This window comes from Daphnia pulicaria, chromosome 8 (genome assembly GCF_021234035.1).
Source record: "Daphnia pulicaria isolate SC F1-1A chromosome 8, SC_F0-13Bv2, whole genome shotgun sequence".
Taxonomy (NCBI): domain Eukaryota; kingdom Metazoa; phylum Arthropoda; class Branchiopoda; order Diplostraca; family Daphniidae; genus Daphnia; species Daphnia pulicaria.
The window spans coordinates 4,329,494-4,401,273 of NC_060920.1; the positions used below are offsets into that span (position 1 = coordinate 4,329,494).

General features: G+C 38.5%; 2 protein-coding genes, 1 long non-coding RNA gene and 13 other non-coding genes across 16 annotated transcripts; 10 read left to right on the forward strand and 6 right to left on the reverse strand.

The window, feature by feature from the left end:
- Positions 1-7,784: 7,784 nt before the first annotated feature.
- On the reverse strand, positions 7,785-8,579 carry LOC124352563. Its single transcript, XM_046802103.1, has 3 exons — positions 8,242-8,579; positions 8,080-8,178; positions 7,785-8,011 (listed from the first exon to the last, which is right to left on the reverse strand). Exons 1-3 carry the CDS (start codon positions 8,467-8,469, stop codon positions 7,826-7,828), a joined length of 513 nt encoding a protein of 170 aa, XP_046658059.1. The 5' UTR covers positions 8,470-8,579; the 3' UTR covers positions 7,785-7,825.
- Positions 8,580-19,288: 10,709 nt separating this feature from the next.
- On the forward strand, positions 19,289-19,407 carry Trnal-caa. The gene is made up of 2 exons: positions 19,289-19,326; positions 19,363-19,407. It is a non-coding gene; the product is annotated as a tRNA-Leu (tRNA).
- Positions 19,408-20,128: 721 nt separating this feature from the next.
- Positions 20,129-20,202, forward strand: Trnan-guu. The gene has a single exon. It is a non-coding gene; the product is annotated as a tRNA-Asn (tRNA).
- Positions 20,203-20,874: 672 nt separating this feature from the next.
- Trnak-cuu lies at positions 20,875-20,947 on the reverse strand. Its single transcript has one exon. It is a non-coding gene; the product is annotated as a tRNA-Lys (tRNA).
- A 2,435-nt stretch (positions 20,948-23,382) lies between these two features.
- Trnan-guu lies at positions 23,383-23,456 on the forward strand. The gene has a single exon. It is a non-coding gene; the product is annotated as a tRNA-Asn (tRNA).
- Positions 23,457-24,130: 674 nt separating this feature from the next.
- On the reverse strand, positions 24,131-24,203 carry Trnak-cuu. The gene has a single exon. It is a non-coding gene; the product is annotated as a tRNA-Lys (tRNA).
- Positions 24,204-25,804: 1,601 nt separating this feature from the next.
- Positions 25,805-25,923, forward strand: Trnal-caa. The gene is made up of 2 exons: positions 25,805-25,842; positions 25,879-25,923. It is a non-coding gene; the product is annotated as a tRNA-Leu (tRNA).
- A 721-nt stretch (positions 25,924-26,644) lies between these two features.
- On the forward strand, positions 26,645-26,718 carry Trnan-guu. The gene has a single exon. It is a non-coding gene; the product is annotated as a tRNA-Asn (tRNA).
- Positions 26,719-28,864: 2,146 nt separating this feature from the next.
- Trnan-guu lies at positions 28,865-28,938 on the forward strand. Its single transcript has one exon. It is a non-coding gene; the product is annotated as a tRNA-Asn (tRNA).
- Positions 28,939-37,758: 8,820 nt separating this feature from the next.
- On the forward strand, positions 37,759-37,877 carry Trnal-caa. The gene is made up of 2 exons: positions 37,759-37,796; positions 37,833-37,877. It is a non-coding gene; the product is annotated as a tRNA-Leu (tRNA).
- A 721-nt stretch (positions 37,878-38,598) lies between these two features.
- On the forward strand, positions 38,599-38,672 carry Trnan-guu. The gene has a single exon. It is a non-coding gene; the product is annotated as a tRNA-Asn (tRNA).
- A 672-nt stretch (positions 38,673-39,344) lies between these two features.
- Trnak-cuu lies at positions 39,345-39,417 on the reverse strand. The gene has a single exon. It is a non-coding gene; the product is annotated as a tRNA-Lys (tRNA).
- A 5,660-nt stretch (positions 39,418-45,077) lies between these two features.
- Positions 45,078-45,196, forward strand: Trnal-caa. Its single transcript has 2 exons — positions 45,078-45,115; positions 45,152-45,196. It is a non-coding gene; the product is annotated as a tRNA-Leu (tRNA).
- A 4,728-nt stretch (positions 45,197-49,924) lies between these two features.
- Trnaw-cca lies at positions 49,925-49,996 on the forward strand. The gene has a single exon. It is a non-coding gene; the product is annotated as a tRNA-Trp (tRNA).
- Positions 49,997-62,760: 12,764 nt separating this feature from the next.
- Positions 62,761-63,962, reverse strand: LOC124311884. Its single transcript, XM_046776253.1, has 4 exons — positions 63,778-63,962; positions 63,416-63,713; positions 62,922-63,347; positions 62,761-62,855 (listed from the first exon to the last, which is right to left on the reverse strand). Exons 1-4 carry the CDS (start codon positions 63,960-63,962, stop codon positions 62,850-62,852), a joined length of 915 nt encoding a protein of 304 aa, XP_046632209.1. The 3' UTR covers positions 62,761-62,849.
- A 973-nt stretch (positions 63,963-64,935) lies between these two features.
- Positions 64,936-65,727, reverse strand: LOC124352614. Its single transcript, XR_006921521.1, has 4 exons — positions 65,683-65,727; positions 65,556-65,622; positions 65,406-65,485; positions 64,936-65,318 (listed from the first exon to the last, which is right to left on the reverse strand). It is a non-coding gene; the product is annotated as an uncharacterized LOC124352614 (long non-coding RNA).
- Between the last annotated feature and the right edge of the window lie 6,053 nt (positions 65,728-71,780).

Consider the following 71,780-nt stretch of genomic DNA (forward strand, 5'->3'; position numbering starts at 1 on the left):
CTAACAAAGGGAATGCGCGCGGAAAGATCTTTTTCTTCCTTAGGTAAGGCAGCTAGAAAATTTCAAGCTGCCTTCAATCTAAGATTTATATAGCTAGGAAAATAAAAGCTAAATCTACTATAAAATTCCCAACATGAAATTTAAAAATTTTGACATGAAAATTTCTAGCTAAAACCACCTAACTTCGTAGCTAATTCTAGCACAGAATTAGCTAAAAGTTTCGTACGGGTTACGTTTCTTTTCTTTCCATGAAAAAGGAAAAATCTTCAAAAAGCCATGGTCAGTTGAGCGTCCCAACCAACAGACCGTATTATTTCCCTGAGAGATTTAATTTGTAAAGCTAGAAGGCTTTTCTGTAGTTACGTGCCCGAAAGAGTTAGTTTTGTCCACAGGGGTTCCAGCCAGGTTGTGATTGCTTTAAACATTGAACATTGAAGTTCCTATCTTTTTAGGGATCACCCATGGTATGACTCCTGTGGCAATTTCTGAAAAGTTTTGATGGTTTTCCAGGTGAACACTTAAATAATGGTGGTATAATAATGGCGTGAAAAATCCATTAAATATATAATTGGCCAAGTATTTTCAGTGTAATTAACGATTTAAAAAAAATTGCAACTGCCCTGGAGCGATTTTCAAAATAATTTTCAAAATGCATTTCTCGGGATTTGAACCAAAATGAACAATAAACACAAACTTCTTCTCAGATTTCCACTGAACAAACTAGGCCACAAACCCACAATTACTTTTATTCGAACTCTTCAGTGTAGATGAAAACCAACGAGAAATGGCCATAGAATTTATTCTACGGGTATCCTCACTGTTTTCAGTGATTTTGGGAAAAAAATCCTGAGGCGACTTCCTATTATTCATGATTTCAAAACTCCGGTATGTGAGTTTGAACCGAAGACCAATAAGAATATCCTCTTTTCCAAATGGTCACTATACCCACAATGCGATAATGATTGTTTTTTATTCGTGTGTCAAATAACAAGCTGTTGATTCAATATTTTAGGGATGCAAGACTGTGTTAGAAATTAATGAAAGACTTGAGAATACAAACAATTAGCATTTTCAACTTTCTACTTCAAAAATTGTTCAACTGAAACGAAATTGAACGGTGAGCAATACACAAATATTGACACTTCGTCTAGGTCCATTTCGCGTACATTACTAGATTTTTTGTACTTGGGTGTCCGATTTTGCGTTCTGGGATTTATTAGGTGTCGTTAATCTGCATGACGAATGACGTGAGTCTGCATGAATCTATCTGCATAACAGCCCTAAATGCCAAGGTAAATTGCATAATAATTTATGCATGCCTTATGATGGGAATTTAGGAGGTATAATACGACAAGGCTATGTTTCAGTTCATAACATTGCTTTTGAGAAAATTTCTTTTGTATATATTTGGAAGGGAAGGGTTCAATAATTAAATCGACGGAAGTATAGTCATTCAGTTTTAATTCCCCAGCGAAGATGTCTTCTATTAATATAGTTGAGATTTTTTATCTGTTTTATTCGATAGAGCCGGATTACAAAGTCGTGATACAACCTAAAGATGGATTATCATTCATTTTCGAGCCAGTACCTGGATCTCAGGAAATATAAGGTGCTTGAAACAATTATCGAGACAGAGCACAGGCTGTCAGTCTAGTGATATATTTATTCGATGCTTTGGATGGTTATCTAGACGGGATCGAGGGATGACGGGTGGCATTGGAGACAAAACAGTTCCTATAAATACACTATCAAAGTCCAAGGCCGTGAATTTAAGATAAAAAAATAATCCTTTTTATATATCATTGGGAAAGGACTGTCGACGGATGTGGGTTTTAAGCGTAAAGTTTTTAAGCACTCAGAGATTCCCCAATTTGTTCTAATCGTGAATATGGGTGATGAAAGCCTTGCTAAGCCTCATTGTCATGGAATGCCAAATTAGAAAAGAAAATAATTGAAAACCTTGCCCTAACTTAATTCTACTAAGGCAAAGATTAAGACAAGCCAGCAGGTATTTCTTTCAAATGAGTACCACAAAGAGCTTTTAATGGGGACTAAAAATTTGTTTGAACAGTTAGTAAGCAACCCCCATGATATAGAACAATTTAGGAATTTGCACAGAGCAGCATGTCGTTACATTGTTCTAACTCAAGATGTCAACTACAATCTGCAAGAAATTGCAGACGACACGAAATACATCAAAGATCCGTGACTTATCTAGACGTTTCAAGGTTTATATACGAGAAGTAATTGGTGGGATTTGATTCAGGGTTATTGTTTCATCGAAAAGACCTACCTACATGGCTTTCAACTGTCAAAAGTACGTTAATCATGACAGACGCGTATATAACTATTGTGATCCAACGATTTTTGGAGTTTTGGGAATGTCCTGTGATTCCTCTCACCATTATGGTTCATTAACGGAAATTAAGTGAAACGCATCGATTTTTTGTGGAAAAAACATCTCCCTGAGTTGTGCATGGCTAGCAATATTTTTGTAGTGTAAAAAAAGTACTACAAAATTTGCTAACCGACGTGCCTGCCTTTTTATGCTGGAACAATTTTTTCGAATGCGAAGTTGAAATTGAAAAAAAAAACTCAAGTTGACAGAACAAAAGATTCAATCTTGGTATGTTGACGTTTTGGAATATTTGATCGGACAAGAAACAGAAATAGAATACTTTAAGGCGCTTACGAAATTTGCTTAAATTTCGCATTTATGGTGTCCCATTTTTTATTTTTATTTGTTTTTTAAAGTCTAACTAAGTATTGGGATGAGAAATTGCTGAAAAACGTTTGGCCGGGTAAGTTAAAAAACATTATAGTTGCAAGAAAATCTCAAAAAGACTCTTTACATGGTTGCAGCAGTATCGTTACAATGGTGCATGAATGGAAATTGTGTGAAACGCATCGATTGTTTTGGGAAAAAAAGCAACATCTCCCTGAGTTATGCACGGCTAGCAATATTTTTCTAGAATCAGACAAAGAAAGAGCCATCATCAATGTACTTTTAGCACTTCAAGGCTTTAGTGTATAACTTGCTTTAAATGGCACTGTGTTAAAAAGATTACTTTTCTGTAAAAAAGCTAATAAACAAAAGAAATTTGATTGACAATCCCAGCCTAAAGCCTTTCCAAAGTGACTGCACAAGTAGCTAATGCATCAGGTTTAAGTATTCCTACTCATACCGTAATGCAAACTGCAATTATGGGCGCTGCTGGAAGAGACATGGATCAAATATCATTGTTTAATAAAACCTGCCAACGTCAAGAAGTGAAAGCAGATTAGAGAAAATTGAAACAACAAAATCTAATTTCATTTGAGAATATTCCGCCTCTTCTTGTGGATGTCGCAGTACATTGGGGTTTTAAATTGTTTTAGTAAGTTTAAATCAGCTTTTATTTTGTATCATTTTCTCATTCAATAAAACAGTGATGTTAAGTATTTAACTGATGGAGACAGGAAAAGCCAGTATGTGAAAAGCCTTAACTTTTGGGAATACCAGTGTTGCTCAATGCGACACTGCTTTTAACTTTTTACATGATTGGCAGCTTTTAAATCTGCTATTTGCTATCGTGTTTGATACGACATCTTCAGACACTGGTCGACGCACAGGCTGCTGTACAGTATGGTACAAAACAAATCCGAACAGCGATTTTATTTTTGAAAGCCAGCTGGCAAGCACAGCTGGTCTAATATCCGTCTATTCGACGTATGTTTATCCATTCTTCGCCGACTCTATTTTTCGTCGAAAAAAATACGACGATACTACGTACTTTTCAAACATCTCGTTTGTTTAATCGTCGTAAACTTTTTTTTCGTAATGCGCATCATTCGCTGACGGAGAAAATCCAAATAGTTTCCGTGACAAGTTCATTTTGAACTTGCTGTGTGTTGAATCCAATGCTTTTTGAATATCGTACACTCAACTAAAAGTTTGAACATAATCACTGAACATAACTGGCTATGGGCCTCTTCTGACTGGGAATCAGTAAAAAGTTTGACAAAATAAACCAAATTTTAGAGAACCATCATCACATTTGTTAATGCACTTACACAATTTCTGAGTGTCTTATTTACCATGACATAAGCATATTTCATGTAGAAAAATGAATTATATTTTACATTGCATCACTTATAATTTACATTGAGTCGATTTCACAAATTTTGATTGCCATTCCTCATTTATTGCTGCATTTAGGGGCTTTAGGTACTTACACATAAACCGGAATCATGGATTTTGGTGAAGCAAACTGGGTCAGCTACACCGAATTTCCAAATAGTCTGGTTTTGGATTAGTATTGCCACCAGTTTCGGAATTTTTTTGTGCCCTGTTATTTCGTCCATTTCCTCCTCACTTTTGTTCTTTTGGTCACCGCTGCCAGATTTAGTAATTTTCGTTATTATTTTGTCCTTTTTAACTGATTTGGTAACCTGTTATTTGACACCACTGTCAATCTTTAAATCTTTTTTAACACGACACATCACGAAATTTTTTTATTGATTCGTTTTTTTTTCGTTGGTTTTGAGGAAACGATGGAAAGTGATTAATAATAAACACCAATGCAATGATATTATTGACGTCAAGACATTCGTCACATTTGACATGTGTGAAAAGTGATTATCCACTTTACGATTCCTTACCTATAATAATAATAATAATAAGACAAACCATTAGGAAATCTCAAACTTACACTATATTTGGTGACCATTCTTTCAACAATAAATTTACTGTCTTCGACATTATTCAAACTGATCTAAATAGCGAATGAACGATGAAAACGATATATGGCAAAATAATAAGGAACGAATTTCAGAACAATGTAAAAAACGATATGGGCGTTCTTAGAAAGCTAGCAACGTAAAACCAACATTGGATTTCAACGTAGAAATGGCGATAATTTCGTTAAAGTTTCAACTAGATGACAATTCTACGACAACATTGACGTGGAATTAGAGGAAGTGATTACTTCCATGTGCACATAAATGTAGAAGCCCAACCCAGCTTATACAGGATCAGCCATTCATGGAAAAGCCGGCGCTGTCCGGAAGGTAAAATAAGATTTGGGTGCTGTACATTCCAACTTGAGTGCACCTTGGACGGCAATCCGATACTAGACTAGAAGTAGTTCAAGAACAGAGTCAAAATTAATGCACCGGAAGATCAGGATTAGATGGATCTTTCATCGGGCAGCAAAAATTCCGTCTTTCTGTCAAACGCATTCAACTATCAAAATACATGCGTTACTCCAGCATATGCTTAACCTCATTGCGACTTTCGATGTTTTCAACGTTTCCAAGGCGACTTTCAAGAAAACGACGAAGAATTGCATTAATGCAAAACTTATAGGCGTCTGTATTAAGCAACCGTGTTGTTCTTTAACTTTAGATTTTATCCCTGAGGGATTAAGTTCACTAAATAACCGAAGGTTTAAAGGTCTTTATCCCTGAGGGATTTAGTTCACTAAATAACCGAAGGTTTAGATGTTTTTATAGCAGCATAGGCTCCTCCTCCATCGGTCGACCTGAAAAGCTTTATTGGGATTTTTTTTCAACCAATAGGAATCGTGGAAAATGAAAATGGTCAGTAATGACGAATTTATCATATTTCCAAGCTAAAACTGGTAGATTTACATTATGGCAAATGTAACTAACGATGATTCGCATCGTTTTTATGCTTTAAACATGAACCCATGTGACATTCTTATCTTTTATTTGCTTTATAAAAAGTAAAAGTCGGCCATTTTGAAAAAATTTCAGCATTTCAACATTTTAAACCTAGATGGCACCCCTTGCTAAGTAAACAATAGTAACTAAACTGAATTGTAAGTTTCAAACGTTGGAAACAAGCTTTGGAAAGTGGAACATTTTACTACTTTTGGCACTGGCTATGATGAGTCAGAGAAAGAGGATAGGAAAGGCTGGATCCATTCGGCAACAAAGCGATATATAGCCAGTATGTAGGCCGTGATGGTAGTAGGCCATTCTTTCATTACAGGACTTTCTGCAAATGAAACCCTTCCTAAAGTTCTTAACACTGTATTCAACTAAACTTAAGCTAACTTTAAATCACGAAAGTGCTCAAGTGGCTTTATTCCCGTGGCTTTTCTGATGCTTTCACCTAGGATCGAAATGAGGATTTTCAGCTTGCGAAGACGACGTGATAGCCTCTACACTATGGCATACCGGAAGTCAACTGCAAGATTTTATTAGTGTTGGCCTTAGTAAAAATGTAATGTTTTCTTTCATAATGGGTGTCGTTGGCTAGTGAGGATGCCTCTGTGGCGCAATTGGCTAGCGGGTTCGGCTGTTAACAGGAAGGCTGGTGTTTCTATCCCACCCAGGGGCGCATGGTGATTGAAATCGAATGCTCTATTTTAAAATCTTCTTCTCATGTCTTTATACCCGACTAAAGCTTGCATTGTAGAGTGCACACTGACGATATGGCTTCTTTAGCTGATGATTGTTGAATCTACTGAACATTTGCAGCGTAGGGTGCACACGCATCATGTTCATTTTCTTGTGGAGCTACTGTTCCAGGTTCAGGTGTAATCTATCATAGATTCCCCTCTGCTGATGTTTATGGACTTCTTCCCCATCCAGCGCAAGTCATTTCCCACATTCCTAAAACCAAAGGGCAATGTCGATTGGCTAAAGAAGACATTCTCTTAAGGGCTATCATTAGCTTATCATGCCAAGCTTACAGTGAGGTTTTTTTTTGTCCCTTTTCCCACTGGACAAAAACAGCTAAAGCCATTAAAAATTAGGTTGTCTACAGCTAACTTCTAGTTGAAAAGTTCCAACGTATTTTTAATTAAGATTTCCCTAGCTTTTTCTTTCGAACTAAAAATGGACTTTTAGACAGTTGAATTTAAGCTCATTTGTAGCATATTGAAAATGGTTTATTTTACCGGAAATATATTTATGCCTAATACACCTATATTTTAATAAAATTAACTTAAATAAATAAATCAAAATATTTTCTCTCGTCTTTGTATTTTCATCAAACATCTGAACAGATGTTTGATGTTTAACAAGGCATGTTTAAAAACACAGCAGCACATACTCTCTTAAAATGTAATAGATAACATTTTAAAAGAGTAACACCAAAACAAATCGTGAAAAATAAAAAATAAATAGTAAAGAAGATTTCGAGACTGGTGAGAGGCGATATCTTCTATTCATTGTCTTCCTGAGATTGTGGATTTTTCTTCTTTTTTAGGTGGAAGTGACAGGCCAATAACCTTGCTCCAATTGCCTTATCGATTTGGGTGGTTGATAGAACAGCCATAGTCGTAACGCTCCCTTTTTCATCCTTGATTGAAAATGCCTCGTCCCATGCTGCTTGCATGAAATCTAATAAATAAAATTGTTATTTATAATACATCGTAAATCTCTATAAACTTGTTTGTTTTCTTACTGTGAATAGCCTCTTGGATTTTGTCCGGAATTTTCGGTTTTGGAATAGCGTCAGGAATTCCTGGACTTTTTCTGCCTGACAGTGACATATTTGCCAGTTGCTCAGGTAGAAGTCAAATTGCTAAATATGACTAAAAAAGCACATAAGGTCTTGGACAGGATTCGTCGCGCTTGACTTACGAATGCTGTAAGACTTGGGCGGGAAAAAGATCACACCATCATAGATGTTGCCAAGTGTAAACTAATAAATCAACATTTAAAACTGTGGTGAAAATGTTTGTTTCTTTCAGTATTTCAAATCATCTGTCAATTCATAATAAGTAAAGTCAAGTAGAAAAAATATGGAAGAAAGATATATTTCATAGAAAAAATCTTCGATACATGTATTTCTGTAGTCCTCGAAACATTTTCATTGACCACATATTTGAAACAAACACACAGTACACAGACTAATGATGAGTGAGTGATTTGCAAGTAAAAACCTCATCATCTTGAGTATCAGAAATAGCAGAATCGTCAGAATTAATGTCATGTTGATCTTGAACTGCTGATGTTCGATGTTGCTGGCATTGACTGCTGAATAATAATTTTCAATCTATTTCGAAAAGTAAAAACCATATTTATTATACTTTAAAATAAACTTTTGTGCAAAATGTATAATACCTCGCTTTTGTCTTCACTGAAAACCTCCCCATGGTTTAATTGAACCACTTGAGACGCTGGATTACCATCTCTATTTTGGTAAAATAGGTTTTTGACGGACTGCAGCATATGATTATCAGTGATTATTATTGGAAATCCGTTTTCTCATTTAATGATAATTACCTCAGAGTTTGAACTTGTTGAAGGTTGTAAAGACCGAATCACCGACGATGACGCTAGCAAATGTGTTGGTGGGCTGGCAAGGGCGTCAGAATTTGACTGCAACAACTCATTTGCTGCAATCACTCTTAACTCTTTTACTTTTTCCTCCATTAACAATTCATTTTTTATTCGTCTTTTAACGGTTTTCTTATGTAAAAGACCGGTGTCACAGGCATTTCTTTTAGACATATTCACGCTTTAAAAAACTCAAATATTGGATGATGACACATGAAAGTGAAAAAAATTTGCAGACGAGATTTATGTGCTGTTTGACATTTCAAACAATGGTGCCAGGCTTATTCTTAGGGCGTATATATATAAAAAGGTTGTTAGTAAGTCCCTTCAAATATTTAAAATTCTTTCTTTCTTTCTTTTTTTTTTTAATTATATAAAAAAATATCCGTCTACGATGATTATAAAGACGACCCAGGAGTCCCTGGGTCTCACTCTCTCAAACTCTCAAAGCAATGGAGGCCGTTAGAAGGAAAAAAGCCCACGATAACAAAACCCAACCCTCTAAACCCAAATTTAAATATTAATCATGACTAACATCGCGACATATAATATCAACAGAATATCGTCACCTGACAAACTTCAAATAATACTTAATTTCTTTTTACATCAGAAACTTGATATTATATGTTTGCAAGAAGTAGTATTTCACTCTAACACCGTATTTACTAAACATTACCAGATGCACACAAATCTCTGTCCTAGACAACATGGGACAGCCATCCTAGTACGACACGGGCTGAGCGCCAAAAACATTTTGTTGGAACCGGAGGGGAGGCTGATAGCCATGGAAGTAAAGGGTTTTGCTTTCGTGTGTATTTACGCCCCATCTGGTGACCAAAATAAAAGTTATAGAGATTCTTTCCTCCGGCAAACTATTCCGGCTTATGTTGCCCAGTATAAGGCACCAGCAATTATATTGGGAGATTTTAATGCCGTTGACGAGATCGATGACCGTAAAAGTAGCAAGACAACACCACCTAAAATTAGACTAGCATTACTAGAACCCCTCCGAGATTTAGTAAAAGCCCTTTCATTAACAGATGTCTGGAGAGAAATTCGGAAAAATGAACCTTGTTGGACGTACAATTGTGCGGCTAGCCAGGCTAGATTGGACCGAATTTATTGCCACCATCACGTAAAATTTTCTGATATCCATTTGCACGACTTACCACTCGGGAATCACAGACCAATCGTAGGGTATATAAACAGCACCACCCCTCCTAGTGAAGTGAGGAACAAGTCAAGGAATTTATGGAAACTTAACTCATCAATTCTTGAGGAAGAAGAATATATAAACTTGGTGCATGTCTTTATTGAAGAAATGTCTCAACACCCATCCCGTATTGAAAACGTAGATCATTGGTGGGAGATTATTTTCAAACCTAGCCTCAGGCGATTATCAATTAACTATTTTAAAAAGAGAATCTGTGATCAGAGAGTCAAAAGGAAATTACTCCAACATCAACTAAAAGAAACCGTGAACAATGTAAATTTCAATCATGCGCGTTACATGGAGTTTAAACGTGAGTTTCTAGCCTGGGAGCGAGAAGCATTGAGGGGATTTGCTATACGTTCACGCGTTCAAAGTATAGCCGACGAAGAGCCATCTACCTTTCATATGAACAAGTCAACGAGCAATTTCCAGAAGTCTCTGATCACTCAGCTCAAAACTAATGATAACTCTAAAATTACCCAACCTGAGCAGATTAACCAAGAAATAATTGAACACTTTAGTAGAATTTTTCAGAACCAGCCCTCCCCCAATACCCAATTAGCTTGAAAATTTCTAGAAGGGATTAGAGGTGCACTTACCCGTACAAAACCCACTAAAAACGATTCGGGTGTATCAGTGGTAGCTCAGTCGTTAAACGCTCAATCGTTGAATCGAGGAGTACTAGGTTCGATCCCGGAGAGTGACAACTTTCTTGTAGATCCGTTCACAGTAGATGAAATTAACAACGCTCCAAAAGCAAATAAAAATAACAAGTCCCCGGGTACAGATGGCATTCCTTTTGAGTTTTATATAAAATTTTGGGATGTTATTGGTGTTCATTTTCTGGAAATGATGAATTGCGTTCTCGACAAAAGAAAACTCCAGCCGTCGCAGGGAAGGGCAGCTATAAGATTAGTCCCAAAAATCCCAACACCGAGTAAAATCACCGATTACCGACCAATCTCTTTGTTAAATACCGATTACAAGTTAATCGCGTCAGTATTGGCTTTTCGTCTGAGAAAATCTCTTCAAAACTCTCTAGACTCACATCAAAAAGGTGGTGTACCCGGCCGCTATATCTTTGACAGCTTGTGTTTAATCCGAGATGTCATTAATAATACAGGTCGTAAATCAAAAGAGGTATCTTCTCTCAAACCGGCCGACATTATCGCGTACGATTTAGAGAAAGCATATGACCTTGTCAATCAAGACGTTCTGTGGGAAGTAATGACAGCCATGGGCTATCCCCCCCTCTTTGTTGATTGGTTGAAAACGCTGTACAGTATAACTGAACTATGCCCATTGAACGGTAATGACATAGTCGGTACTGTGGACAATGCACAATCCGTGCGACAGGGGTGCCCTCTGTCAGTCCATCTGTTTGCCCTCTATATTGAACCGCTTTTAGTTTGCTTGTCTAGGGGTATTGACGGAATTGAACACTACGGAAAACGCATCAAAGTTCGTGCATATGTAGATGATCTAGTAGTTTTTGTCTCATCAATGAAAGTTGTACGTCGTGCATCCGAGATTATTCTAGAATTTTGTGCCTGGACAAATGCACGTATTAACAAGGGGAAGACAAAATTACTTGGTCTAGGCACTTGGACCTTAAATCATCGGCCACAGGCCGTAGTAGCGCAGACGGTAGCGGCTTCGTCTGGGATTCCTGAGGTTTTGAGTTCGATCCCACGTAGAAGCAAATTCAATCAAACTCATCCTAAACGTACTTGGCGACATGATTGGATAACTCAAGTAGACAATTTGAAAATTCTTGGAATTACTTTTTCTTCTGAAATAAAAACAACAGTAAGAGACAATTGGCAAAGACAGTTCAACATGATACAAAATATTCTTATCACAAACACACACCGTCATTTCACTTTTTATGGTCGCGTCCTATTCATCAAACAACATGTCTTATCACAACTTGTTCATATAGCTCATGTACTCCCTTGCAACAAAATCCAAGCCCTTCTCCTCCAACAAAAATGCAACAAATTTCTTTGGGCACAACGAAGAGAGCACCCACCCCTAAATGTTTTGATCCGCCCTCGACTCCAAGGTGGACTTGGAGTCACCTTACTTTTTCAATTCTTCCAATCCCTTTTCACCCGTCAAATCTTTAAATCTTTAATCCATCCTGAGGCTATTGAGAGAGCTGCAGCCGTTTATTGGTTGGGTCCACACCTCAAGAATCTCCTTCAACAAATCATCCAGCCCAGATTTAATGCAACCCATTCATCACATCCATACTTCACCACCGCACTTTCAACCATCACCGATCTACTTAAAGCTGGCATCTTCACATCGTCAACCTTATCCAATCACCGCGCCACTTACAATCACCTGATCGCTAACCTTGGGCAACCAGGGAGAACCGAAGTTGCGAAACCAGACCTAGACTGGGCTTCCATCTGGCGTTGGGTGGCAAAAATGAAAGGAAAAAACGCTGAACTGGTCTGGGATTTCAACCATAATCAGCTCCTTACCAAAATGCGCCTCACAAGCCTCAGACTTTCTAGAAATGACCAATGTCCTCTATGCAATGGCGGCCAAGAAACTGACGACCATCTTATGTTACTATGTTCTGAAAAAGTTCACATCAGTTTATGGCTCCGAATTCAACTAACGAAACTTGGATGTCAAAAACCACTAAAATCAACAATCAATCAACATGTCCTCTACAACTTAAGACAAGGCTTTGTCTGAAACTTTTTCATGTAACAGACAAAGACATGTCTTAAGTTTTCCTTATTTTTATTACATTGCCTCCTTATATTTGTTATACATTTATTTTATCCCTTTTCAATTCACAGCATAAACGCCCAAACGTTTATATTCCCTTTCATAATTTTCTAAAAAAATTTCTGTTTTAATGGTATGGGTGACATAAAAAATTTCAGACACAGCCTTATCTTAAGTCGCAGAGCATATGTTGAGGGTTGCACATTTTGAGAATTTTTTTTTCTTTTTATCTTAGCATTTCTTTAAAAAACTTAAACCTTAGCGTAAAGCAATTTTCAAGTTTACTTCAAGATTTGAAAAAAACATTTTTTGAAAATTCTTCCCATTTTCATTGTTGGAGCTTGGATACGTTGCTTAAAAAGTCGGTAAATTTTTATTTTTCACACTTGGCTTTTTTCTTCACTTCACCATTCACACATGGCCTCCGGCGGTAAATTTGCAGGGTAGAGGTTGTGTTATATTGACTCCGGTGGTAAATTTTTAGAATTTTTCACGCATTGCTTCCGGCTGTTTTTTTTTTCAATATGTATATTCTTTAATTTTACTGTTTAGTTTTGTGTAAAAATTTTTTTTTCGCGAAATTTTGACTTGTCTGAGTCATGGCTAACAAAAGCATCCGTAAAAAAAAATTTATCCTTATAAAAAGTAAGACTATAATTTCAATCGAACCATGAATCTATTTATTTCCAAGCCAGTGCTATAACCATTATGCTATTTCAGATTATGATTTAGCCATTTAAAATATATATATTAGTTTTGCGTCAACGCCGTGTTTTTTGCGTGAAAAATTTTCTATCACGATATATCGTCGGGACCGCACCTTGGCTGCACCTATCCATCCCCTGACACGCCGTTTTTCACGATAAACGATATAAGCGGGAGTGGGCTTGAACCACCATACTTGACATATTAAAGCCAGAGCCATAGCCACTACACCGTCAGCTGCTAAGATTGTGTAACCTTTGCTAGATTCAATTGGCCTCCGGCGGTAAATTTGTAGGGTAGAGATGTTCACGCATTGCCTGACATAGGATATTTACGCTTGGCCTCCGGCGGTAAATTTGTAGGGTAGAGAAATCCCGCACGGCCTCCGGCGGTAAATTCGCAGGGTAGAGCGGCATAGCCTCCGGCGGTATCCTTGTAAGATAGATGTGATGACGTATTGCCTCCGGTGGTAAGCTCGACCAATCACAGCGTGCGCTCACACCTACAGACAAACAAACAGACAGATACACAAACAAACTCCTCCCCATTTTAGCCCTTTGCGCTTTATAGACAAGGGACTATTATATATAGCGCTACTTAGCGAAAGGTAAACGCGAAGATTACATATGTGCGATATATTTTATATCCAGTCAGATTTATTTTAGATATATTTTATTTATGAGAAAATTTATGAATGCTGAAAGTTGTTTTAGATATATATATTCGTTTTAGATCTAGCGCTATATATTAAGCGCGCATGGCGCTAAAAAATAAATTGAAATTATCTTTCGCGCGATGATCTAAATTACGCGCAATTAATTCCATCATATTATAAAAGAGCGATATAAGCGCTAAAATAAATATTTAGCGCTACATATCATACAAACATAACGCGCATCGCAATCAAGTCAATTGCTCTAATAATTTATTTGTACTTAACTTGTGAACGAAGCGCTAAATTCGTAAATTTACGAAACGCACAAGCGCTGAAATAAATAGTTTGCGCTAATAAACGCGCATCGTATCAAATATTATTAAATGGGCGCGACAATGAAAACGATTGCGGTGACTTGTCGGACGAGTACCGAACGCTTGTCCGTTATTTTAGTGCTTATCACGGATCCGGCCATCCATTATTTTAGCGCTAAGTGCCGCCCGTCTGCTCAGTGAACAAAAAAAACAAAGTCAAATATTTCGCGCTAGATCTATATTGCTATCTAAGCGAGCATGGGGCTAATAACGATAAATTTTTCCTTAACTTTTGAGGGATGCGATAAATTAATCGCAATCAAGTTTAATATAGTATAATTTATGAAACGAAGATAAACCGCTATAAAAAATATTGAGATCAAAAAATTACGAAGTCAAATAGGCTAATTCGTGCTAGATCTAGTGCTATGTAAGCGCGAATTGTGCTAATGTTTTTTTGATTAACTTGCGCACGTTGCGCTAAATTTATTCTAATTTATTTCATCCTATTATTTATGAAACGCGCAAGCACTGAAATAAATATTTAACGCTGCTTACCGCGCATCATAATCAAGTAGGCTAAATTGAACTGTCGCACTTCTGGCAAATTTTCGGCTGAAATAAATTGCGCCAAATTTTGAGCATCACACGTTACTTTATCGCTAAGCGTCGCCTGTCCACTGTTTCAGAAGCTCGCTCCATGAAAATAATTACGTTAAATATTCGCGCTAGATTTCTCGCTAATAAGCGTGCATGACGCTTATGATTTAATTAAGATTAACTTACGCACAATTTGCTATTTATTGTTATTTATTATTCTTTGCCATGAATTTTATCATAATAATAAAGAAAAAATTCAATTCTATTAAAAAAATTAATTCATATAGCTACTTAACGCGCATCGAATTAAAGTAAATACAACGGAAGCACATCCCGCAAAGTTTGGGCTGAAATTTATTGCGGTAATATTTCGCCGTTTAATTCCGGGATTGCAGTACTGCCCCTTTGCGACTACATGAACCACATGTGTGTCGTTGCAAGCAAGCGGTAGTCTCACTAGTCTGGCCAGCACGGAATTTAAGGGTAAAATATTATTTTTAGCACTTGCTCGTTTCTTAAATTTTATGATGATATTTATCGTGCGCTATTTAGCTTATCGAAAGCAAGTTATCCAGATCATTAGTGCAATGCGCGCTTATGAGCTAGATCTAGCAAGATATTTTTGAATTAATTATTTGCGCGGAGTGAGCCGCCTAAAACAGTATAGACAGGTGGTTCTTCGCTCAGAAACGGACATTAGCGCTAAAAAAGTCAAATAATTCGTGCTAGATCTAACGCTATGTCGCCTGTCCGCTATTTCAGGCTGCTGGCAAAGCGGAAATAACAGCATACACTTTTAAACGCGTAGTAGGCTTCTAATAATTTACTTGCGCTTCACTATAGCACGCGATGCCGGATGCGCTAGGCCTATACTTTATCGAAAATTCATTTCGTCAGATTTATTACGAAACGCGAAAGCGATTAAATAAATATGTTATTGCGCTACCTAACGCGCATCGCACTAAAATTTATTTAACAGGCGAGACAAGGAAAACGATTGTGGCGACAGCGGTCAGACGAGTAGCACACGCACCCGTCCGTTATTTAAGCGTAATCGTCGCCCATCCTGTTCTTGGCGGCTCACTGCACGAAAAATAACGAAGTCAATTATTTCGAGCAAGAATAAGGGCTATCTTTCTAAGCGCTCATGGCGCTAATGATTTATTTGTGCTTAACTTTTGCGGGATGCGCTAGACGTAGCGCTATCAAGTTCATTATATAATTTACGAAACCCGGATATCCAGGTAAAAAAATATTTAGCGCGAAATATAGATTAGTCAAATATTTTGCGCTAGATCTATAGACTGGATCTAGCGCGATGTAAGCTCGCATTGCGCTTGTCATTTACTTGTGATAAACTTGTGCACGATAAGCAAAATTTAGCGCGGTTATTTTCATTATTTTATTAGCGGAACGCGCAAGCGCTAAATTAAATATTCTGCGCTACTTAAGGCTAACGCACATCGCATTTAAGTAAATTCAACAAGCGCGCTTCTCGCAAATTTTGGTTTTAAATTATAATTTGTTTTATTTATTGAGTAGCGAGGTCTCTCGGCCGTAAAGAAAAGCCGTCAACGACGAGTAGCCGATCAACCGGGACAGATCGACCGTCGTGAAACCCATAATCGGACTAATCTGTGTACGTGTCGTCGCCAGCAAGTGAATTTTATGGTTAAAATATTAGCGGGATAAATTTCATATGAAAATTGATGAGAGAGCTCGTTTAGTGTGATGCGCGTTAAGTAGCGCACAAAATTTTTTTAATCGCGCGTAAGTTATGTAGAAGAAAAAAATTAGCGCAATGCGCGCTTAGTAGCGCTATAGATCTAGCGCGATATTATTAAATTAATTATTTGTTTAGAGCGAGCCGCCCAAAACAGTAGACAGGCGGTACTTAGCGCTAAAATGGCGAACCGGCCCGCAATAATCGCTAAAAATAGACATGCGCGTGACTGTACATTTCTATACAGGCCAATAGATCAAATTACAGGCGCATTTTTAGCCTATGTGTATGCGTCTGCAAGATGCGCAAAATTTAGCGCCATTAATTTCAAACCAAAATTTACGAGAAGTGCGCCCGTTCATTTTACTTAAATGCGATGTGCGTTAAGTGGCGCTAAGCGTTTCGTAAATTATATGTGAAATGTATTGCACAGAATTTAGCGCATCGCGCGTGCGTTAATCTCAATTAAATCATTTTCGACAAGCGCGCTTACATAGCGCTAGATCTAGCACGAAATATTTGACTTATCGATTTTTCGCTGAAAATATTTATTTTAGCTGGTTCTCCTCGTTTCGTAAATGCTATCAATGAACTTAATTGCGCTTCGTTTAGCGCAATTCACAAAAGTTAAACAAAATGTAATCATTATCGCCATGCACGCTTAGATTAGTGCTAGATCTAGCACAAAATATTCAACGAAACTGTTTATTGCTGTGCGAGCCGCTTAAAACAGATGACGGATTTCGCTTAGCGCTAAAATAACGGACGGACCCGCAATAAGCACTAAAATAATGAACGATCGTGCGCTACTCGTCTGCCCCGTGACCGCAATCGTATTCGTTGTCGCGTCCGTTTAATTAAATCGTGCGTGAATATCCTATGTCAGGCAATGCGTGAACATCTCTACCCTACAAATTTACCGCCGGAGGCTAGTTGAATCTAGCAAAGGTTACACAATTTTAGCAGCTGACGGTGTAGTGGCTATGGCTCTGGATTTAAGATATCAAGTATGGTGGTTCAAGCCCACTCCCGCTTACATCGTTTATCGTGAAAAACGGCGTGTCAGGGGATGGATAGGTGCAGCCTAGGTGCGGTCCCGACGATATATCGTGATGGAAAAATTTTCACGCAAAAAACACGGCGTTGACGCAAAACTAACATATATTTGTTAAATGGTTAAATTTTAATCTGAAATAGCATAATGGTTATAGCACTGGCTTGATAATAAAGATATTCATGGTTCAATTTCAGTTATAGTCTTACTTTTTATAAGGATAATTTTTTTTTTACGGATGCTTTTGTTAGCCATGACTCAGACAAGTCAAAATTTCGCGAAAAAAAAATTTTTACACAAAACTAAACAATAAAATTAAAGAATATACATATTGAAAAAAAACAGCCGGAAGCAATGCTTGAAAAATTCTACACTACTAATTTACCGCCGGAGGAAAAGCGTTAATATCCTCTATCCTGAAAATTTACCGCCGGATTCAATATAACACAACCTCTACCCTGCAAATTTACCACCGGAGGCCATGTGTGAATATCTACACATTAAAAATTTACCGACTTTTTAAGCAACGTATCCAAGCTCCAACAATGAAAATGGGAAGAATCTTCAAAAAATGTTTTTTTCAAATCTTGAAGTAAACTTGATAATTGCTTTACGCTAAGGTTTAAGTTTTTTAAAGAAATGCTAAGATAAAAAGAAAAAAAATTCTCAAAATGTGCAACCCTCAACATATGCTCTGCGACTTAAGATAAGGCTGTGTCTGAAATTTTTTATGTAACCCATACCATTGAAACAGAAATTTTTTTAGAAAATTATTAAAGGGAATATAAACGTTTGGACGTTTATGCTGTGAATTGAAAACGGATAAAATAAATGTATAACAAATATAAGGAGGCAATGTAATAAAATAAGGAAAACTTAAGACATGTCTTTGTCTGAAATTTTTTATGTCACCCATACCATTAAAACAGAAATTTTTTTAGAAAATTATGAAAGGGAATATAAACGTTTGGACGTTTATGCTGTGAATTGAAAAGGGATAAAATAAATGTATAACAAATATAAGGAGGCAATGTAATAAAAATAAGGAAAACTTAAGACATGTCTTTGTCTGAAATTTTTTATGTCACCCATACCATTAAAACATATTTTTTTTTTATAAAATTATGAAAGGGAATATAAACGTTTGGAAGTTAATGCTGTGAATTGAAAAGAGATAAAATAAATGTATAACAAATATAAGGAGGCAATGTAATAAAAATAAGGAAAACTTAAGACATGTCTTTGTCTGTTACATGAAAAAGCTTCAGACAAAGCCTTGTCTTAAGTCGGAGAGGACATGTTGCAATCAATGGGGACGTTGGAAATGGCCCCAATAAAGAGAAAATACTGGCACTCATCCAATCCTACATCATCACCGTCTGGACCGCCCGCAGCCAAAACCTCACCCCAGCCATAAATGAAATACAGTCTCTCTGGTCAAGCCTCCTTCATTCAAAAAATTCTCCCCAGATGTCACCTTCTAATCCATAAATATTCCCTCTCAAAATTCTCAAAAGATTTCTTCTTATCTTTATACAAAATTGTTCTCTCATTACAGTTAATATTTCTTGGATCCCCCCCAGATGTCGTATTGTTAAATTTCACATTTTTCACCAAAATCATTTGTCCTCTTTCATTTCCGTCTCGAAATGTTTCTCCTTGGCCACAGCAAGTCACTTATGTCACAAATCTCGTAAATGTCCCAAGTATCTGTAAAGCAATTTAAATTTTAATCGTGACAATAAATCATTTAAATATTAAAAAAAAAAAACCGGAAGGCTGGTGGTTGGATCCCACCCAGGGGCGCATGGTGATTGAGATCTCTTGCTCTATTTTAAACTCTTCTTCTCATGAGTTTATACCCGACTAAAGCTTGCATTGTAGAGTGCACACTCACGATATGGCTTCTTTAGCTGATGACTGTTGAATCTACTGAACATTTGCATGCCACATAACTAAGGGACAAGGTATATATGATGTGGTCAGGATGGCCGAGCGGTCTAAGGCGCCAGACTCAAGGACATATTCATTACTTCAATAAGAGAAGTTGCAGTATTCTGGTCTTCAATGAAGGCGTGGGTTCAAATCCCACTCCTGACAAACTTTTGGTTTTCTGAATTCACAGGATCATCGCATTGCAACATAATTTGAGAGGTTGCTTTGATATAGTGATAGAGAATGCTTAATGTACCACGATACAAGGTCACCAAGTGGTAATACTTGTCGATTTTCTGTAATTTAAAAAGATGTGACAATACGATAAGAAAATGATGACGCTTACTCACAGCAGGCGTTGGTGATTTAGTGGTTAGCATAGTTGCCTTCCAAGCAATTGACCCGAGTTCAATTCTCGGCTATTGCAATTTAGCTATTATTGATAGTTTTTAGCAGACTAGTCAACCTACGGAATTGAAGTCAATTTTCAACAATGATACTTTTTAGGTAAAAATATGGATGTTCATTTCTTTTTCGTTCACACATGAATAATTGACATGATAACTCCTTATAAGTCATATCTTGCATTGGCGTTGAAGAAAAATCAAAAATACTGCTTTGACGAGCTGGCAAACACCACTTCAATTAATTTGAATTTGATATAATTACTGTTTCGCTTATTCAAAGCGATTTATTCTTACAGGATATGTAAATCAATGTCCAATACACCATTTAAAGTTAATTGAATCAATGAATTCATAAAAACATCCATGATGTTTATGAAATAGAAACAAGAAGAAATTCTTCCAGGCACAGCACAGCACAGCACAGCTGCACAAAAATGTATTGTTTGCTTTCCTAATGGGTGTCGTTAGCCAATTAACATGCCTCTGTGGCGCAATTGGCTAGCGCGTTCGGCTGTTAACCGGAAGGCTGGTGGTTCGATCCCACCCAGGGGCGCATGGTGATTGAAATCTCTTGCTCTATTTTAAACTCTTCTTCTCATGACTTTATACCGAACTAAAGCTTGCATTGTAGAGTGCACACTCACGATATGGCTTCTTTAGCTGATGACTGTTGAATCTACTGAACATTTGCAGCGTAGGGTGCACACGCATCATGTTCATTCTCTCTGTGGAGCTACTGTTCCAGGTTCAGGTGTAATCTATCATAGATTTCCCTCTGCTGGTGTTTATGGACTTCTTCCCCATCCAGCGCAAGTCATTTCCCACATTCCTAAAACCAAAGGGCATTGTCGATTGGCTAAAGAAGAAAGTATCTTAAGGGTTATAGCACCTGCACAACAAAAGCAGTCGCCATTGATCTTCCCCTGTCTGTTGACTTCTTCCGGATACAGCATTGCGAATATTTTCAGATTGTCAGATTGTAGATTTCATTCACAAACAATATGGACTTTGCATAAATTCCAAATATGCATCTGATCTTTCTAAAAAATACTTCCCTGTTTCCACCCAGGATCAAACTGAGGACCTTCAGCGTGTTAGGCCGACGCTATAACCACTTCAATATGGAAAATTCATGCCAATATTGAATTTTTCTGAAATATATACAAAATACTAACGATGGTCTCCCAAAATCTAAATTAAATCTACAATATTTGCAATTATGTAACGCCCAACGGGGGGCTCGAACCCCCGACCCTGAGATTAAGAGTCTCATGCTCTACCGACTGAGCTAGCCAGGCTTGGAAATTTGCTCTATTCCAATGTCATCAACCAAGTTTTATTGAAGACATTTTGTCCTGTCCGCTAGCCGTGAACGAACTTTTATTATGATTGTTTGGTTTTGTGGGTAGTTCACACTTGCCTAATACTTCTAATCGTCTAGATGAGATACACTACTATTACTCATTTTTTTTTTACTTTTCTTCGGATATTATTTGTTCCCATAGCTTTTCTGATGCTTCCACCTAGGAACAAACTGAGGATCTTCAGCTTGCGAAGACGATGTGATAACCTCTCCCGTACGAATTTTTTAGCTTAAATTTTAACTGTTAGCTAATAACAGCTCGCGCGGTGCTAGGCTAAAAAATCAAACCAGCTATGATGCTTGCAATCACCTCGAAATTTTTTACCTCAACATAATTCCCCTTTTTTTAGCAGAAATCAGCTTTTTTTTCAAGCTAGGGCGTTTTCTTTTTTTGCTTGAAAAAATTAACCTGAAAACCAGCTTGAATTTTTCTCCCTAAATATATTTCCTATCTGTAAGCTAATTCCAGTATGGAAGTTTTGATCTAGGGTTTCGCTCCTTTTTTTAGCAGAAATCAGCTTTTATTTTCCTAGCTAGGACGTTTTATGATCTGGCTTGAAATAATTGACCTTAAAATCAGCTCGAATTTTTCCCCCTAATATATTTCGTAACTGTTACAGCTAATTTTAGTATGGAATTTTTAATCTAGGGTTTCGCTTTTGAATTTGATCGCGAAATAAATCGTGATATAAAAAAAGGTTAAAAAAACGCTGCATATTCCTAAACACAAAATAGGCCTACAGATTTTTCTATGTATAACCTACGCATAGTATAATAGCTTAATAGGTATGGGCAATAGGTAAAATGTTGAAAATATATATTTTTTCATTCTTTATTTTTATATAAGTTTTTACTTGATTCTATTTGATTAGTTTTATAATTTGAAGTCTAAGTGAAGAATTATCGACATAGCTATAATAGGATCAAATATTTATAGAACAAGAAACATCAGAAGCTGTCAGATCCGGACAACCATGACCATAGGTAAATAAGCGCAGCAAATAATTCTAAAACAGTAACTGGATGGGTGACCACGCTAATAAAGGAAGCGCGGGCGGAAAATCCCTTTTTCGTCAATTGGTATGGTAGCGAGAAAATTTCAAGCTACCTTCAATCTAAGATTTCTAGCTAGAAAAAACAGCTAAAACTACCCTAAAATTCCAAATGTGGAATTTAAAAATTTTAGTCTGAATATTTCTAGCTAAATACTCCTAACTTCGTAGCTATTTTTAGTGCGGAACTAGCTAAAAGTTTCGTACGGGCTACACTATGGCATACCGGAAGTCAACTGCAAGATTTTATTCGTGTTGGCCTTAGTAAAAATGTAATGTTTGCTTTCCTTATGGGTGTCGTTAGCCAATCAGCATGCCTCTGTGGCGCAATTGGCTAGCGCGTTCGGCTGCTATCATAGATTCCTTTCTGGTGTTTATGGACTTCTTCCCTCTGCCAGTGCAGCGAGCCAGTGCAGCGAGCAAGTGCAGAAAAGAGTTTCAATGCATCATAACTCAGGGACAAGGTATATATGATGTGGTCAGGATGGCCGAGCGGTCTAAGGCGCCAGACTCAAGGACATATTCCTTACTTCAATAAGAGAAGTTGCAGTATTCTGGTCTTCAATGAAGGCGTGGGTTCAAATCCCAATCCTGACAAACTTTTGGTTTTCTGAATTCACATGATCATCGCATTGCAACATAATTAGAGAGGTTGCTTTGATATAGTGATAGAGAATGCTTAATGTACCACGATACAAGGTCACCAAGTGGTAATACTTGTCGATTTTCTGTAATTTAAAAAGATGTGACAATACAATACGAAAATGATGACGCTCTCTCACAGCAGGCGTTGGTGATTTAGTGGTTAGCATAGTTGCCTTCCAAGCAATTGACCCGAGTTCAATTCTCGGCTATTGCAATTTAGCTATTATTGATAGTTCTTAGCAGACTAGTCAACCTACGGAATTGAAGTCAATTTTCAACAATGATACTTTTTAGGTAAAAATATGGATGTTCATTTCTTTTTCGTTCACACATGAATAATTGACATGATAACTCCTTATAAGTCATATCTTGCATTGGCGTTGAAGAAAAATCAAAAATACTGCTTTGACGAGCTGGCAAACACCACTTCAATTAATTTGAATTTGATATAATTACTGTTTCGCTTATTCAAAGCGATTTATTCTTACAGGATATGTAAATCAATGTCCAATACACCATTTAAAGTTAATTGAATCAATGAATTCATAAAAACATCCATGATGTTTATGAAATAGAAACAAGAAGAAATTCTTCCAGGCACAGCACAGCACAGCACAGCTGCACAAAAATGTATTGTTTGCTTTCCTAATGGGTGTCGTTAGCCAATTAACATGCCTCTGTGGCGCAATTGGCTAGCGCGTTCGGCTGTTAACCGGAAGGCTGGTGGTTCGATCCCACCCAGGGGCGCATGGTGATTGAAATCTCTTGCTCTATTTTAAACTCTTCTTCTCATGACTTTATACCGAACTAAAGCTTGCATTGTAGAGTGCACACTCACGATATGGCTTCTTTAGCTGATGACTGTTGAATCTACTGAACATTTGCAGCGTAGGGTGCACACGCATCATGTTCATTCTCTCTGTGGAGCTACTGTTCCAGGTTCAGGTGTAATCTATCATAGATTCCCCTCTGCTGGTGTTTATGGACTTCTTCCCCATCCAGCGCAAGTCATTTCCCACATTCCTAAAACCAAAGGGCATTGTCGATTGGCTAAAGAAGAAAGTATCTTAAGGGTTATAGCACCTGCACAACAAAAGCAGTCGCCATTGATCTTCCCCTGTCTGTTGACTTCTTCCGGATACAGCATTGCGAATATTTTCAGATTGTCAGATTGTCAGATTTCATTCACAAACAATATGGACTTTGCATAAATTCCAAATATGCATCTGATCTTTCTAAAAAAATACTTCCCTGTTTCCACCCAGGATCGAACTGAGGACCTTCAGCGTGTTAGGCCGACGCTGTAACCACTTCAATATGGAAAATTCATGCCAACTTTGAATTTTTCTGAAATATATACCAAATACTAACGATGGTCTCCCAAAATCTAAATTAAATCTACAATATTTGCAATTATGTAACGCCCAACGGGGGGCTCGAACCCCCGACCCTGAGATTAAGAGTCTCATGCTCTACCGACTGAGCTAGCCAGGCTTGGAAATTTGCTCTATTCCAATGTCATCAACCAAGTTTTATTGAAGACATTTTGTCCTGTCCGCTAGCCGTGAACGAACTTTTATTATGATTGTTTGGTTTTGTGGGTAGTTCACACTTGCCTAATACTTCTAATCTAGTCTAGATGAGATACACTACTATTACTCATTTTTTTTTTTTACTTTTCTTCGGATATTATTTGTTCTCATAGCTTTTCTGATGCTTCCACCTAGGAACAAACTGAGGATCTTCAGCTTGCGAAGACGATGTGATAACCTCTCCCGTACGAATTGTTTAGCTTAAATTTTAACTGTTAGCTAATAACAGCTCGCGCGGTGCTAGGCTAAAAAATCAAACCAGCTATGATGCTTGCAATCACCTCAAAATTTTTTACCTCAACATAATTCTCCTTTTTTTAGCAGAAATCAGCTTTTTTTTCAAGCTAGGGCGTTTTCTTTTTTTGCTTGAAAAAATTAACCTGAAAACCAGCTTGAATTTTTCTCCCTAAATATATTTCCTATCTGTAAGCTAATTCCAGTATGGAAGTTTTGATCTAGGGTTTCGCTCCTTTTTTTTAGCAGAAATCAGCTTTTATTTTCCTAGCTAGGACGTTTTATGATCTGGCTTGAAATAATTGACCTTAAAATCAGCTCGAATTTTTCCCCCTAATATATTTCGTAACTGTTACAGCTAATTTTAGTATGGAATTTTTAATCTAGGGTTTCGCTTTTGAATTTGATCGCGAAATAAATCGTGATATAAAAAAAGGTTAAAAAAACGCTGCATATTCCTAAACACAAAATAGGCCTACAGATTTTTCTATGTATAACCTACGCATAGTATAATAGCTTAATAGGTATGGGCAATAGGTAAAATGTTGAAAATATATATTTTTTCATTCTTTATTTTTATATAAGTTTTTACTTGATTCTATTTGATTAGTTTTATAATTTGAAGTCTAAGTGAAGAATTATCGACATAGCTATAATAGGATCAAATATTTATAGAACAACAAATATCAGAAGATGCCAGATCCGGACAACCAGCGACCATAGGTAAATAAGCGCATCAAATAATTCTTAAACAGTAACTGGATGGGTGACCAGGCTAATAAAGGAAGCGCGGGCGGAAAATCCCTTTTTCGTCAATTGGTATGGTAGCGAGAAAATTTCAAGCTACCTTCAATCTAAGATTTCTAGCTAGAAAAAACAGCTAAAACTACCCTAAAATTCCAAATGTGGAATTTAAAAATTTTAGTCTGAATATTTCTAGCTAAATACTCCTAACTTCGTAGCTATTTTTAGTGCGGAACTAGCTAAAAGTTTCGTACGGGCTACACTATGGCATACCGGAAGTCAACTGCAAGATTTTATTCGTGTTGGCCTTAGTAAAAATGTAATGTTTGCTTTCCTTATGGGTGTCGTTAGCCAATCAGCATGCCTCTGTGGCGCAATTGGCTAGCGCGTTCGGCTGCTATCATAGATTCCTTTCTGGTGTTTATGGACTTCTTCCCTCTGCCAGTGCAGCGAGCCAGTGCAGCGAGCAAGTGCAGAAAAGAGTTTCAATGCATCATAACTCAGGGACAAGGTATATATGATGTGGTCAGGATGGCCGAGCGGTCTAAGGCGCCAGACTCAAGGACATATTCCTTACTTCAATAAGAGAAGTTGCAGTATTCTGGTCTTCAATGAAGGCGTGGGTTCAAATCCCACTCCTGACAAACTTTTGGTTTTCTGAATTCACATGATCATCGCATTGCAACATAATTAGAGAGGTTGCTTTGATATAGTGATAGAGAATGCTTAATGTACCACGATACAAGGTCACCAAGTGGTAATACTTGTCGATTTTCTGTAATTTAAAAAGATGTGACAATACGATACGAAAATGATGACGCTCTCTCACAGCAGGCGTTGGTGATTTAGTGGTTAGCATAGTTGCCTTCCAAGCAATTGACCCGAGTTCAATTCTCGGCTATTGCAATTTAGCTATTATTGATAGTTCTTAGCAGACTAGTCAACCTACGGAATTGAAGTCAATTTTCAACAATGATACTTTTTAGGTAAAAATATGGATGTTCATTTCTTTTTCGTTCACACATGAATAATTGACATGATAACTCCTTATAAGTCATATCTTGCATTGGCGTTGAAGAAAAATCAAAAATACTGCTTTGACGAGCTGGCAAACACCACTTCAATTAATTTGAATTTGATATAATTACTGTTTCGCTTATTCAAAGCGATTTATTCTTACAGGATATGTAAATCAATGTCTAATACACCATTTAAAGTTAATTGAATCAATGAATTCATAAAAACATCCATGATGTTTATGAAATAGAAACAAGAAGAAATTCTTCCAGGCACAGCACAGCACAGCACAGCTGCACAAAAATGTATTGTTTGCTTTCCTAATGGGTGTCGTTAGCCAATTAACATGCCTCTGTGGCGCAATTGGCTAGCGCGTTCGGCTGTTAACCGGAAGGCTGGTGGTTCGATCCCACCCAGGGGCGCATGGTGATTGAAATCTCTTGCTCTATTTTAAACTCTTCTTCTCATGACTTTATACCGAACTAAAGCTTGCATTGTAGAGTGCACACTCACGATATGGCTTCTTTAGCTGATGACTGTTGAATCTACTGAACATTTGCAGCGTAGGGTGCACACGCATCATGTTCATTCTCTCTGTGGAGCTACTGTTCCAGGTTCAGGTGTAATCTATCATAGATTCCCCTCTGCTGGTGTTTATGGACTTCTTCCCCATCCAGCGCAAGTCATTTCCCACATTCCTAAAACCAAAGGGCATTGTCGATTGGCTAAAGAAGAAAGTATCTTAAGGGTTATAGCACCTGCACAACAAAAGCAGTCGCCATTGATCTTCCCCTGTCTGTTGACTTCTTCCGGATACAGCATTGCGAATATTTTCAGATTGTCAAATTGTCAGATTTCATTCACAAACAATATGGACTTTGCATAAATTCCAAATATGCATCTGATCTTTCTAAAAAATACTTCCCTGTTTCCACCCAGGATCGAACTGAGGACCTTCAGCGTGTTAGGCCGACGCTATAACCACTTCAATATGGAAAATTCATGCCAACATTGAATTTTTCTGAAATATATACAAAATACTAACGATGGTCTCCCAACATCTAAATGAAATCTACAATGTTTGCAAATTTGTAACACTCATCGTTCGGCTCGAACCCCAGACCCTGAGATTAAGAGTTTCATACTCTACCGACTGAGCTAGCCAGGCTTGAATTTGTGCTCTATTCCAATGTCATCAACCAAGTTTTATTGACGACATTTTGTCCTGTCCGCTAGCCGTGAACGAACTTTTATGATGATTGTTTGGTTGTTTGTAGGGAGTTCTCAGTTGCACAATACTTCTAATCGTCTAGACGAGATACACTACTATAACTATTTTTTTTTTACTTTTCCTCGGATATTATTTATTCCCATGGCTTTTCTGATGCTTCCACCTAGGAACGAAATGAGGTTATTCAGCTTGCGAAGGAGACGTGATAGCCTCTACACTATGGCATACCGGAAGTCAACTGCAAGATTTTAAGATAGAAAAGCAAGCTTTTCAGCTCGCCCGAAGGGACAGTCGTAAGCCAGTTGAAAACTGTCTTAAATGAAAAATTAAGGGCCTATTGTTAAGTCAGACTTTTTGATAAATGCCTTCCTAATTTTTCAGAATTTTTCTGTAAATTATATGTTTTTTCTCTGAAATTTTATGAAAAAAAATTCTATCGCGAAATTTTGATTTGTCTGAGTCATCGTTAACAAAGGGCATGGGTCAAAACAATATTTGTATTCTAAAAAAAAGTAAATCTATAATGAGACTTGAACCATGGCCCTCTTCATTATCATGCCAGCGCTATAACCAAAAATCTATTTTTGTCTTTTAATTCGATCCATTATCAAATGAAAGTGAATGCTGTACGTCAGTGTCGTGTTTTTATTGTAAAATTTTCATCGCGATATTTCGTCAGTTCTTAACCTAGACTACACATACCCTAACCCATTCACGCCGATGTTCACGGTAAACTATATTAGTGGGAGGCGGACTTGAACCAGCCATCTTCGCCACACGAATCTAAAGTCATAGCCACTACAACGATAACTAATTTGCTTGACTAACCTTTTTGCAAGAGCAAAATGGTTTCCGGCGATATATTTGCAGGATAGAGGGTTTTCATGCATAGCCTCCGGCGGTAAATTTGCACGACAGAGGTGCACTTTTCTCAAATCAAAGATTGCCCCATCACGGCGATGCTATAGACATCTGGTGGTGATTTATTTTGACCAAAAGTGAAAAAGTGGTAGTCGCAACCGCCAGATGTCACTAGTCGTTATGCAATTATTTTAGCAATTTTTGATTAATTACGGGAGAAATAATTAAGTAAATGAAATTATTTTTGTTCTGGTCGCACCGCATATTTTTTGTCTAATTTTTAAGACCAAAAAGTCCGAGATCTGTCGTGAAACATCCGAGCTATGGAGCGTTACAGACAAAGTGACATGGCTTTTTTTTCTGCGTATGCGATTACTAGCTTCGCCCTTCGGGCTCGCAATTAGTGTTGGCCTTAGTAAAAATGTAATGTTTTCTTTCCTAATTGGTGTCGTTAGCCAATGTTCCATATAGCGAATGCCTCTGTGGCGCAATTGGCTAGCGCGTTCGGCTGTTAACCGGAAGTCTGGTGGTTCGATCCCACCCAGGGGCGCATGGTGATTGAAATCTCTTGCTCTATTTTAAACTCTTCTTCTCATGACTTTATACCCGACTAAAGCTTGCATTGTAGAGTGCACACTCACGATATGGCTTCTTTAGCTGATGATTGTTGAATCTACTGAACATTTGCAGCGTAGAGTGCACACGCATCATGTTCATTTTCTTGTGGAGCTACTATTCCGGGTTCAGGTGTAATCTATCATAGATTCCCCTCTGCTGATGTTTATGGACTTCTTCCCCATCCAGCGCAAGTCATTTCCCACATTCCTAAAACCAAAGGGCATTGTCGATTGGCTAAAGAAGAAAGTCTCTTAAGGGCTATATCAGCTGCACAACAACCGCAGTCGCCATTGATCCCCCCTGTCTGTTGACTTCTTCCGGATACAGCATTGCGAATATTTTCAGATTGTCAGAGTGTAGATTTCATTCACAAGGAATATGGCCTTTGCAAAATTGCAAAATATGCATCTGATTGTTAATGTTTCTAAAAAAATACTTCCCTGTTTCCACCCAGTATCGAACTGATGACCTTCAGCGTGTTAGGCCGACGTGATAACCACTACACTATGGAAACTTTATGCCAACTTTTAATTTTTCTGAAATAACTACAAAATACTAACGATGGTCTCCCAACATCTAAATGAAATCTACAATGTTTGCAAATATGTAACACCCATCGTTGGGCTCGGACCCCAGACCCTGAAATTAAGAGTCTCATGCTCTACCGACTGAGCTAGCCAGGCTTGAATTTGTGCTCTATTCCAATGTCATCAACCAAGTTTTATTGACGACATTTTGTCCTGTCCGATAGCCGTGAACGAACTTTTATGATGATTGTTTGGTTGTTTGTGGGGAGTTCACAGTTGCCCAATACTTCTAATTGTCTAGATGAGATACACTACTATTAATATTTTTTTTTGTTACTTTTCCTCGGATATTATTTATTCCCATAGCTTTTCTGATGCTTCCACCTAGGAACGAACTGAGGATTTTCAGCTTACGAAGACGACGTTATAACCTCTACTCTATGGCATACCGGAAGTCAACTGCAAGATTTTATTATTGTCGGCCTTAGTAAAAAGGTAATGTTTGCTTTTTTAATGGGTGTCGTTAGTCAATCAGCATGCATCTGTGTCGCAATTGGCTTGCGCGTTTGGCTGCTATCATAGATTCCCCTCTGGTGTTTATGGATTTCTTCCCTCTTCCAGTGCAATGAGCCAGTGACGCGAGCCAGTGCAGAAAAGAGTTTTAATATATGCCACATCAGTAGGGAAAAGGAATTTAGGTACATATGATGTGGTCAGGATGGCCGAGCGGTCTAAGGCGTCAACTCTTGACAACCATATCGTTATCTGAATTTACATGATCATCGCTTTGCAACATAATTAGAGAGGTTGCTTTGATATAGTGATAGAGAATGCTTAATGTTACACTATACAAGGTCACTAAGTGGTAATACTGGTCAATTTTCTGTAATTTAAAAAGATGTGACAATACGAAAGTGATGACGCTCACTTATATCAAGTAATGGTGGTTTAGTGGTTAGCATAGTTGACTTCCAAGCAATTGACCCGAGTTTGATTCTCGGCTATCGTTGTTTAGCTTATATTGATAGTTCTTAGCAGACTAGTCAACCTACGGAGTTGAAGTCAATTTTCAAAAATGATACTTTTTTGGTAAAAATATAGTTGTTCATTTCTTTTTCGCTCACACATGAATAATTGACAAGATAACTATATATAAGTCATATCTTGCATTGGTGTTGAAGAAAAATCAAAAATACTGCTTTGATGAGCTGGGAAACACCACTTCAATGAATTTGAATTTGATATCTTTACCGTTTAGCTTATTCAAAGCGATTTATTCTTACAGGATATGTGAATCAATGTCCAATACACCATTAAAAGTTAATTGAATCAATTAATTCATAAAAACATCCGTGATGTTTATGAAATAGAAACAAGAAAAACAGCACAGCAAAGCACAGCAGCTGCACAAAAATATATTTTTTGCTTTCCAAATGGGTGTCGTTAGCAAATTAGCATGTCTATTTGGCGCAATTGGCTAGCGCGGTTGGCTGATAACCGGAAGGATGGTGGTTCGATCCCACCCAGGGGCCCATGGTGATTGAAATCTATTGCTCTATTTTAAACTCTTCTTCTTATGATTTTATACCCGACTAAAACTTGCATTGTAGAGTGCACACTCACGATATGGCTTCTTTAGCTGATGATTGTTGAATCTACTGAACATTTGCAGCGTAGGGTGCACACGCATCATGTTCATTTTCTTGTGGAGCTACTGTTCCAGGTTCAGGTGTAATCAAACATAGATTCTCCTCTGCTGATGTTTATGGACTTCTTCTCCATCCAGCGCAAGTAATTTCCCACATTCCTAAAACCAAAGGGCATTGTCGATTGGCTAAAGAAGAAAGTCTCTTAAGGGCTATATCACCTGCACAACAACCGCAGTCGCCATTGATCCCCCCCCCCCGTCGGTTGAATTCTTCCGGATACAGCATTGCGAATATTTTCAGATTGTCAGATTGTAGATTTTATTCACAAGGAATATGGCCTTTGCAAAATTGCAAAATATGCATCTGATTGATAGTCTTTCTAAAAAAATACTTCCCTGTTTCCACCCATGATCGAACTGAGGACCTTCGTGATAACCACTACACTATGGAAACTTCATGCCAACATTGAATTTTTCTGAAATAACTACAAATACTAACGATGGTCTCCCAAAATCTAAATTAAATCTACAATATTTGCAATTATGTAACGCCAACGGGGGGCTCGAACCCCCGACCCTGAGATTAAGAGTCTCATGCTCTACCGACTGAGCTAGCCAGGCTTGAATATGTGCTCTATGCCAATGTCATCAACCAAGTTTTATTGACGATTTTTTGCCCTGTCCACTAGCCGTGAACGAATTCTTATGATGATTGTTTGGTTCTTTGTGATTTGATTTGATTTGATTTGATTTATTTATAACGCGCATTATCCAAATTAAGTTCTAATGACGCGGAAAGTATAGTCAGGGTAAAAAGTCACAGAAAAAGCATAAGACACATCAATCGAAAAGGTGTTTGAATAAAAGAGAGCGAAACTTGGGGAGTGTGGTGGCATTACGAACAGCAAGAGGGAGTCGGTTCCAGATGGATGGAGCGACCTTTGCAAAAGATCGATCACCAAGATTAACATGGCGAGTGCGAGGAACGCGAAGTAGAGCAGATGAAGATGAGCGTAGGCTGCGTGAGTTTTCTAGAGGAATTATTAGACGAGACAGGTAAGGAGGTGCGGAGCCATTTAAACAGCGATAGGTCAAGGTGGCAATACGAAAAGTGATTCTGTCGTTAACACAGAGCCAATTAAGGGAGCGCAGATGGGAACGAATGCTGTCTCTCTTCCTCACACGAAGAATGAGACGAGCGGAAGCGTTTATCACGCGCTGCAGCTTAGAGAGCAAAGTGCTAGGAAGACCAACGAAGAGAGAACAGGCATAGTCAACACGAGAGAGGACGAGAGACTGAACAAGGCACTTAGTAGTAAGAGGATCGAGAAAGCGCCGAACTTTGCCAATACGCCACAAGTGAAAGAAGGAGGACCGACAAACATTGCGAATGTGGGAGGACATCGAAAGATGAGAATCAAAAGTGACGCCAAGGTGTTTGACTTCAGCGGACGGTTGAAGAATGCTGGAGCCCATTTCCAACGGTAGAGGGGCAAGTTTTTGGTCTTGATGAGGGGAGACGGCGTAAAAGAAGAGACACTTAGAAAGGTTGAGGATGACGTGTTGATCAAAAAGCCATCGATCATTGCGACAAGTCCAGTGACTAAGGTTTGCAATAGCAGCCTGTTGGTCAGAATGGTTGGTTTTAGTGTGTAGTTGGAAAGTGATTCGGCCATTTGTGTCATCAGAATATTGATCAATGATGACACCATCGGTTTCGGTTTGGTCAGGAAGGGCAGAGACTAGAAGAATAAAAAGGATTGCACCATTGACAGAGCCTTGAGGAACACCATAAGGAACTGGAACACTCGAGAGGCAAACCAGAGTAAGGCATCAGCTGCAACGCCACAACGAGTTGAAAGAGAGTCGAGAAGAATGGTGTGATCGATGGTATCAAAGGCAGCTGTCAGATCAAGGAAGCAAACGGCAGTGGCCTGACCGGCGTCGACAGTGCAGAGAAGGTCATTGTAGAGTCCAAGAAGCGCAGTCTCAGTGGAGTAATTTGTGCGATAGGCAGACTGACGATCAGGAAGAAGGTTGAATGCCCCGAGATGAGTAGAGAGTTGGCGGTGGACTACACGTTCAATCAGCTTCGAAAGAAAGGGGAGTCCAGCAATCGGCCGATGGTTGGCGAGATCCTCAGGGTCAAGTCCAGGCTTCTTGATGAGGGGTGTGATGACAGCATGCTTCAAGGTGGAAGGAAAGCAGCCAGTAGTGATGGATAAGTTGATGATGAGAGAGATCGGACCAGCGAGAAGGTGGACAAATTTTTTCACTAGTTGTGTGGGAAGAGGATCAAGGCTGCAGGACGTCGTTTTGGAAGAGTTGATGAGTTTAGTAACATCGTCGCTCGAAACCGGGACAAAGCGGAGCAGCTGCATGTCGTGTCCATGAGTGGAGACGAAGGAGCTGGTAGCTGGTCGTGGTGAGCAACGAGGAGAATCGGTGTCGGAGTGAAAGCGCGATGTGAGAGCAGAGACCTTGGAGCAGAAAAACTGGTTCAGGTCGTCTGCAACTTCTTGATCACTCGAGCGAGTGGGAAGTGATGGCTTGGTCGTTGATCCCATGAGGTCACCGACGAGACGATATAATGCGCGCATGTCACCTCGACACTGACGGACTTCAGTGGAGAAAAAAAGAGTTCGAGCAGCCTTAAGCATCTCCGAGTAGGTGAGCAGATGAGTCTGGAAAATTTCAAAATCAATCGCCAGCTTACGAGAACGCCAACATCGCTCCAAATGACGAAGCTTCGTCTTAGCGTCAAGAATCTCAGACGTCATCCAGCGGTTGACAGGCCGAAGAGTTACAGTTCGGGTCCGGACAGGAGCATGAAGATCAAGCACTGCACGTAAACCATTATTGTATTGCTCAACAAGTCCGTCGAGGTTGTCGGAAGGCGCAGAGAGAAGAGGCAGGTTGGCGATCGCAGTAGCAAATTTATCCCAATCGATAGATTTCAGCGAGCGAGTCAGGAGCTTCTTGGTGAGCCACCGAGGAGGATGAAGGTCGAGGACACACAACACTGGATGGTGATCACTGATAACGCGGGGACCAACACACACTTTGGAGACAAGATGATTGCGCTGACGAGAGAGGACGAGATCAAGAGTGTGGCGCTTGTGCGTGGCACTGCGCTCATGGGTGGGGCCAACAACGTGCTGTTGCAGACCACATGAGTCAATGAGAGACATGAACGAACGACCATACTGGTCATGTTCATCGTCAACGTGAAGATTGAAATCGCCAACTATCAGCACGTCATCGCGGGTAACTAAGAGTATCTCTAGAACACAGGAGAAATCACGGAGGAAATCACTTTCCGAGCACCTCGGTGGACGGTAGACAACTAACAGGCGTAGGGTTCGAGTGCCAAACTTGAGACGAACGTCCATGTGCTCGAACGAATCGTAAGCCTGCGAGTCGGCAACAAGAGTGGCAGCAATAGTTGACTTGAAGACGACAGCGACACCACCACCGCGCCGGGAGCTAGGTCGAGGTACCTGGATGAACGAAAATCCACCAGGAACCATCGTTGAAAGAATCTGGTCCCCATTGTCATGAGTGAGCCAGGTTTCCGTAAGTGCAACGACATCAGGAGAATGATCACTGAAAACGGTGGTGAAAGACTCGAGTTTGTTGACTACAGAGCCAGTATTGATGAGACAGAAACGAGTGCCAACTCGACGCCTACGTTTCACTGAACGAGATGTACGAAGTCGAGTCAGGAGACAACGAAGCCGAAGAAGTCGATAGCTGTGAAGAGATAGAGATAACTTAGGGCATTGCCGCGGGCGACAAGCAAGTATCTCAGACCGACTGTAAACAATGGGCATGGCAGCTACAGGGAGAAAGACTATCACTCATAGAAAAACTCACACAGCACATAAAAATTTGAAACTTGGTTCAGCGAATGCACGACAACAAGTTTAGTCAAGTCCACACAAACACAAAGACGAAAGATGAAGAAAAACTTTAAAAACTGTGACTAAAAGCAGAGACTGTGAAGAGGTGCAGCCAGAAGTGGCGCCACCAGATGGAGTGACTGTGGAGAGTTCACAGTTGCCTAATACTTCTAATCGTCTAGATGAGATACACTACTATTACTAATTTTGTTTTTACTTTTCTTTGAATATTATTTATGCCTGAGGGATTTAGTTCACTAAATAACAGAAGGTTTAAAGGTCTTTATAGCAGTTTAGGCTCCTCCTCCATCGGTCGACCTGAAAAGCTTTATTGGGATTTTTTTTTCAACCAATAGGAATCGTAGAAAATGAAAATGGTCAGTAATGATGAATTAATCATTATCCAAGCTAAAACTGGTAGATTTACATTATGGCAAATGTAACGAACGATGGTTTGCATCGTTTTTATGCTTTTAACATGAACCAATGTCACATTCTTATCTTTTATTTGCTTTTTAAAAAGTAAACGTCGGCCATTTTGAAAACATTTTCAGCATTTCAACATTTAAAACATAGATGGCACCATTTTCTAAGTAAAAAATAGTAACTAGACTGAATTGTAAGTTTCAAACGGTGGAAACAAGCTTTGGAAAGTGGAACATTTTACTACTTTCGGTCCTGGCTATGATGAGTCAGAGAAAGGGGATTGGAAAGGCTGGATCCATCCAGCTACAGAGGGATATATAGCCAATATGTAGGCCGTGATGGTAATAGGCCATTCTTTAATTACAGGACTTTCTGAAAATGAAACATTTCCTAAAGTTCTTAACACTGTATTCAACTAAACTTAAGCTAACTTTAAATGACGAAGGTGCCCAAGGGGCTTTATTAAGGACATGCTGAGAATCTATTTCGTGTTGTACTGCGATACCCTTGCTATAAAATTCTAGTTTTTATAACTGTGTCTGACTTCGACCGATCTAATAATTTCACTGTTTTCTCGACCCGTTTTATTACCATCCCTTGCTTTTGAAACTCAACTGAAGCATTGGTCAGGCGAGAATATATTAATTCCTGATGACGCGTACTATGAGACAGAAACAAGTATATACAAGTAAAAGACAGTCTAGACAAATATTATTTCTTTCATTTAGCCTATTTTATCCACAGTATAGTTTCATTGAGTCGTAAATGAAAATTACATATATTCTTTTGACTTTTGTAGTCAATAAACTTGACCGGCTCAAATATCTTGAATCGAAAACGCCTTACAGTACAATATGCTACTCTCTAGAACTCATTCTACGACGCTATATTGAATATAAAAACGAAAAGTTAACAACAAACTTTCTTCATTAAAACATTGGAAAATTAAACAAAGCAAAAGAAGGTTTTATGTTGTAATATATATTTTAGAATTATGGGAGCTTCACTAAGGCCATAGACATTCTTAAAAATGAAGGAAAATTGTCTTTAGCATTCTCTTGACCTTAACATTTTCGAAAGAGAAATTGGTGAATTTTCAAAAGATTCTCCAATCGTGCATCACAATACATTTTATTAGTGAGTGCAATGTTCTATTCCTCGAAAGAATCCAACGTCATGTTTCTTGCTCTTTTGATTTTTTTTCAATTAGATCACCAATTTAAATGTAAACACAAACTTCGTCATTAAGATCTTCCAAAATGTTGTAATCTCCCTATGAGATTTCTGACTTATCACTGGCTGAAATTACATTATTAAAAAAATAAAAAAACTTCACAAATGCATTTTCTTTTTTCGTTTATTGTTCAATTTTCTTAAAAAAAATGAAAAAATCCTGATGGACGTGCCTTCAGTTACACTGTGAGAAGGAATTAATCCTTAAATTCAGCAATAATTTCTTAACTCAAAATAGATTTAATTACTACTTACTACTTTACTACTAATACTACTGCATATCTTCACCAACGTTGATCAAAATGGACCACAGAATTTCTATCTGGTTCTTGATCTTGATCGCAGATCATCACTCGTTTACGATCAGCAAAAATGGATCAAACAAAACAAGATATTTATGGAAACGGGGGTTCCACACGCAGCTCCCTGCTCCCTATACTTGCAACATATGGGTCGTATCTCCCTCATCAAAAAATTTCATCCATGGAAAACCCTTCGTTAAATCTTTCGAGTCAAACTCAAAACTCATCTGTTTAGACTCTTATAGGGGAGAGTGGGGCGACTGGCTCACTTTTTTTCTCTTAGCTTCCATTCCATTATTTTCTAACGGATTTAGATCCAAAGAGAATCCTTCCTGCTCTAAATGGTGATTTTTTCAATCCGATCTAAATAAATAAAGACTATGTTATTGCCGATTAAAAAAAAAAAGAGAGCAAACCCGCCCCAGATACTTGCTCACTTGCTCACACCGCCAGGGTGTTTCGGCCCCTGTATTTCTTACGGAAAAACCGTTGACTGACAGTAGAAACTTAAAATTAAAAAAAAAAAAATAATGCAACTCCCCAACGGAATATCAATTAAAAAGCTTAAATAAGTATGTTAGTTCTGACTAAAAACACGAAAAAAGTCGAACACAAATAATTTTACTGCTATCATATGCAATTTTATGTGAGCAAAAAGCCCCGACACTGTGTGGCCGCTGCATCATAACTCAGGGACAAGGTACATATGATGTGGTTAGGATGGCCGAGCGGTCTAAGGCGCCAGACTCAAGTACATATTCCTTACTTCAATAAGAGAAGTTGCAGTATTCTGGTCTTCAATGAAGGCGTGGGTTCAAATCCCACTCCTGACAAACTTTTGGTTTTCTGAATTCACATGATTATCGCATTGCAACATAATTAGAGAGGTTGCTTTGATATAGTGATAGAGAATGCTTAATGTACCACGATACAAGGTCACCAAGTGGTAATACTTGTCGATTTTCTGTAATTTAAAAAGATGTGACAATACGATACGAAAATGATGACGCTCTCTCACAGCAGGCGTTGGTGATTTAGTGGTTAGCATAGTTGCCTTCCAAGCAATTGACCCGAGTTCAATTCTCGGCTATTGCAATTTAGCTATTATTGATAGTTCTTAGCAGACTAGTCAACCTACGGAATTGAAGTCAATTTTCAACAATGATACTTTTTAGGTAAAAATATGGATGTTCATTTCTTTTTCGTTCACACATGAATAATTGACATGATAACTCCTTATAAGTCATATCTTGCATTGGCGTTGAAGAAAAATCAAAAATACTGCTTTGACGAGCTGGCAAACACCACTTCAATTAATTTGAATTTGATATAATTACTGTTTCGCTTATTCAAAGCGATTTATTCTTACAGGATATGTAAATCAATGTCCAATACACCATTTAAAGTTAATTGAATCAATGAATTCATAAAAACATCCATGATGTTTATGAAATAGAAACAAGAAGAAATTCTTCCAGGCACAGCACAGCACAGCACAGCTGCACAAAAATGTATTGTTTGCTTTCCTAATGGGTGTCGTTAGCCAATTAACATGCCCCTGTGGCGCAATTGGCTAGCGCGTTCGGCTGTTAACCGGAAGGCTGGTGGTTCGATCCCACCCAGGGGCGCATGGTGATTGAAATCTCTTGCTCTATTTTAAACTCTTCTTCTCATGACTTTATACCGAACTAAAGCTTGCATTGTAGAGTGCACACTCACGATATGGCTTCTTTAGCTGATGACTGTTGAATCTACTGAACATTTGCAGCGTAGGGTGCACACGCATCATGTTCATTCTCTCTGTGGAGCTACTGTTCCAGGTTCAGGTGTAATCTATCATAGATTCCCCTCTGCTGGTGTTTATGGACTTCTTCCCCATCCAGCGCAAGTCATTTCCCACATTCCTAAAACCAAAGGGCATTGTCGATTGGCTAAAGAAGAAAGTATCTTAAGGGTTATAGCACCTGCACAACAAAAGCAGTCGCCATTGATCTTCCCCTGTCTGTTGACTTCTTCCGGATACAGCATTGCGAATATTTTCAGATTGTCAGATTGTAGATTTCATTCACAAACAATATGGACTTTGCATAAATTCCAAATATGCATCTGATCTTTCTAAAAAATACTTCCCTGTTTCCACCCAGTATCGAACTGAGGATCTTCAGCGTGTTAGGCCGACGCTATAACCACTTCAATATGGAAAATTCATGCCAATATTGAATTTTTCTGAAATATATACAAAATACTAACGATGGTCTCCCAAAATCTAAATTAAATCTACAATATTTGCAATTATGTAACGCCCAACGGGGGGCTCGAACCCCCGACCCTGAGATTAAGAGTCTCATGCTCTACCGACTGAGCTAGCCAGGCTTTAAAATTTGCTCTATTCCAATGTCATCAACCAAGTTTTATTGAAGACATTTTGTCCTGTCCGCTAGCCGTGAACGAACTTTTATTATGATTGTTTGGTTTTGTGGGTAGTTCACACTTGCCTAATACTTCTAATCGTCTAGATGAGATACACTACTATTACTCATTTTTTTTTTTACTTTTCTTCGGATATTATTTGTTCCCATAGCTTTTCTGATGCTTCCACCTAGGAACAAACTGAGGATCTTCAGCTTGCGAAGACGATGTGATAACCTCTCCCGTACGAATATTTTAGCTTAAATTTTAACTGTTAGCTAATAACAGCTCGCGCGGTGCTAGGCTAAAAAATCAAACCAGCTATGATGCTTGCAATCACCTCGAAATTTTTTACCTCAACATAATTCCCCTTTTTTTAGCAGAAATCAGCTTTTTTTTCAAGCTAGGGCGTTTTCTTTTTTTGCTTGAAAAAATTAACCTGAAAACCAGCTTGAATTTTTCTCCCTAAATATATTTCCTATCTGTAAGCTAATTCCAGTATGGAAGTTTTGATCTAGGGTTTCGCTCCTTTTTTTTAGCAGAAATCAGCTTTTATTTTCCTAGCTAGGACGTTTTATGATCTGGCTTGAAATAATTGACCTTAAAATCAGCTCGAATTTTTCCCCCTAATATATTTCGTAACTGTTACAGCTAATTTTAGTATGGAATTTTTAATCTAGGGTTTCGCTTTTGAATTTGATCGCGAAATAAATCGTGATATAAAAAAAGGTTAAAAAAACGCTGCATATTCCTAAACACAAAATAGGCCTACAGATTTTTCTATGTATAACCTACGCATAGTATAATAGCTTAATAGGTATGGGCAATAGGTAAAATGTTGAAAATATATATTTTTTCATTCTTTATTTTTATATAAGTTTTTACTTGATTCTATTTGATTAGTTTTATAATTTGAAGTCTAAGTGAAGAATTATCGACATAGCTATAATAGGATCAAATATTTATAGAACAAGAAACATCAGAAGCTGCCAGATCCGGACAACCAGCGACCATAGACGTCGTCTGCGTTTGCGCCCTGGTGGCTGCCCAGATAGGAATTCTTGTCCCAAGGCGGGACCAAAGCCGTGCGGATGGTGCGGGGGGCACAGGGGAATCTCTAAGATGTCCCATTGCGAGCCCTTATTTGAACACGTTACTCATTTTAATCTTGTCGGATACGTCATTTTTTACTCCCTCTCGTAGAAGTCTCTGATGCGTCCCGTTTTTATTTTTTGGCTCCTTCTCGACACTTAGAAAATTTCGGAGAAACTGTCTTTGTCTTTTCGCGGCAAAGTTTGATTCTAAAATTCCATTATTAGCTGTATAGTACTGGCCTCTCACCATGACGATCCAGGTTCGATCCCCGGGTCTGGTTCCATAATTCTTCAACTGTGATGGTTATATGCAGTCGAATTATGATGTGTGCCTGGTAACCCTTTGCATAATCTGACAAATAAACTTTGTCGGGATATCCGGATCACCGTTCGTGAAAAAATGTCGGCACAGCAAACACTCATAAGAAAAAGAAGTGTAAAGAAAAAAGGAACGAAATTCAGAGTCCAGAAAAAGATTTATTATTAATGACTTCTTGAGATCCTTTTTCCGTCCCAAGTACGTCTAAAGTCCATCCAATGGGACGGGATAAGGACCGCTATGAGATCTCGGCGAAGCGGACATTGGCCATACGTAAAAGACGTCCTAGGAATGTAAACTTGGGAATCTGCTATGTGCCAAGTACATCCCAGACGTCTCAAAGTGACGTGTTTTGGGCGTCTATGGGACTGCAGTGTGCTATCTGGGTGCATGCAATCTGGGCTCCCGTTTTCTTGTGTAATTATCGTGTCTGTGTGATTCTTGTCGTTGCTACTTTTGGCGATTTCAATCAATCAACTCGAGTGCTACAGTTTAACGTCCTTACTGTGTATTTTTTCCTCCGATTATGTGTTCAATCAAGTCAGTTAGGGCTTGTGTGTACAGTCATGACAAGCTTATCTCCCTCTTGGCGTCGCCACTTGTGGCGGCAAGACTTCACTATCGTGATCTTATCACCGTAAGCGGCCTCGGCCTCGCTGGCCATCGTAGGTGGCGGGGCTGTAGAGGAGGGGCTGATGCAAAGAGATCACGGCTGTTCAAATGCTGGCCACAGTTTGGGCTTGTGAATGCTCGCTCAGTCGTTAACAAGTGTGCGATGGTCCATGATCTTATTGTCTCTTCACAACTTGACTTGCTCGCAATTACGGAAACCTGGCTCTCTTCGCTGAACGGAGTCACCTGTCTCGAAGCTTGTTCCCCTGAGGGTTACTCCTCGACTCATGTTCCAAGGATGGGTAGGCGAGGTGGGGGTGTGGCGCTTATTTACAAGAACACCATACAGATTCACCCGCATCCGGCTGGTTCTTTCTCAACATTCGAACTACTGGACATCACCGTCACGTTTAAATCGGTTGCCACCCGCCTTGTGATCATCTACAGGCCTTCGGCTCGGAATAAGATCCAGTTTCTGCATGAATTCTCAGCGCTTCTTGAATCAATCGGCTCTTCGTCTTCGGGCAATCTCCTGATTGCTGGCGACTTCAATCTCCATGTCGACAGGCCAGATTCTGTGGAGCTAGAGTTCTTGTGTCTCATGGACTCCTTTCATTTGGTTCAGCACGTCTCTGCCCCAACGCATGTGAGTGGTCATCTTCTTGACCTGGTGTTCTCAAGAGCGACGAAACAAATTGTCACTTCGACGTGGGTCTCCGACATTTTCAGTGACCATTTCGTGGTTCACTGCTCACTACGACTTGCCAGACCTCAGCAGCCGACTAAGAAGGTGACCTTTCGGCCTTTCAAGTCCATCGTGATCGATGATTTCGCGAAGGATCTGGCGTCTCTGCCACTTCTTACGTGTCCAGCATCTACATCGGAGGGCTTATTGAAACAGTATAATGATGGGGTTCGGTCTACTCTGAACAAGCACGCACCTCCTCAAACGAAGGTTTTCGTCATACGTCCGTCATCTCCTTGGCTGAACGAAGACATCAAGGTCGCCAGGCGCACTCGTCGTATGGCGGAGCGACGATGGAGGAAGAATCCGATTGTTGTGCATCGCCAACTACTGAGCTCTGCGAGGAATCGGCTCGGTGACCTGATGGAGAGCGCCAAAAGTTCTCACCTGAAGGGACTAATCTCTGAATGCGGTTCTGATCAGAGGGCGCTTTTTCGGCTGGTGAATGGCTTCCTGTCAAGATCGAAGGCACTTAGGCTACCTCAGCACAGTTCAAAACGGGATCTGCTGAATCAGTTCTCATCGTTCTTTCTCAAAAAGACCACGGAAATCAGAAGTCAACTTGATCTTGCTCCGGTTGAAGCCGAATCTAGTCCGGAAACAACGTCTCCTGTTCCGCTGTTCGACTCGTTTGTTCCTGTTGGTGTCTCTGACATTACAGAGAGAATTCTTTCTTCTTCCAACAAATCATGCTCCCTCGACCCAATTCCAACTCATGTTTTGAAAAGTGTTGTATCTGTACTCGCCCCAGCAATTACTTGTATTGTGAATGAGTCATTGATGAGTGGTATATTTCCTGATACCTTTAAGATGGCTAATGTCACTCCACTCTTGAAAAAGCCCTCTTTGTGCCCAGAACAACTTTCCAACTACAGACCTGTCTGTAATCTGTCTTACTTATCTAAGCTTACGGAGCGTGTGGTAGCTGATCAGTTTGTATCTCACCTAAACAGAAATGATTTGTATGTCCCTGTTCAATCTGCCTATAGGGCGTTTCATTCTTGTGAAACTTCTCTTATACGTGTTTTAAACGACTTACTTATCTCTGTTGACGAGGGTATGGGATCTGTTCTTCTTCTGCTGGACTTGAGTGCTGCCTTCGACACTGTAGACCATGCAACTCTCATTCAGAGGCTCTGTGATCGTTATGGTGTCTCGGGTAGGGCTCTGAATTGGTTCGAGTCGTATTTGAGTGGTCGGAGTCAATTGGTGACTGTTGGTGATGTTGCGTCTGACTCTAGTGCCGTCGTAATGGGTGTGCCACAAGGCTCAGTTCTGGGTCCGACTCTGTTTTCTACCTATTCTGGCCCAATATATCACATCTCAGTGCGTCACGGGATCAACTCGCAGCTCTACGCGGATGACACGGACTTCTATGCAAAGTTCGAGCTTTACCCTGAGCATTTGAACCAGAAAGAAACATACGGGCGACTAGCGGGCTGTGTGGACGAGACGAGGGCTTGGATGAAGAGGAACAAGCTTAAGTTTAACGATGACAAGTCTGAGCTCCTGCTGGTCTACTCATCAAGAAAGCGCTGTCAACCTTCTCCGTTGCCTCTTCAAGTTGGCGAGAGCAGCTTGACCCCTCGTGCCTCAGTCAAGAACCTGGGCGTCATCATTGATAAGCATCTCTCAATGGAGGAGCAAGTTCAGAGCCTGTGCAAGAAAGCTAATTTCCACATCTGGAGCATCGGCCGAATTCGCAGATTCCTGGACGACGCTACCACTGAGAAGCTTATGCATGCTTTTGTTTTCTCCACCATCGACAGCTGCAACTCTCTTTTGTATGGACTCCCCGACAAGCTCCTGGACAGACTTCAACTTGTCCAAAACAAGGCGGCGAGGATGGTGAGAAGAGTGAAGAAGCATGATCACATTACTCCGCATCTGATGGCCCTGCACTGGCTCCCGATTAAGAGCCGTATAGTGTTTAAGATCCTCGTTTTAACGTTTCACTGCCTTCATGGATCCGCTCCAGCTTACTTATCTGAACTCATCAAGCCCTATCGCCCAGCATTGCAGTCCCGATCGGCAACGTCTCCTAACCTTCTATGTATCCCTAGGATTCGTCTTGAGACGTACGGTGCTCGCTCTTTCAGTCATGCCGCTCCGACGCTCTGGAACAAACTACCGGAGGATATTAGGGCGATCAATTCTATGTCGTTGTTTAGATCTCGTCTCAAGACGCATCTCTTTAAGATAGCATACATGTAGTTACGCAAGTTTGTCTCTGCCCAATGTAAGCGCTTTGACCATTTCATGAAAAAGCGCTATATAAATCCTGTAATAATAATAATAATAATAATAGGTAAATAAGCGCATCAAATAATTCTAAAACAGTAACTGGATGGGTGACCAGGCTAATAAAGGAAGCGCGGGCGGAAAATCCCTTTTTCGTCAATTGGTATGGTAGCGAGAAAATTTCAAGCTACCTTCAATCTAAGATTTCTAGCTAGAAAAAACAGCTAAAACTACCCTAAAATTCCAAATGTGGAATTTAAAAATTTTAGTCTGAATATTTCTAGCTAAATACTCCTAACTTCGTAGCTATTTTTAGTGCGGAACTAGCTAAAAGTTTCGTACGGGCTACACTATGGCATACCGGAAGTCAACTGCAAGATTTTATTCGTGTTGGCCTTAGTAAAAATGTAATGTTTGCTTTCCTTATGGGTGTCGTTAGCCAATCAGCATGCCTCTGTGGCGCAATTGGCTAGCGCGTTCGGCTGCTATCATAGATTCCTTTCTGGTGTTTATGGACTTCTTCCCTCTGCCAGTGCAGCGAGCCAGTGCAGCGAGCAAGTGCAGAAAAGAGTTTCAATGCATCATAACTCAGGGACAAGGTATATATGATGTGGTCAGGATGGCCGAGCGGTCTAAGGCGCCAGACTCAAGGACATATTCCTTACTTCAATAAGAGAAGTTGCAGTATTCTGGTCTTCAATGAAGGCGTGGGTTCAAATCCCACTCCTGACAAACTTTTGGTTTTCTGAATTCACATGATCATCGCATTGCAACATAATTAGAGAGGTTGCTTTGATATAGTGATAGAGAATGCTTAATGTAACACTATACAAGGTCACTAAGTGGTAATACTGGTCAATTTTCTGTAATTTAAAAAGATGTGACAATACTAAAGTGATGACGCTCACTTATATCAAGTAATGGTGGTTTAGTGGTTAGCATAGTTGACTTCCAAGCAATTGACCCGAGTTCGATTCTCGGCTATCGTTATTTAGCTTATATTGATAGTTCTTAGCAGACTAGTCAACCTATGGAGTTGAAGTCAATTTTCAAAAATGATACTTTTTTGGTAAAAATATAGTTGTTCATTTCTTTTTCGCTCACACATGAATAATTGACAAGATAACTCCATATAAGTCATATCTTGCATTGGTGTTGAAGAAAAATCAAAAATACTGCTTTGATGAGCTGGGAAACACCACTTCAATGAATTTGAATTTGATATCTTTACTGTTTAGCTTATTCAAAGCGATTTATTCTTACAGGATATGTGAATCAATGTCCAACACACCATTAAAAGTTAATTGAATCAATTAATTCATAAAAACATCCGTGATGTTTATGAAATAGAAACAAGAAAAACAGCACAGCAAAGCACAGCAGCTGCACAAAAATATATTTTTTGCTTTCCAAATGGGTGTCGTTAGCAAATTAGCATGTATATTTGGCGCAATTGGCTAGCGCGGTTGGCTGATAACCGGAAGGATGGTGGTTCGATCCCACCCAGGGGCCCATGGTGATTGAAATCTATTGCTCTATTTTAAACTCTTCTTCTTATGATTTTATACCCGACTAAAACTTGCATTGTAGAGTGCACACTCACGATATGGCTTCTTTAGCTGATGATTGTTGAATCTACTGAACATTTGCAGCGTAGGGTGCACACGCATCATGTTCATTTTCTTGTAGAGCTACTGTTCCAGGTTCAGGTGTAATCAAACATAGATTCTCCTCTGCTGATGTTTATGGACTTCTTCTCCATCCAGCGCAAGTAATTTCCCACATTCCTAAAACCAAAGGGCATTGTCGATTGGCTAAAGAAGAAAGTCTCTTAAGGGCTATATCACCTGCACAACAACCGCAGTCGCCATTGATCCCCCCCCCCCCGTCGGTTGAATTCTTCCGGATACAGCATTGCGAATATTTTCAGATTGTCAGATTGTAGATTTTATTCACAAGGAATATGGCCTTTGCAAAATTGCAAAATATGCATCTGATTGATAGTCTTTCTAAAAAAATACTTCCCTGTTTCCACCCATGATCGAACTGAGGACCTTCGTGATAACCACTACACTATGGAAACTTCATGCCAACATTGAATTTTTCTGAAATAACTACAAATACTAACGATGGTCTCCCAACATCTAAATTAAATCTACAATATTTGCAAATATGTAACGCCCATCACGGGGCTCGAACCCCCGACCCCAAGATCAAGAGTACCATGCTTTCCCGACTGAGCTAGCCAGGCTTGAATATGTGCTCTATGCCAATGTCATCAACCAAGTTTTATTGACGATTTTTTGCCCTGTCCACTAGCCGTGAACGAATTCTTATGATGATTGTTTGGTTCTTTGTGGAGAGTTCACAGTTGCCTAATACTTCTAATCGTCTAGATGAGATACACTACTATTACTAATTTTGTTTTTACTTTTCTTTGAATATTATTTATGCCTGAGGGATTTAGTTCACTAAATAACAGAAGGTTTAAAGGTCTTTATAGCAGTTTAGGCTCCTCCTCCATCGGTCGACCTGAAAAGCTTTATTGGGATTTTTTTTTCAACCAATAGGAATCGTAGAAAATGAAAATGGTCAGTAATGATGAATTAATCATTATCCAAGCTAAAACTGGTAGATTTACATTATGGCAAATGTAACGAACGATGGTTTGCATCGTTTTTATGCTTTTAACATGAACCAATGTCACATTCTTATCTTTTATTTGCTTTTTAAAAAGTAAACGTCGGCCATTTTGAAAACATTTTCAGCATTTCAACATTTAAAACATAGATGGCACCATTTTCTAAGTAAAAAATAGTAACTAGACTGAATTGTAAGTTTCAAACGGTGGAAACAAGCTTTGGAAAGTGGAACATTTTACTACTTTCGGTCCTGGCTATGATGAGTCAGAGAAAGGGGATTGGAAAGGCTGGATCCATCCAGCTACAGAGGGATATATAGCCAATATGTAGGCCGTGATGGTAATAGGCCATTCTTTAATTACAGGACTTTCTGAAAATGAAACATTTCCTAAAGTTCTTAACACTGTATTCAACTAAACTTAAGCTAACTTTAAATGACGAAGGTGCCCAAGGGGCTTTATTAAGGACATGCTGAGAATCTATTTCGTGTTGTACTGCGATACCCTTGCTATAAAATTCTAGTTTTTATAACTGTGTCTGACTTCGACCGATCTAATAATTTCACTGTTTTCTCGACCCGTTTTATTACCATCCTTTGCTTTTGAAACTCAACTGAAGCATTGGTCAGGCGAGAATATATTAATTCCTGATGACGCGTACTATGAGACAGAAACAAGTATATACAAGTAAAAGACAGTCTAGACAAATATTATTTCTTTCATTTAGCCTATTTTATCCACAGTATAGTTTCATTGAGTCGTAAATGAAAATTACATATATTCTTTTGACTTTTGTAGTCAATAAACTTGACCGGCTCAAATATCTTGAATCGAAAACGCCTTACAGTACAATATGCTACTCTCTAGAACTCATTCTACGACGCTATATTGAATATAAAAACGAAAAGTTAACAACAAACTTTCTTCATTAAAACATTGGAAAATTAAACAAAGCAAAAGAAGGTTTTATGTTGTAATATATATTTTAGAATTATGGGAGCTTCACTAAGGCCATAGACATTCTTAAAAATGAAGGAAAATTGTCTTTAGCATTCTCTTGACCTTAACATTTTCGAAAGAGAAATTGGTGAATTTTCAAAAGATTCTCCAATCGTGCATCACAATACATTTTATTAGTGAGTGCAATGTTCTATTCCTCGAAAGAATCCAACGTCATGTTTCTTGCTCTTTTGATTTTTTTTCAATTAGATCACCAATTTAAATGTAAACACAAACTTCGTCATTAAGATCTTCCAAAATGTTGTAATCTCCCTATGAGATTTCTGACTTATCACTGGCTGAAATTACATTATTAAAAAAATAAAAAAACTTCACAAATGCATTTTCTTTTTTCGTTTATTGTTCAATTTTCTTAAAAAAAATGAAAAAATCCTGATGGACGTGCCTTCAGTTACACTGTGAGAAGGAATTAATCCTTAAATTCAGCAATAATTTCTTAACTCAAAATAGATTTAATTACTACTTACTACTTTACTACTAATACTACTGCATATCTTCACCAACGTTGATCAAAATGGACCACAGAATTTCTATCTGGTTCTTGATCTTGATCGCAGATCATCACTCGTTTACGATCAGCAAAAATGGATCAAACAAAACAAGATATTTATGGAAACGGGGGTTCCACACGCAGCTCCCTGCTCCCTATACTTGCAACATATGGGTCGTATCTCCCTCATCAAAAAATTTCATCCATGGAAAACCCTTCGTTAAATCTTTCGAGTCAAACTCAAAACTCATCTGTTTAGACTCTTATAGGGGAGAGTGGGGCGACTGGCTCACTTTTTTTCTCTTAGCTTCCATTCCATTATTTTCTAACGGATTTAGATCCAAAGAGAATCCTTCCTGCTCTAAATGGTGATTTTTTCAATCCAATCTAAATAAATAAAGACTATGTTATTGCCGATTTAAAAAAAAGAGAGAGCAAACCCGCCCCAGATACTTGCTCACTTGCTCACACCGCCAGGGTGTTTCGGCCCCTGTATTTCTTACGGAAAAACCGTTGACTGACAGTAGAAACTTAAAATTTAAAAAAAAAAATAATGCAACTCCCCAACGGAATATCAATTAAAAAGCTTAAATAAGTATGTTAGTTCTGACTAAAAACACGAAAAAAGTCGAACACAAATAATTTTACTGCTATCATATGCAATTTTATGTGAGCAAAAAGCCCCGACACTGTGTGGCCGATGCGCTCCCAACAAAGGGGTCTTAGTATATTATTGAATATCTCTTATTTAAACTATTGTGAATATTAAACAAACTAAACAGGCTTAAAGAGGAGATAACGTAGAGTATTTTCCATATTTTTTTATAATTTTAAAGTAATCGGGAAAGCCGATACTTGATTCGAAAGTCAAAGTAGGACGACCCAATTTTAAGATAAAAATTTATTTTACTTTTCATTCCTTAACCATTCGTCGTACTACCATGAAATTTGGTTTTAAGATGCGCATTACTAACATCTACATCTCCTGATTTTTTGAACATTTTATTGCAATTTTAACGCATCGAGAAATCAGTTGAGCCTACCAACCCGAACGCCAGATCGTCCCACTCTCCCCTACCCAATTTACGATGGTATTTACCGCTTTCAATCAACAGTTTTGAGAAAAATTCACATGGAAAATGTGATACAAGCTCTTGGTTATATTCTCTGTTCTTTAGCGAATGAGTTGAGGATTAGTACGAGGAATGGAGTTCACTGGAAATAAAAGAAAAATGTTTTAAAAATACGATTTGACATTTCATGCCCCTAAAATTTGTTTTATCCATTTGATCTGTTATCATGTATGTGTGACTGCGTGGCGCAACGGTAGCGCGTCTGACTCCAGATCAGAAGGTTGCGTGTTCAAATCACGTCGTGGTCATTAGTTTTAAAAAATTAATTAATAATTATTTTAACGGATCAGATTTTGGTTAAAGTCTATTTTAACAACCCACTTTTTACTATACTTTGTAATTTGATTTTACTTAATTCCTCATTATTCTCTATAGAAACTGGTAGTTTTACTTCAATACACCTATTATTGGATTATACTGATTTATTATACTTTATACTATACTTAATGGGACAACTCCGCGGATGAACACACACGCATGAAGGTTGGTATTGTACTGGTTGAAAACAAATTTTATGAACGTTGCCAGATTAATGCAACATTGCCATTTAGTACAATATTGATTTTGGTGTTGATATAAAGACAAAAAATGCTGGCTTTAAATAACATTTCGTAGCTCAATGGTATAGTTCTGGATAAATGTACTAGAAGGTCGTGGTTCGGGACTGGTTCAAACTTTTTATGTGATTATATGTAAATAAGATTAATAAAATGATTTAGTAAAGTATAAAGGAAGTTAACTTGGTGCTGGGTTGATATTATTTTGTTAGTTACAACTTTGTCATTGTTCTGGAAAGATGTCGTCTAATGCTTCATGGCAATTTTTCCCTTCAACTAGTGTAATTATAAACAATTATAGAGTTGGGCTTAATGGATTCTATACAAAGTGTAAAAAAACCGTCACAAACCAAATCAATCATTCCATTTTAATTAATTCGATGGACTTCATTTCAACTTGTTATGATATGTGGTTCGTTATCACCCATGGATTTATATAAATACTTAGTGGAAATTGGATTTATAGATAATACCTATGCATCTATTTGTAAGAATTGCAAAGGACAGCTTAGTATAGTAAGTACATTATTTTTGTTACAAAGATCAGACATTAATATTTTGTTGATAGATTTCGTTTACCAATGCCATTGACGGTATTATATTCAAATGTAACCACACGCTTTTTGCTAATGGTAGTAAAATCAAAAGGAAAAAATGTGACAAAAAATATTCAATTCGGACTAATTCTTGGTTTTTTGGGTCCCATTTAACTATTTTTGAAATATTATCTTTAACTTACTACTGGTGGCACGAATTGCCTCTTAATTTCATTGAACATGAATTGAGTCTCGGTAGGTTAATTATTATACTATACTATTCTATTGTATTACATTATACTGTTTTTGTTTAGCTCATGGAACTCCCATTGATTGGGCTAGTTTTTGCCGTGAAGTAGCGGAGGATATAGTAATTAACAATTCAGAGAAAATTGGAGGAGTTGGTGTAGAAGTAGAAATTGATGAATCTAAATTTGGAAAAAGTATAGTGTTATTTATATGTTTTTGTCATTTGTTTGATATAATTACATACATCTTTATAAAGGGAAATATAATCGTGGAAAAAGAGTTGATGGTGTTTGGGTTTTTGGTGGAGTGGAAAAAGGAACAGGAAGGTGTTTTCTAGTGGTTGTTCAAAATCGCACTGCAACCACTTTGCTAGCTGTCATTAAAGAGTGGATTAAGCCTGGAACCACCATAATTTCTGACTGTTGGAAGTCATATGACAACATCCAGTAATTTCTATTTATTTTATAATCGATTATTCGAATCGAAGTTAGGAGAAAAAATGAAAAGGGGGGTTTGGGGGGTCTCCCCCCACACAAAAATAATTTAACTACCATTTAATGTCAATTTGTCATAGGCTACACTGCATATGTGCACATTGATATCTTTTATATTTAAGTTTTAAGTAATTAATTTTGGCAAAAATGGATAAGCAACAAAATTTGTTAAACATGGCAACATTGTTTATCAGACAGAAAAATGTTGATTTGACATTTCACATTTGACTGCCACTCTCAATGTTACTACGTTTATACCAGAAAAAAATGTGCAAAGTGTCTGTATCCATCGGATAACCAAAAAAGGGTAAATAGATAACAATCAATCAGTATTAATCTAAATAACAAACACAGCAAGTCATTTGAGAGTTAAAATTAAATAAGAAAGTAAATATAAAGGGGGGGTGGGGTTGAGGGGGTCTCCCCCTCACAAAAAAATAATTTTACTGTGATTTATTGTTAGACACTACACGTTGACAACTTTTTACTGCACTGTATGAAAGACTTAAAACGTAAGTAAATTGGAATGAGACTTAGCGAAACGTGATTAAATACTGGGATTTTGGGTTGGTAAAGTTAAGTAGAGAATGGTTGATATTTATTATGCTATATTTTATTGTATGTTACTGAACCCATCCAAATCCCACGTTTCCTCGTTGCACTCGGGCCCATTCCTGTTTAGTTACTTAACTATATGGTATTAATTAAGTAAAGTAAAAGTAAAGTAAAAAGTGGGTTGTTAAAATAGACTTTTACCCAGATTTTAAACATGGGAACGTTTATCCATATATAATAAAATAACAAGCTCTTGGGGGAGGAGCCTGTGTCTGTCACGGATAATGTGTCAACACAGGCTCCTCCCCCCAAAGCTTTTATTATATATGGAACATGCCCAAACATGCCCAAACAAATCACCACCAGATGTCGTCGCCGTGATGACGCAATCTTTGATGAAGCAACAACCAGCATCACAACCAGATGTCTATAGCATCGCAGTGATGACGAAATCTTCAATAAGGTAGTCACTGGGCATATTTCCCACGATAAAATCTATTACGGGCAGATGATTAAGCTACAGAAAAGCGAATAGCAAAACAGTCCGACTTTACGTTGGACAAAAGTTCCCCGGATTTGACCGGGGCTCAGGTTACTCGTTAAAAGTATAATTGAACATAAAGAATTCAAGTTAGTTTTAAAGGAACTTGTTGTGTTTTTTAATTTGATATTAATTTTCATGTACACTAGTGTTCTTTTCCCCACGAAATACAATAGTGAAAGCATTCCTTATGATTTATAATATATGCAACAATAAAATGACAAAATAATAATGTAAAAATACAGTTATAATTTTCTAGAACACGATTCCATAATTAAAGCTGTCCGGGAAGTATATACGTTTTCCCTGTCCCTCTTTCTTTCTCTTCTTTTCTCCGTTCATTTCACGGAAACATTCGAAAATATCAGATACCAGAGACTGGATAAGCAATGCTATATCCTAAACGCCAATACACATAAAAACAGGTTATACTTTTCATGCAAATGCAGAGACTGGCAGCTAAAATGTTGTACAAATTCAAAAGGGCTATTCTTCTAAAAATATTCTTAATTTCCCTATGAATAGTTTTCGGTGGAGGGGCTACAAGTTATCACGCCTTTTGTTTAATTTATATCCAATAAAAACCGTTTTTGCACCGCAATGCCCAGCAAAATGATCTCTTGAAAGAGGAAAATTCTGATTTGCTCGATTCGTCAACTCCCTAAACCGGGAAGCTTTTTGGGGGAGTTTTTAAAGCCTTATCTTCCCATTTTCGTTGGTCTACCTGTCTATTATATATTGGTTGGCCCTTGGAAGTCACAGCCGGAAATCAAAACGTATGCTGTAACGATCTACGTAAGTGAAAACAAGTTTATCTTATCTGTTGTTAAAAAGTATCGATTATAGATTTCGTTGATCACGTGAATGCATCATGAACATTAGTAGCATCTCCTTTTCAAATAATTTCTTTAATTCTATATTCTTCCGGAGTTTTTTAAAGCAAGCTAGATGAGACTCAAGAGCATCTTGTGCAAGATTTTGTAGGCGGTAATTGAATAGCGGTTAGAGAACCCTACCGGGAAATGAAGAGTTAATGCTTGTCTTATACTTGCCCATCCAATTCTGTAAAAACATAATTGTTCTATCAGGCTCGCACGAATGCAATGATATGTAAAGCAAAATGTACCCTTTTCAAAAACAAAGCTTTTGAAACTCACTTCACTACATTTTTCTATTTCATTCACTAATGCACGTAATTCCAATTACTTTGTAATCAAGGAAATATTTTATTTAAGAGAAATAGGTTCAAAGTAAGCGGTGGGTTAACATCCATATAAGCTCCGTTTTAGTTAGCTGTTGTTTAACACCACGCGCCCGAGCAGAATCTTTCTCTCCAAGAACCATTTAGTTTGGAAAAAAATGGGAAAAAAATGAATATTTTAACTGTTGGGAAACCGTTCACTTTTGCGTTTTTCTTGATGTGAAAAAGACGAATAAAATTTTTAAAGTTTGATGGCAAATGTGGTAATAAATACTTTAAGATATTAACATACACTCGTTCAAAAGAGGGCTACTTAGCGCTACTTATACGATGCGTAACCGAAAGCGCAACTTATAAGTTGAGGAACGCTTCTTACGAAGTAACCGATAGTAACCTTCGCAACCGCCGATTATTGTTAGATGGGCAGCTTGTTCAACGGTTTTTGACAAAAAAAAAATTTTTTTGGGAAGCAGAAACGCTGTGCACTAACCACTACACCGATACATATGACTAATTTTACTAACTCTACTTTGGTTTTTCCATTAACTACAGAAATGCAGATGTACCTTAGTCCTATCGTCTTTGTAAAACATGTACATTATATAGATTTCAAAAATGCCAACTTAGAATGCTTTCCCGCGTATTTTCCCAGACAAAACTACTTTACTGTTTTTCTTCGACCGTTTCTCAGCGCACACACTCGTTTCATGTATGACAAAGATAGTAGTTATGCACTATACTATCCAAACAGAAATCAAATCAATTCAAACAAATTTTATTACTTATTCATGTGTACATGTAAACATGTTTAAAAACACATAAAAAGTAAATTATGTTTTTTTTATTGTATGCCTTAATGGCATGAGATACAACTCTTGATTTTCATCTCCAAGATTTGGTTTACCCTGAGGTCTTCGCGGGAACACTTGGATTTTAGCAGTAACACTGGTTATTTGCCACTTTTCAATAAATTCGGACAGATTTGAACCAAGATAAATACCATAGTCAGAGGAGAGGTAGGGTTTCACAAATGCAGGTTACAAACAAAGACATTTTCGACCAAAGATTACTGAGCGTGAATAATTGATATCATCATGCAAGAAATCTGAACATACAATAATGTCACCATTAGACATTGCACACAAATTGTCTGGTTTTTGGTTAATTAGTTTATTCGGTTAAAATTAAAAAAAAAATAACTTTTTGGGACATTTTCCACCTTTGTGATGATACTGAATGGGGGTACATGCATTTGACCTTCTTTTAGCTTCCAACAGAAGCCGAACTTTTTTGTCAAATATTACGCCCGAAGCAGTTGTTGGAAGCTGATATTTCATTTTTTCTACTAGCCTGTTACGAATCAGTTCTATTGGCAAATTTCCTTTTCTTAACGCCCTACGAAAAAAAAAATAGAAAACTTTCGTATTGAAATGTGCTTATTTTCTCCACGCCGTATTTGTACTTGGCGACATCCTGGGTTATGTGAGTAATTTTGTGGCTCACAAAGCGACAAGGGATATCCCTTTCTGATCGTCCTACCTCCTACGTCATACATATTTAAAATCTGTTGAGCCTTAATAGCATTCGATTGAGGAACTGGTTGAGACTCAAAAGATCCCAAGAGTAACATTGAAAATTGAAGCATCATGATGTGGTCAAGGTCAAAACCAGGTAGAATCCCTTCAAATACCGGGTAAAGGTGGTAGAACAGAAATTGCCTCTTAACATGCATTTTATAGTTGCCACAACCACTCAAGTTCCCCACGTGCCTGTCAAAATCATTTACCTTCCAAGATTTGTAAACAGCGATTCGAGTATTAACCTCAGCTAATTCCGTCTTGTTTAATTTCCCTTCACTTGGTACGGAAGCAAACCCAACTAATCTACGACCAAAGGCTCCTTCTATCATTGTATGCATGGGGTATATGACAAATCCTGTTACCATGGGGAAATTAAGGCGAACGAAAGGACTAATAAGATTGGGATCAAGATGGTCATCATCAGAAAAATCATTCACATGATAGCTTAGGAAATCAACGTCATTTCGCAGGGGAGCATTAACATTCCGCATTACGATTACTTTACTATCGCCGAATTTTTCACCCTTTTGGATACAACGATCGCAAGCCCAGTATCCCGAGTGCCCTTTAGACTGCTTCAGATAAGAGCGCATTGGGGTGTCGGAAATAACGCAACGAAGGGAGGCAGTGAAGAATCGTTTGCTTTGCAAACTAGATTCTTCAGTTTCAGGAGAAAGACGAATAAATTCGTCGATTGTTGGGTTTAGAAAACTATCAATATCATTGGGCTTGCCCTTGCCACAATAAAATCCAATAATAAAGGGAGATGTCTCTTCAAGTTCTCTTGTACCTTCATAATATTCCCAGTTCGGTCGAATGGAATGAATTCTTCCAAGTATAGGAGTGACGAAAGCAGCATCTTTGGCCCGAAATGGTTTTTATTCATAAATAAAGACATCTACTTTATAGTGAGGCAAATCATGTTCCAGAACTGGGCTACGATTTTTAGTTAATAATGGTTTTTGGGTTAAGTTTGCTGTAAAAAGTGGGTCAAATGCTTCAATCTGGCAATAATAAAAAATTAATTGTATTATTAGGAGCAAGAATATTTTAGGCAATACAATAAAACGTACTCTTTTCATGATCGCCTTGGGCAGTAGATGTGGTTCATCAACATATACGTTGGCAAATTGAAACAAATCAGCGTCGTGGTATACGATGCCAGGAGATGTTCCGCTAAGAGCGCTTTCTAAACCGAAATGTAAATATTTGTCATCGCCGACCGGACTTGCTGGAGGCAGTTTTGGGGATGATTGTTGTTGGTCATTTGATGGCCAATCAAATCCATAAATTTTTATTAATTCTTTGGCTGTATTTGGTAATGTAGAATAGTTTTCTTCTGGTTCATATAGTTTCAATAGCATCAAGAGATATGTCATGTCGCTATGATTTTGATTTGTATAAACTGCAAAATGTTGCAATAAGGCAAGCAGAGGCAGATTTCGTTTTTGATACGACTGAGTACCATTAATTGGACTTAAATCGTTTTCCCCAGTTTCAGAGTCAGTTTCATAGTCTTGTACATCGTCTTCAATGGTTGGCTCGCGAACCTTTTGAATATAATTGAATGTGAGAATTTAATACGGGTTCAAAACAATAATAATAATAATAATAATGTATTTCACTTAATATAGCGCCTTTTCCATTAACATGATCAAAGGCGCTTTCTTTCCCGACGAGCACGTTGATCAATTACATCTCTAAATGCAACAGTTATTAAATGGGTCTTCAAGCGAGAGCGGAACTGGGCTAGGGAAGACGCAATACGGACATTCTGAGGAAGAGAATTCCAAAGCTGGGGAGCATACGTCTTGAAGGACCGGCAGCCATAAGTATTGGTACGGGACTTCATTGAAATTAGTCTATCACAGGCCAAGCGAGAGGAGACAGGTAGACGGAGGAGGGACGACAAGTAACGAGGAGCCAGACAGTGTAGACAACGATACGTGAGCAGAGCAATTTTGAAATCAATTCGAAATGCAATAGGGAGCCAATGGAGATCGAGGAGAATAGGAGAAATCGGGTCGCACTTTTTCGCGCCTTTGATGAGACGAGCCGCTGCATTCTGGACACGCTGGAGACGATCTAGTGATGACTTCGGCAGTCCCACTAGGAGAGAGTTGCAGTAGTCTAGTTGAGTGATGACAAAGGCATGAATAAGTTGAGCAAGTGCGGACTCGGCGAGGAATTTTCTTATTTGAGAAATTCTCCTCAAATGGTAGAAAGCCTTCTTGCAAGCCGAACGAACTTGAGCATCCATGGTGAGGTGCGAGTCAAGTATCACACCAAGACTTCTCACTGTAGAGACCGGTCGAATATCAGCGTCGCCAACAGTCAGGAAATAAGGAGCAGGTTCAACACCCACATGCTTGGAGTACACCAACATGACTTCAGTCTTCGAGTCGTTGTATTTGATCATTTTTTGCGCACCCCATCTCCTCGTTTCAGCTATGCAGGCAGATAGAGAAGAAAAAGCTCGCCGTTGATCAGCACCATCTTTGGAGATCCGAAATGATACATATTTCTGGTCGTCATCGGCATACTGATGATCAGAGATACCATAGCTGGTAGATATTTCATGGATCGGGGTGGTGTATAGGATATACAGGACAGGACCGAGAACAGACCCTTGAGGAACACCAGAGGGGAGAAGAACAGCAGATGAAAATTGGCCTGACACACTGACAGATTGACGCCGATCCGAAAGGTAAGATTGAAATCATGCTAGCGTGGGGCCACAAATACCAAATTTAGCAGAAAGCCGAGCAATAAGGATCTGATGGTCAACAAGGTCAAAAGCAGCACTCTGATCAAGGAAGGCAACAACAGTAGCTACATCTTTTTCGTCAGCAGAAACAAGTAAATCATTACAGACTTTCAAAAGAGCAGTTTCAGTAGAGTGAAACGGCCTGTAGGCCGACTGCACGGGGACGAAGAGAGACTCACATTCAGTTTCCAGATAATCATGAAGTTGTCTAACGACAACACGCTCAATAATTTTGGACAAAAAAGAAAGATTAGATACAGGCCGATAGTTGTTTAGGACATCAGGGTTCAGATTAGGCTTCTTCAACAATGGTGTCACGACAGCAAGTTTCATATCATCAGGGAAGACACCCAGCGAGAGGGATAGATTCACCAGTTTAGTTATAGGTGTGACAAGAATTTCAGCAACCTTCTTCAACAGAAATGTCGGAATGGGATCCAGGGGCGAAGACTTAGTTGGGCAGCGAGTAATCAAAGAAAGAACATCAGCACTCGTTACTGGGGCAAACTTTGTGAAAGAACGAGAAGTCATTGGTTGTTCGGTTACCGAAGTCGATCCAAAGACGTCTAGGCTCGTCCTGATGTCATGAATTTTCTTCAGAAAAAAGTCACCAAATTTCTCAAGAAGAGCAGGTAGATCAGTATGCGATGGAAGGCGAAGAGCAGGCTTCTTCAAAAGAAACGAGTCAACAATCTTGAATAACGACTTCTTTCCGGTTTGCTCAGTAATCTTGGAATTGAGAAAATCCACTTTCGCAGAAGATATAAGGGATCTCAATTTGCTCAGAGCATGATGCAAAATCTCCTTGTCAATAGTCAGACTTGTAGCTTTCCAACGTCTCTCCAGCCTCCTAACTTCTTTACGAGTAGAGGCAATTTCTTGATTATTCCAGGGGTTGTCAGGCCGAATAGTGAATACTCTTTTTTGTAGTGGTGCATGTTTATCCAGTACCTCAGTTAAGCCAGCGTTGTACAAGTCTAGAAGGCGAGCGATGTCATCAGTTTCATCGGTGAGCAGAGGAAGGCAGAGAAGATCAGTAGCAAACCTATCCATGTCGATAGCTTTTAAGTTTCTGAGTGAGACAGTTTTCTTGGGTCGAACAGGGCGACTGGCATTGGCAAGCCAATGAACGGCATAGTGATCACTCAAAGGATCAAACACATCACAATTTAGAACCAAACTATCCACCGACCTTGAAATCACTAAGTCGAGCGTGTGGCCACTAATGTGAGTAGGGCCACTAACATGCTGAAGCAGATCACAAGATTCCAGAAAGGAAAGGAACTTTTGGCACACTAGGTTAGACTTGGTGTCAACATGGATGTTGAAATCACCAACGATCAACAGCTTTGAGGGAGTAGGAAGAAGCAGCTCAAGCAAGTCAGCAAACTCAGTCAAAAATAGACTAGGGCTGAGTGAGGGAGAGCGATATATCACCACCAAGCATATCGTATTGCCATTCACAGAAAGAGATGCAGGAAGATATTCAAAAGACGCAGGCTTGAAGTCAACATTAAGGCCGTTTACACGAATCGAGTCACGAAAAAGTAGGGCGATTCCTCCCCCTCTTCCACTAGCTCTCGGGCAATGTATCGCTGAGTAACCAGCTGGGCACACGTCACGAAGTATAACGTCACCAATGTCTTCATTCAGCCAAGTCTCGGTGATAGCTAATAGATCTAGACCAGTAACAGTAATATGGTAATTGAACAAGTGTTTGTTGCTGACAAGAGATCTGGCGTTGGCGAGGCCGCAGAAAAGGAATCTTGATCTAGCTCTAGCAATCTTTGCTGATTTACCTCCCCTCATGCCACGACGCGAAGATGGGACAGCAGCAATGTTGAGAGATCTGACGACCCGAAGCATTGTGCTCGAAAGACGCAGGGGCACCAGGGAAGAGAAGCGAAGAGAGTAGAACAGCTGATTCAAAATCGCCATGGGGCATAAAGGCAAAACATTGAATGACACCTTCACACTAGAACTGTAGAGGAGATGAAATTCCAATTTCACGCCGTAGAAAGAAAATCACGATATGCAGCACAGCAAACAGTATATTCAAGGTGAAAAACACACTGTGAAACTATAAAAACTTAGAGAATAAACTGAAAATGTCGGGAGCTCAATTTGGTGCTGCCACTTCGGGCGCGACTCAGCAGACGAGTGAGAATTTAATACGGGTTCAAAACAATATGCAAGTTGCATCTTACTGAGTCTGTCCAATCTAGTATTGATGTGTTCTGGTGGGATTCCACTTCATTCTCATCTTCGGGAAGAGTCAACTGCAAGAGATCGATGGTGAGATGCTAAATAAGTGACTAGATAACTTGTACTGATTGACTCACCAATTCTGCAGCACTCTGGGTGACATTCCTGTCGTAAATTGCTTTATAGAGACCATATTTTTTCACTAAATCCTTGCAATTTTTAATAATATTCCAATTTTTTGTAGGAACTCCTTTTGAGACCCGGAGAGCCATGAATTCATTGGCTTTCCGTTTGAGTTTAGATTGGTAACTTGGCCCTAAATCTTTTAAAGGCCGTTTTCTGTGTCGGCATGAATATCCACCAGCAATTAAAATATTTTCAATTTCCGAATCAGTATACATCCTGACTAATAAATAAATAACATTATTTTGGAGTATTAAAGGTATTTCAGATATAATTTATTGCTTGAGTCTTTTACCTAAATTTATGCAATTGAAAAAGAAAAACAAGTTGTTTTGTTTACGAAAAATACTTTACCAATCGATAACGTATCGATTACTTGTAACAAAACCATTTGATAATTACATTATTTGCTCTTGGAAGATATTTAGGGATGAACGACAAAAATGTGCACGAATTTCTGATAGCTATTGCCCATATTGCATATTCACACCAGCACACGCTGATTCTCTTCATCATCACAAGTCACATCTGCCTGTCTTTCAAAAATATTGTAACACCTCGTGCATGGAAAATGGCATCAAATTATTCTCAGTCCCAAGTACTTTCAATTTAATATTTTTTTGCTATGCTTTTAATTTTGCCGTATATTTTATTCTTGTAGTATGGATTAGATGTTAATTTTCTTGAACATCCTGAATGGCAAGGAAGATACGATGGCGCATTAATTGGCCAACAAGAATCAACGTTAGATACCAATGTTACGTATCATGTTATAATTGTTTGTGATCAACCGGATCGCCATGGCTCATTGGGACCTTGGGTGCTGATTGTTCCAATTGATTGGATTGATTTAACGTCTAAACATGTTCTTTATCCTCATCCAACTTTTCATCTCCATGGTACCTTCCCCCAGGAATGGAGTGAAATGTCTTTTTCAGGGTTGAACAGAGCGCGCTCGATTTCCGCTCCGACAAAAAGACTATTTTTGTAGGAGACGCTTTCCCACAATAAAATTCGTTGAATACATGATTGCTGATTTCGTGACGGAAACCGCTGGTGAGTAGTAAATAATATAATTTACTGAAGACTTACAAGTTAACAACTACTCATGGCTAGGTTTTTAGTGACGTTTGAAGAAGCTAAAAGAGAAGCGAAGATTGAACTTGGAAAGATTACACAGCAAGCGGAGCAGCCAGAAAGTTTTCAAGATTCAAATCAATACGATATTAATGAACAACACTCCAGGCAAGGTACTGTGGAACCTAGAACAATATTTTTTATGTCAATGCTAATTTTTAATGCCATTAGCATACTATTAACCCAGTGTTGCTGCAAGTCCGAGGTTCTAAAAAGCACTTATCTTGAAATAACGGGACAAGACATCGAAGAACAAATTTTCAATTGCAATACACCAGAAAACCACCCGAATTGGCAACGTCGCTATGGAAATCAGCAGGGATCGTAAAGTAAATTAGTGTTTGGTGTTCAATGTTTTGTTTTTGCATTTAATCTCACACATAATGGTCCCCTTTTAAAGGTTTACAGCCATCGATTGCGTCGGGATCTTCCCGACAAAGTAAAGGCAGGTGGGAAGAAACTCCGCAGTCTTGTACTTCATATGTGATGCCGGCAGGTGTACGACAACTACAAAATACTGTGCCCCCATCAAGAGATTCATTGCGTGCTTCGTCTATTGCAAGTGTCTCGGTTACAGGATCTCTGAGTCGTTGTCTACCAGTTTCTAATACCTTAGCCAACACAGTGTGTTAAGTTCCAACTCAGCAGCCATCATCATCTTTATCTCGAGTCTTACCAAGTGCCCAGTCTGGTAAAATTATTATTTTTTTGTCTTTACTATTTTTAAATTAATATATAGCTTGTTCTATAGGGCCAACTAACGGCAATAAAAGTATACAGGCTCCTGGCTCAAAAAGAAACCTAGTAGAAAAACAAGTGAATCAGCTGATTTGCCCGGTAAGCTGAAACCAAATTTCCAAAATGTTGGTGAGCAAACTGTTTACCAACACTCTTTGCACAAAAATTCAATGGAAAAGAAAGGGGAACGACAAGCGTCCGGAATTTGGTCATCTTACGAATCTCGTTGCAGTTGTGGGTGGTAAGTGATTGACTTAAGAACACTTTTTCAATCAAACTGGCGGCTAATTCGGTGCTCCAAGGTGTCGAGCGTCGCTCTTTTGTCAAACGATCAAACTCGGCTAGGGCACTGTCCCAATCATCTCTAATTTTAAAAACAAAATGATGACTCACGTTACACAAATGAAAATGAAACTGAAACTTAACGTACCGAACAGCATGGACTTTGACTAGTGAATGCAGGGCAGTGAAACAGGGCTCTACTCATTTTCAAGGCTTTCGATTGTTCCAGACAGTCGAATATTTTCTGAATCACTTCGACATTGCCATTTTCGGCAGCGGCGTCCATCAGTCGAACAGCACTTGCGTTGACGGATCTCGTCAACTCGATTTTTTCAGCCACTTGCGGATCAGCTTTCAATTTTTCTAGAACGCAAATCGCATCAACTGGCCGACCTCCTTTCAACAGATGAGCAGAGAGATTCATGATTTTAGAAGGCAGGATGATAAGGTCGGGGTCCTTGTGCAGTCGAGAGAATAAATCGAGAGCCTCGTCCAAACGTCCGTGATGGCCGTACAGGTCCATTAACAAGAGATTTAATCCGATCTTGAAAAAAACACTTCGAGCCTCCAGCTCCTGGTCAAATATGTACATTACTCATTTGTAATTTGGTTGAAGAAGAAGATACGAAAAATAAAACAAACCTTTTTCGATGCCAATGCTTCCTGTAATTTACGCTCTCGTGCGAATGCACAGAATTTGTTGATGTTTTTCTTATTTGACTGACTATTCGTTCCCAACTGAAGGCGCTTAGGCAAGGGATTCAACGGTACAGGAATTAGTTGTCCCGAGGTTAGTTCAGCCAAGAGATCAACGGCAGCAGGAGTCAACTGGCCTTCTGATACTTTGTCACGTACAAATTGGGCCACGCTCAAAGAAATGGTCAATCCCTGATCACGAAAAGCTTCTAAAAGAGGCTCAATTAATTCCAGCTGTCCGGAACTGGAAAATAAAAAGAAGAATTTAAGGAAAAGTAGAAATGTACATTGATGACGTAGTATCTTACGGTGTTTGTTCGCAAATCTCTTTTAAAATTGACCCAATTATTTGACCGGATAATTCAATCACTTCGCTTTTCATTTCATCTTCTTCCCCATCTGGCAGTAGATAATTTACCAGTTTGGCAAGGCCTGAAGCATTTCCAGATTTGATATAGGCGGTGGCGATGTCTTCGTACAAACTCCAGTTCATTTTGATGTTATACAACAGAATAAAAAGGCTATCAGTTTACTTTCCTGCATCACTTTGTCACTTAACACTTACTAGAAAGTTGAAGTGACGCGAATAGCGTCATCAAAATCTAGAGAAGCCAAACTCTTTTGCAAAAGTGCCATTGAAATGGCTGGGAAAGACAACCTGGCCGAACGCAATTTCTGCATTAAAGTTTGACTATTTCCTGTCAAGTGAGGTAAAATGTGCTGTTTGATCGTTCCCATGTTGGGGAACAGACGGATAGCGGCCATTTTACGAAGTGTGTCTATAAGCTTCTTTTCTCCTCCGCTCTCCGACGCCGACGCCTATAAGGAATAAATCGAGTTGCAATTTAGAAATGAATCCACACCAAGTATGAAATACAATTTTTTTCTTTACGGTTGACTTGTCAGAATAGATCCCAAATAGTTGATTCTACCGCTATCCTTGATCTCGTTTAAAAGCCGATCGACAAGTTTGGTTTTTTCAAAAATGTTGGCCGCTTCGAGAGCTATGAGAAATGCGCGACTATTCTTGTCAGAGTGAACCAATTTGCGACAAAAATTCACTATCTTGTCCAGTGAGCAATTCATTTTGACGATGTGACGGATGAAAAATCGGCCCGATTTTGCGACTTTCCCATCGACTGTTTTATTTGGTGTCATACTCAAGAGGATTTTGAAAGCTTCGTCCTCTTTGCGTTGTGTGATCAGTTGCAAGATAACGTTGACACAAAATCGGTTGTAGTTTCTTTTCTTCTTCATTTGACTCAACAGAGTATCCACGGCTTCAGAGTGTCCGTGTACAGCGGCTTTATACAGCGCGGCAAAGAGATCTTCATCGCTGAATGATAGATTCACCTTCTTCCATTTTTCTAAAGTCAAAATAACGAAAAACGATTAAGATTATGAAAATAAATAAATTGAATAATATAATAGATTATGAAAATAAATTAGTTTCGTCTGTCTTCTCTTTTTAAATTTGGCTCTGTTCTCTCTCTTTTATGTTAGAACCACCATGGTTAGAACAAACACAAAAAATCGGTAATAAATGTCAGCACAGTGTTTCTTAGCTTTGTGATAGTTACTATTCAGCCTTCTTTTCCAGCTTTCGTCATCAAAACCATAATCAACTGGACGGTGCTTCATAATCAATATATTCATTGACTGGTTACTGATTTCTTGTTTGAAATAGGTATCCTTGTTTTGCTTTGATTCAGTACATTGTCTAAAGCTTTTTTTCTTCAAAACACATGTTATGCCTTGTTGTACAAATGTGATCAGAATGAATTTAACCTAATTAGGATAATGATCAGATACAGGAGTCGAATATTGTATTGTTTTGGGTGAGAGCTACCTGAAGAGCCACAAAATGAAAGAAAAACGTTAACATTAGAGAAATCAGACTGTGTTATTCAAAATTCATAGGATATTCAACAAATACCTTTTAAGACACTGAACACTGTCAATAATTGGCATCAGTTTATCTATTGAATCCTCATCATTATTGACCATAACAGCAACCTACTATTCAACAAAATTGTTTTAGTTTGTTATCCACTTAATAACAACTTTTAATCATAAATAAACATACCTGTCTGGCAGTAGATCAATGTTTATAGTTTCACCTGTTTTTTTCTGGAAAATGTGGTCAATTTTTGCTATTATTAAAAGGTGATAAATGTCATAACCAAAATGCAAATAATAATTTATTCAATTACCACTGAAATCTGAAATTTCGTTGTTTTAATAATTCTAATGATTCCAGTGACTTACTATAGGGCTTATTCACATCGCGAAAATCCGACTTCCAGAAATCTGGCAACGCATGATATTTGTAGCTTTTTCCGTTTATATGGCAAAGGCCATAAGAAATCTAAGTGGCTTCAATAAAAATAATCTAGTGTTTTTAATTCGGAATATTTCTTCAAAAGAATTTCACAGTGCTCTAGGTAAGATATCGGTCGTTAATTTGATGTATAATTTACTAGGACTTAAAAATTGTTTAGGGCTAAAAATTTAAATGTAAAACTTTTTTTGGTTTTTTTGAGGGAAGAACGGGGAGAAGAGAGAGAATGGGACGAATGGGGGAGAAGAGGAAACGTGGGTCCCCTTTTTTTTCGTACGCCCTCCTCCCTCCCATTCTCCCTCTTCTCCCCGTTCTTCCCTAAAAAAAAACAAAAAAAGTTTTACATTTAAATTTTTTGCCCTAAACAATTTTTAAGTCCTAGTAAATTATACATCAAATTAACGACCGATATCTTACCTAGAGCACTGTGAAATTCTTTTGAAGAAATATTCCGAATTGAAAACACTAGATTATTTTTATTGAAGCCACTTAGATTTCTTATGGCCTTTGCCATGGAAACGGAAAAAACTACAAATATCATGCGTTGCCAGATTTCTGGAAGTCGGATTTTCGCGATGTGAATAAGCCCTATTATTTAAAATCCTTCACTTTGGCATTAGAATCTTTTTTAAAACTTCAGGTGTCACTTACACGGAAGACGTAATGTTGGTATTGGTATTGGTAGGATTAGGTGCGTCTGCTATGTTTTTAGCAGACATCTGGTCTTCAACTAGATGACCTTCTTGCACCGACGAGATATTTGTCTGTTGATTTTTGGGCGATGGCATGAGCAGTGTAAATGTTGTGTTGTGTGGAAGAAGCCCCAAGGGAGGGGGATGGAAGTACCATCATTGTGTACGTTTTTCGGACGGATCAGGAAGAGATCTGTATTGTATGTGTAGAAATAGTGCCCGGGTATGGGAGCAACTATGCTCACCAGGAGAGTCGAACTCAGGTCTCCGGTGCCCCCCGATCACCAAGCGACGCCTTATCCGACTCACCTACCCGCCCCCCAAGACGTAATGTTTAGTTGTTTACTTTGTCTTGTCGTCTGCTATAAATAATGATTAATGTAATAGACCACGAAAGGATGCTGAGTTGCCAGGTCTGGAAAAGGTCGAAATCTCATTTGTGGTAAACTTGCCTGAAATTAGCACAGGCCTCTTATGTAGCTTCATTTTCAATTAAATCGTAGTAAGTCAAAGAACGAGTTTTTCCCATGTTTTAAATTTTTACATTAATCAAACTCATGTTTCATGTATGCTTCCAAATAATGAGAAATAAACAGGTAAAAATAAAAAATTGGCAATTTCTTTTCAGTTATTAAATGTGTGTTAGGGATGAAATTGAACAATTGATCTCTTTTATTTATTTCTTACAAAATTTTCTTCTCTTACGAAAGAATCACATGATAATGTGGAATTTTACAGAAAAGAAATTACACAGAGTTACGTTTTTTGGGGGGCTGCTCGTGTTGCGCATCGTACTCAATAAGAGCTTTATTCAACTGCACCATCCGTTGGTCGATAGCCATGATCGTTTCCTTGTCAGCTTTAGTTATTGCTGCATCATCGTCATCAACTTGGTTTTCAGTTGCCGCTGCACACGCGGACTTAGTTACGGACTGGCTGTACTCGTATACAATAAATCTCCGAGCTTTTTGAATAACTTCGGTCATCGTTGACATAGGCAGGGAGGGTCGCTTGTGAATTGCCAGTACGCTATTAATGACAACTAGAGGTAGGATAAAGTTAAGAGATTGATAACTATTTTTCACTTAATCTTTATTATATGATAACCTCCAAAAACTGCATTCAAATTTATCAAGTGGCCAAATGCAAATCTTAAATCTTTGCCTCGTTTCTTCCATTGGATCTTAGAGCAAAGAGATCCACTGAAAACCGCTAGTAAGACTGCTTTGGCGTTTTGGTTTTTCGACCCCAATGTTCTCAGATTATGAATCTGAACAGCACACTACAAGAAAATGATTTTTGACACAAATATAAGTTTTACATTTTACTAATAGTACATACCAGAGAGATGGAAAGCTCCATGTCACATAGAGCAGCGTTGAGAACAGCTACTTCCTCTGGAAGTAGGATTGGCAAGGTAAGCTGTGACTTTACTACTTCTTTGAAGTGTTCCATGTTATCCTTCATCACAGTTTCGCACGATGCCTTTTCATTTCGCATTGATTTCAGTACATCCAAAATTGAACTTAAAGCCTGTAGGACTTTTTGTTGATAACGAGATTCTGCTTCTCCATTTTCCTCTATTAAACAAAATAGAAAATATTAGAAAATTAAATAAATTAAAAATATAACGTTGAAATATTGGAAGTACCTGTTGCAGAGGCTTCCTTCATTGATAACTTAATAGGTGACAATTGATGATCATAATCCTCCTCGGGGGTAGAATTAGGAGAATCTGGAACACTTTTCTTACCTAATTCAGCAGTGCCATAAATTCGCTTCGTTACCTTCGATGATCCTGCCTTTGGATGCGATTCAGCTTGACCTTCCCATTCCGATTCTTCGTCACCTGACAAATTTACTAGCTGTGATATGCCAGGATGGTTTTCATAATTTTTTTCTTCGGAAGATGGGCGTTTCTTTGATAACCGTCTTGAGTTAGATATCTCGTCTTCTAGTCTCGTCGATATCCGTCGTCTCGTATTAGATATCTCGTCTTGTTCTACTTGGACTTGAGCGCCTTCTATCTGTCTTATGGCGTCGAAATTTGGCACTGATGAAACAAAAAAACTAAAAAAAAGCACGAAAAAGATTTTGAAAAATGAATTACCTGGGCCGGTTTCCGTTAACAAATCGACTACGTCGTATTCCACATAGGAAGTTTCAGGAAAGCGCCTTTTTTTAAACTTATGTCTCCCCAATTCCATGGTTTTACACCGTTTACATTAAATCCAGGCGAGGGATATAAAAAGTATGCAAGGTTGACGTCCATCCAGGTTTCTGGAACTTTGTAAACAAACGTCTGCACGCCTCCATCTGCATCAGGTTCTGTTGTAAGAACAACGTGATAATTTAATGGCGCTTGAAGAGCACTGGCAGGAGTACCAATATCACTATATATCCCCTTCCAGTTCGGATAGCAAACAAAATTCTGGCTTTCCTGAGAAAAAACCAAAACAGTCCTACATGTTAAAAACAATTAACTACCAGCTCAAATTAAAATTAAATTACTTGTTCTTCTGAGGGATAACACGTTCCACTCCTTGTTGTTTGATATGCCATTTTCGTCAGTTCCTTAACCTTTTACGAAATGAAATATAAATAACTAACAGAACAACAATTAAAACACCAATCCAATTTATTCCTATAATAAAAACTCAAAAACTAGAGAAATTTCAAGAACTTACTTTAAAGTTGATGTGTGATCCCTTAGGTTGAATGAACGAAATGAACGAAGTAGTGAAGTTAGGTAATGAGCAGGACTATTATGCATGCGGGTGTGTAATAGACTAATCTTGTAACGGTAGGCCTTCATTCATTAATTGTAGATTTATAGGTATTTTTTGGCATGCGGGCACAATCGAGCGCCAGATGGTGTCGTTGTATCCTCCCTCTTCTTATAATTGCTCTGATCAACCGTGATCAGAAAGGATTATAAGTTACAAGGATTTACAAGTTTACAGGCCTTAAACATTCAGTAGGCCTTGCTCAAACGTAATCTATAATACACACTGGCCTAAACATATATTAGCTACAATGTTGACCGACGAAGAAATTAAAAAAGTTCTTTTATATAGTGAATTTTCGGTACGAAAGAGAAAACGTACGTTGGAAGAGTTGCAACAAACATACGCATCAGTTTTGCGAAGAAAAGCTTTGCGAGTTATTGAAGATTGGTGTACACAAGGTGTTCCAACAAGAATATGGAAGAATGTTAAAAGCGATCCGAATCTTGTACTGAGGTTTAATTTGAAACCAATGGAAGAAATGCAATCCAAATTTCAGCGTGATGTGGTAACAAATCATATGAATCATAATAACAGTTCGATAAATATAATTGTATAAAATTTGTTTTTATTAAACAGAAAGCTTCAAATGATAATCAAGAAAACGCATCGATTATTGATGAAAAATCACTTGTAGAGGAAAATGATGACTCAGTTTATCATCAGTCGAAGGATACAACAATAAATGAGTTTAAGGAGATGGAAACTGTCCTATTTGAGAACGAAGCCCAATTACTGGAACAGAATGAACAGCCTGGAAATGGGCAAATGACTTTAATAAAGATTTTACGGCATTTTGCAGTTACACAAATCAAAAACAAAAACCCCTAACGTATATCTACTCAAATTACTGAAGCTGTATGAGCCTATTCCATATTATTCTTTGTTACCAAGCACTGGACAAGAACTTATGCATGTGGATGGAAGCGATTGGCCCACTTCAACAAATAATGCACAAAAATCAAGACAGTTGCCATCTGCTATATCAATTAATGATGGAAAATATGTACATTTCGGCTTAGAAAATGCCTTAAGTGGAAATTCTGCTGGACTAATCCATCGCGACGCAGATTTTATGCAATTTTTTTATTTGTACTATAAAAATGCAAGTATTCTTCCAAAAAATTTGCGGAAAAGAGTAAATATTATATTTATATCCTTTACCTTACAGTGCATATAATTTCCTCAATCTTTACATAGATTGAAGCATTTGACGTTTACTCAATTACGGAGAAAGCTAAAGCCACTCTACGAGGAGAAAAAATTGTAGTTCCTGAATTGTGTTTGGAGAAAACCCCTCATTTCAACATAGATATCAACATCGACGAAGCCAAGCTAAACGAAGACGAAAATGCTCCTACGATAACACCTATTCTTGGAAGAATTCACTCAATTCAGTCAGATGCAAAAAGTTTTGACAACATCACTCTTTTGGAGACTTCAGTTTTCATCATCGGTTTTTATGTTGGAAAGGGTAAGCCTACCGATATTCACAGATTTCTTCAAGACCTTATTCGTGAACTTTCTCACCTTTCCCCCTCAAATGAAAACATTGCCGACATAAATGAGCGTTGCTGCACAGCTTCACTTCGTTGTGTCATTGCTGATGGTCCAATGAGATCTTTTCTTAAAAGAACTAAAGGCCATTCCGGTTATTGGTGCTGTGACCGTTGTATTCAGAAAGGTGAAATGGTTAATCGAACTATCTTACTACGAAATGTCAATGCCCCTGCTAGAACCGATGCAGATTTCTTGACTTATCATGTCAACGATTATTCTATTGATGAACACTTGAAAGACCCAAACGATGTTAGTCCTTTCCTCAATGTAAATTTGCCAATGGTATCAGGCTTTGTCATTGATCCTATGCATACTGTTATCGAGGGTGCCTTTGGCCGACGTTTAGAGGGATTTGTATTCGTGCCAGCCGAGGGCAAACTTACAAGCACACAGATAGCTGAAACCAACAAACGAATCAAGTTCTTTCACTTGTGCCGACCATACGGATTTGACCGTTTTGTTGACAAGCTGGAAAAATGCAAGAACTATAAGATTCATGTGAAACGTAACATTCTTTATTATCTATTATTTCCTCTCTTCAAAGGAATTCTCAGTGAAATGACCTCGAACATATTATGTTGTTACAATATGGCATGATGTTATTGGGGTCTTTCAATGGAGAACCCGTTCCTAAAAAAAGAATTTTAAAGGCCAAAAACATCTTAGATAGATATTCTGTGGAGCTGACTGAGAGAGAAAACCTTGTTGATTTGTCAGCCATCAAGTTTCTCATGTGTGGCAGGATTCAGAAAACTTTCAATGCGGGATTGAAACTCTGAGTGCATTTCCTTTCGAGAGTTTCCAAGTTTTCTTTCGAAGATGTCTAAGAAGTGGAAATCTCCAAGCTGAACAGATACGTAACAGATGTGTTGAAAAGTCTAAGTACCAACTCCCGACAACTTCATGTGGAACTATTATTGAGACTAAAGTAC

Bases quoted from the DNA above. Each gene is read 5' to 3' on its own strand.
- LOC124352563 (XM_046802103.1), bottom strand. From the start codon at position 8,469: ATGTCTAAAAGAAATGCCTGTGACACCGGTCTTTTACATAAGAAAACC. The intron at 8,179-8,241 runs GTAATTATCATT...CATATGCTGCAG, and splicing joins CAACAAGTTCAAACTCTGAG to TCCGTCAAAAACCTATTTTA. The intron at 8,012-8,079 runs GTATTATACATT...TTTTCGAAATAG, and splicing joins TCAGTGAAGACAAAAGCGAG to ATTGAAAATTATTATTCAGC.
- LOC124311884 (XM_046776253.1), bottom strand. From the start codon at position 63,962: ATGAACTGGAGTTTGTACGAAGACATCGCCACCGCCTATATCAAATCT. The intron at 63,714-63,777 runs GTAAGATACTAC...TTTATTTTCCAG, and splicing joins GAGATTTGCGAACAAACACC to TTCCGGACAGCTGGAATTAA. The intron at 63,348-63,415 runs GTTTGTTTTATT...ATATTTGACCAG, and splicing joins AAGCATTGGCATCGAAAAAG to GAGCTGGAGGCTCGAAGTGT.